The 72,089-nt window shown below is 39.7% G+C and overlaps 3 protein-coding genes across 5 annotated transcripts; 2 read left to right on the top strand and 1 right to left on the bottom strand.

Moving 5' to 3' along the window:
• The first annotated feature begins 11,860 nt into the window (after positions 1 to 11,860).
• On the top strand, positions 11,861 to 44,451 carry klhdc3 (kelch domain containing 3). 3 transcript variants are annotated; one of them, XR_015088647.1, is made up of 12 exons: positions 11,861 to 12,003; positions 15,043 to 15,263; positions 19,202 to 19,378; positions 19,701 to 19,816; positions 20,119 to 20,190; positions 22,187 to 22,400; positions 22,566 to 22,652; positions 24,674 to 24,782; positions 36,813 to 36,886; positions 39,963 to 40,041; positions 41,742 to 41,996; positions 43,690 to 44,451. XR_015088647.1 is itself a non-coding variant. In XM_086045203.1 (11 exons), exons 2-11 carry the CDS (start codon positions 15,110 to 15,112, stop codon positions 41,806 to 41,808), a joined length of 1,149 nt encoding a protein of 382 aa, XP_085901329.1. In that variant the 5' UTR covers positions 11,861 to 12,003; positions 15,043 to 15,109; the 3' UTR covers positions 41,809 to 44,451. The 3 variants fall into 3 exon arrangements, 2 of the variants coding, with proteins under 2 accessions (XP_085901329.1, XP_085901330.1); XM_086045203.1 differs by having other exon boundaries at positions 41,742 to 44,451; XM_086045204.1 differs by lacking the exons at positions 11,861 to 12,003; positions 15,043 to 15,263 and adding an exon at positions 15,282 to 18,726 and having other exon boundaries at positions 41,742 to 44,451.
• LOC147139676 (uncharacterized) lies at positions 33,968 to 37,770 on the bottom strand. The gene is made up of 3 exons (XM_086045205.1): positions 37,527 to 37,770; positions 35,030 to 35,270; positions 33,968 to 34,492 (listed from the first exon to the last, which is right to left on the bottom strand). Exons 1-3 carry the CDS (start codon positions 37,635 to 37,637, stop codon positions 34,242 to 34,244), a joined length of 603 nt encoding a protein of 200 aa, XP_085901331.1. The 5' UTR covers positions 37,638 to 37,770; the 3' UTR covers positions 33,968 to 34,241.
• Positions 44,452 to 51,148: 6,697 nt separating the features above from the next.
• Positions 51,149 to 58,398, top strand: npas4l (neuronal PAS domain protein 4 like). The gene is made up of 8 exons (XM_086045338.1): positions 51,149 to 51,326; positions 51,397 to 51,542; positions 51,636 to 51,741; positions 52,478 to 52,736; positions 52,825 to 52,934; positions 53,963 to 54,104; positions 56,598 to 57,763; positions 57,838 to 58,398. Exons 1-8 carry the CDS (start codon positions 51,149 to 51,151, stop codon positions 57,864 to 57,866), a joined length of 2,136 nt encoding a protein of 711 aa, XP_085901464.1. The 3' UTR covers positions 57,867 to 58,398.
• The last annotated feature ends 13,691 nt before the right edge of the window (positions 58,399 to 72,089 follow it).

Here is a 72,089-nt window from a genome sequence, read left to right as displayed (position 1 = left end):
GGGCGTCGTAAAGTCGAAACGTCATAATACGAGGACTGCCTGTACGTCACATACAGTGGCAACATAAGCAGATGCACAACCAAATCAAGTTAAATCAAAACAGACAAACACACACATTTACACACACACAGCGTGATGAAATAAAAACCAATATGGGACAATGTCATTGCGGTCTGTGGTAGCCAAAGGTATACAACACAGCCAGCTTCGTTTACCGGCCGGTAAGACCGAAAAAAGCTGCAGGCTTGAATGGGACTGAGATTTAACAGCCAACACAACCACCGGTCACCAGATTGATGGCAGCGTGCATGGTCGTATCGGCGTCCATGGTTACGGTAGCGCATCCTGACGTTCATCATATCCTCCCTTCAACGCGGCAGCCAATCATTTTGCAGTGCGGCAGATCCAGCCACGGAGGATGCTTTTTTTTCTGCTCAGGTCGGATTCATAATGCCGCTAACGTCAGCATCGTAAGCCATCGTTATCTGGTCTTTATACTCTATCTCCAGCGCAAGCTCTCTGGTGCATGAAACGGACATTGGAATTACATCTGGCTGGAAATGCCTATATTCATAATTGAGGTATTTTTGTTAACCCGAGGATATTCGATACTAGCATGCAGCTAACTGGCCCTCGTCGTAAAAAACGGAGAGGAAATTCGATCAACTGGTTTAAATTCCAGCCGCCGTGAAGTGATTTGCGTGTGCCGTCAATCCCCTCAGAGTAAAAAATATGACAATTGTGTGTGTTCATGTCCCGTGAATAAAGAGTTGCAAACGTTACTTTTCTACTTCATGCACGAGCTGAGCTTATTCACACAATAATCCTTTGGTAGAGAGTAATAACAGTAATAATACACGTAATCATTACCGTACTCCCTCCATATTAGCTATGAATTATGACATGCCTTAGTCTATGTGCATCACATAAGAATTGTTTAAAATTTGGAGTTTTTATTAAGGAGAGTAATTATTCAACCTGTGGAGCCAAGACACATATTTTGCGAAGGAAAAACATCATGGAAAACCACCAAACAAAAATAACAAAAGGTATGCATACTGAAAAATTGTTGTTGTCTCAGCTTAGTCACACATGTACTTACTCAGTGTGAAATTTAGGCTTTTATTGTTGAACACAAAACTGTTGTATTTGCAGGGAACCATGACTTATTCTGCTGTATGAATAGCAACAGATGCATACATGTTGGTTGTAGCTTTTGCCATCCAAGTGAAGAGAAATTAGTTGTTATGTCTGCTGCTTTATGCCTCTGGCCCTAATAGAAAAACAATTATAGTATGAAAATAATACGATAATAATTCTAGCAGTAATTAAAAATAATAGCTCAAGCTCACCCTCAACTCTGATCAGGACAAGTGATGACTAAATCTCATCTCCGCCACTTATTTGCATACATGCTGTAAATTTGATCACTCACACCTTTTCTTCGAACACTCAAATCGCAGCTCACTACAGTAGTCGCAAGGTAGATTGAAGGATTATTGTTTGGAAGTTTACCACCTTCCAATGATGGATAAACTCTAAATGAATATTCCATCCATCCATTATCTGTACCGCTTCTCCTCACAAGGGTCGCGGGGCGTGCTGGAGCCTATCCCAGCTGTCTTTGGGCAGTAGGCGGGGGACACCCTGAACTGGTTGCCAGCCAATCGCAGGGCACACAGAGACAAACATCCGCACTCACAATCACACCTAGGGGCAATTTAGAGTATCCAATCAACTTACCATGCATGTTTTTTGGAATGTGGGAGGAAACCGGAGGACCCGGAGAAAACCCACGGGGAGAACATGCAAACTCCACACAGGCAGGCCGGAGCCGGGATCGAACCCACGACCTCTGAACTGTGAGGCGGACGTGCTAACCAGTCGACCACCGTGCCGCCCTAAATGAATATTAAATAAGCAATAACACTGTTGTTTTTTTTTGTTAGCTGTACAAAAAATGTTTACTTTGCCAAGATGAATAGTTCCTTTTATTTTGTTGCTTTGCTGTAATTTGTAGGTTAAAACATCAAACAGGAACTATTGTTCTGTTTATGGTTCGAGACTACGGTTTGTAGTGGTGCTGCAAATCAGTGTTCACATCAGGGACACGCACATACTTTTCTTTGAATTTAGTTCCAAGAAACCCTCAGGTGGCAGTTAGGCTGGTGGGATGAGGTCACACCGTCATGTAACAGCATTGGTTCCCATGGTGACGGTGCTACAGCAGCAGGAAGCAATCTAGTCATATCAAAGGCTGAATAACAGAAGACGGCTGTGTCTTATTTTTACTCCTCTGAAGGTATCAATCACCTTGAGAGAGTGTCTTAACCTTTAACCTGTGATGTCATTCCAGCGGAAGGTTGGCTGCCTTCAAGTCTTATTGTGGAAGTTGTGTTGACCTGGTGTAGTGTGATGAATTAATCACATGAACAGACTCTAATCTGGAGCCGCGGTCTGCCTGGAGCGTATTACTTCACATCTGAGTCACTCCGTTTTCCCAAGGATCGAGGATTTTAATGCAAAAAACACACAGAAACAAACAAGAAAGGGTTGAGGCTGAATATATTTACATCGACAAGCATTTACACATTCACACGCTTGGAGCTGCTCTGTAATCATGATCTCTCTGTAAGAATTAACTTGCATGTGAATTTGCTTTCTGTAAGAGTAACATTATAAGTGCGCCAATCTACATCTTGACTTAATTTTCAACATTAGTTTAACGTTTTAGGTGAGGTAATTCTTGCCTGTCATCTTCTGTGTATGGGGTAAATAAAAAAAAAAAGTAAAAATTAGCACACCCTTTTGAAATGAAGGTTGGTCGACACTTGATATCTCACAGAAGACAAATCATCACAGCATGGATTTAATTTAAGACAGGCAAATGAATTGTTTCTACTTTAAATACAAAGTGGCCTCAGGGGCATTACATAACACCTTGGACCCACCTGAGAGTTGAGCTTTATTGTTTGTCTCACTCATGTCACCTCCCGTTAGAGGAATGGATGAGCTCATTGTTGACAACAGGTTGAGCAACGTGTGCTTGTCGATGTGTAACTTCAGATGACAATTTAACAAATTGAGTTGTAACTGTGACAAAAATATGACAAAACATATTTTGTTTTAAATGAGGCTTTTGGACACTGTTAGTATAGTCCTCTATGTAGACTAACATCTTATTACCATGTTATGACCATATTATTACCTCACTAGGTGCGCAAATATCTTCAAATACCAGTTTTCCCTGCTTGGTTAAGTAGTATATGTGTAACCCTGCATGCAAACAAGCAAACACTTAATAATATAATAAATGAATAAACCTACACTTGCGAAAACATTACCTTTCTTGCACTTGATGGATGTCAGAAATGTGATATAGTACGGCCAAGTAAGTACTTTGAAGCAGTCTTTCATATACTTGTTTAGAATTTCAAATAATAATTTAATTTATTCCATGAGTGCAGCATAGTGGATAACCCTTTGAATTAAACTGTATCTGTAAATATTCGCAGATTAGGATTTAGAATAAATTCAAATTGCATTCCAACGGCTGTAATTGTACCCGGCACCCAAAAAAAAAGAAAAAAAAAGTTGATTCTAATCTCTCTCATTCTATTTGTTATGAGGTTGCTAAGCAATGCATGCATCCTTCAACACTTGGGAAAAAAAAGATAAACTACTTAATGTTGGAACAGCCTAAATAGGCTAACTTGATGAAGTTATCCAGTCAATGCATGGAATATATATATATATATATTTTCATAGCACTTGTCCTCATTAGTGTTATAGATTGTCGCCAGACAATCACAGGGCACATTTCACACAAACCAACATTCACGCTGACATTCACACAAAGTCTTCATTTAAGCATTTATGGCATGTGGGTGGAAGCAAGCGTACCTGGAGAAAAGCCACTCAAGCTAAGGGAGAACATGAGAACTCCACAAAGGAAGGCTGGAACCGAGATTCAAATGCTGAACCTCAAAACGTTAAGTGCTAAGCATGTTGCATAGCTGTAGATTGTATCAGCATATTTCTGGGTCATTAGGTGGCAAGGTGCAGTATCATTAACAACCGGTGCGTGAAGTTAATTATAGATGTTAAGATACAAGGAAATGCGGTTGGAGGATAAGCAGTGCACATTCAGATACAAAGTATGATGCATATAAAGACAGCATAATACGAATGTGCATCCGCACGTGTCATTAGACCTCACGAGAAAAAACAATTGGCTTTCAAACAGTTGTCATGCAATCATGGAGCAATGTCCCAACTGTTTTAGAGGAAGGAGGGTGAGGTGCGGCTGCCTTTCGGCAAAAATAGAAAGTAAGCCACATAATTAAAGTCATTCAGGACAAAATGCTACCAGTTGTCTCTCCTGTTGCAGTCAATCTGAGCGACTTAGGCGAGTCTTGTGTGCGAGTATACACTTGGGCTTTACACATAAGCTATACAGTATATTACGGTTGTAAAAATTAAATGGACCTTGAAAAGTAGGGGAAATGTAGAAAGGATTATTACAAGGAAAAAAGGTGTCACAGCCTAAAAGAGCATAAAGTGTTGAAAGAAGTACAGAATCATGAGAATGCACGCATTATCTTTACTTTAGCTTAAAAGCACTTTCCGCTACCTTTTTTTTTTGCACATTGAAATTGACACACGAGGCCGATTGACACACAAAGCCACAAACGCACCGCATACACTAAACAACTGCTCCCGAGTATGTTCATGAAAAGCACTCGGAATAAACTGCAAAGATGACAAACCACAGAGCTGCATTTGTATGGTTAATCGTAAATGGACTGCATTTATTAAGTCTATTTTCACCACAGCGGTGCTCTTGAATGCCTTACAAAGTTACGTCACACATACTGTATTCATGCACAGACAGGGACATTTGAGCTTGGTCTTAGTCCATTCGTTTTTGTTTTCACCAAACCATCTCTGTCCATGTACTGTATACTATTTCAAAATTCCATTTGAGTAACTTTCACCTAAACTGACCCCAATTTTTTATAACCAGTAAGGGAATCATTATATATGGAATTACTCATTTATTAAGAATTTTTTGTTCAATCCATGCCCTTCCGAGAGACTTTCCTTATAAAGCAGGCTTGTTGGTTGGTAGGTAATTGGACACAAAGTCTCGTCGATAAAAAGCTAGTACTAATTTCTCTTAACCCTGCGCTATTTAAGTGAACCACGAGCAAGAAAATGAGCAAATGAATACCAATCTTCATCTTAAGAAACTCACAAAGAACTCTGTTCATTAAATAAGCAACAAATTAAAGGAAAATGCATGATTCAATCATCTGGCCACAGAATTAGATCATGTTCTATGACATCATGCTGGACTGCGTGTAGCTGTTGACTTTATCCAGCTATTGCGGAAGTCAAATCAGAGCATTTAACATCCTGGGAATATGTCTGCGCATTCACATTCTGTAGCTCCATGTCCTTTAGTGTGATCGTATAAACAGATCGTGGCCCTGACTGATACAAGCCTGACCGTGCTCCACAGCAGGACTGCTTACCTTACTATGGGATTATGCAATGGAAAGCCTGGACCTTGGGGAGTCATTTCAGGAGAGGGTCAATAATAATGTATAACTTGAAGATACATCAATCAAGTCCAAGAGCTTGCCTCATTATAGCCATTCTACTGTACGTACACAGTATGACTTTTTTCAAGAGAATACCAACACACACTTCTCCTTTCATTTACTGGTTTATTTAGTACAATGCTTGTTGTGCTTCTTGTAATCTCAATACTTTTATGTGAAGCGGTGAGGAAAAGGGCTACATGCGATATACTGTATTTCACTGCCACACATCGCAAAGCTCTTCCATCATGATTCCTGCCCACAAAATGCCTAACAGCAGTTGGTTTTAGCAGTTGTTGTAAATGTAGAGCTAGTTTGCAGTTGGACAACTCCTGTTCTCCGTGTCAGTCGTAACAACAGACGGACACGACATGTGCTGGCTATAAAGCTGCGAAACACACCACTAAACAAATGTGGCACTGCAGGGTCAGATGGATGACGCAATGTGTGCAAACGCTGACAGGTGTGATGATAGGGCAAGCCTTTTAAACAAGGACGCAACACACACTGAGCTGAAACAAAATATGCAATGAGCACCTCAAGGAGAAGCACTGAGACATTCTTGACGTTGTCTTTTTTTCTGAGATATTGCAATAAATTAGGTCAGTGTGACATTTTATGAATAAAAAAGCCAGCTGTATTCAATTATCCATTTTCTCTACCGCTTGTCTTCATAAGGGTCACGGGTGAGCTTGTCGATTGCATGGCAGCAAGAGATAATGTGCTGCCTACCATGAGATCACAAGACTTGAACTCGCTTTTAAATCAAATGGGAATGTGTTTTTATTTTTCTTTGGCTTTTCTGTGTCTGTTTTGCAACTCTAATTGCAAAAGATGAAACACTCTCATATTGGCCGTCTTGCAAGATGTCAGCATACCTTGCAAGCATCAAAGGATGAATTACCATGCATTTTGCTTTTTCTTTGGCTTTGTTGCACAAATTGGACCAGCCTTAGTAAAAGGTGCTAAAAGAAGATAGTTATGTGTAGTACACTATTTGCATAGAAACGAAGATCAACCGTGAGGCAGATATGCTACTGTTCCATTTGCCAAACCTGCTTTTTACTCCAGTTCACATTATTGTATGTCACCTAGATACAGGGTCTAATACTTTTTCTGTCTAAGTCTTGATTTTTTTTCCATGGCACAGCATAGATTTATGGGGAAAACCTATTTTAAGAGGTAATATTTACATTATTAAAATGAGACTAAGTTTACTTACTAAACTTAAGTTTAGCAACTTATCTATTGGGTAGAATATATTTTTGCATTTCCATTGTTACAGTAAAGGTCTCAAGGGTTTCAACTTTTCAAAACCTTGGGGTACTGTATGATATGATCTGATAGACATGATGACACTGGCCAAGACATTTTTGAGTTTTTAGTCAGCAATGTAAGTAAAGATGGACTTTTTTGCACTAATTCTGAATCTGTCTTTGTTTTTTTTTCCTTTAGCACATCAGATTCTCATAATGATTATAGTTCGAAAATAAAATGTATTTTTAGTAATATTCATGAACTAAGAGTTAGGTTAAGCTTTTCCTGAAATGTCATAACTTTACAACACATGGTAAAATCTATACTTTGCAAGTTTTTATGGATCAAATTAAAACAAAAAAATAAAATCTCTCAAAATCCTGATGTGCTGGGAAAAAAGTAAAGACATTTCTGAAAATCACGATCTAAAATGAAGGCATCCTTAATGAAAATTTAGCTGTTGACAATGTGTAGTTGGTCATTAAGGATTTGCCACTTCCAGAATAGAAAGCAAGAAATAAAAGGGAAGAAACCAAGTAGTGCCATTCAAAAATACAGTTGATTACAACAGACAGAGCATTGGACGTTCTTTAATTAATTGGTACCGGTCATATATATGATGTAATACTAATTATGTAGTGTAGCCATGATCGCCATCACCGTCCTGCCTACACGCCCCGCAGTGGTCCAGATGACAGTTTACTGCTGCAAACTGTACAACAGAAATCCAAATTGAATCCTGGTGGAAAAGTGGTTTGACTGTTCTCTGTCCTTCCATTTCCTTTTGTGTGTCCTCATTAGGGTTGAGAGACAAGGAACACCCTGAATGGTCACAAGCCAATTCAATTCTTCGCAATATGGACAATATAGAATCTTCATTTAACCAGGTACGTATGTTTTCAAATGTGGGAGGAACCAAGACCACGCGCAGGAAACCCAGGCAAACATGAGGAGAATATACAGACTGCGCACACATAAGTCTGGAGCTGAGATTTGAACCCAGAACCTCAGAACTGCAAAGCATACAGGCTAACCACCCCTTTTCCAGTTGGATTGTTCTTTCATCCAGAAAATCTACAATGTCTGCAGGAATACGTTGTGGTTCTTCACAACTCTAGTTTCTCAATGTACTGTACTTAGATGAATGTTAACAATAACAATAAGGGTGAACGCCTCCGTATCATTTCCCATATCATTAAGATAAATTAGGTTTACATGCAACGCAAAGCAAGTGACCCAGACATGATCGTTGTACTTGCCACATCCCCAAATTGTTGGGACCGCTTCCAGACAATAACATCATCGAACTGCAATTGTGTAATATCAACAGTGTGAGAAAGTACTGCTGTGTGGACAGGTTTTGGGAAGTCTGAGTGATCACGGTTTGTATAAGCTTCTTTGTGTGTATTTTAGCAGTCACGATTGAGAAGCCTCTTTATTTATGCACACTCAGTCTCATTCACCTAAGATGTTTGCGGGTCTCCATCTTTTTCGCCTGTGTCTATATGTAATCACCTATGAGAGTTCAAAGTAGCAGCTTTTGGCAGCTGTCGTTTTGCACAGTCTGGCCATTGTCCATGACACACAGCTGGCATGGGGACGGAATGCCTCCACACTACATATCCATCAAAGCACCCCTAAAGAGGATCAAAACGAGTGGTGATGCAGGCAAGTCCATGGCAGCTGTAATATGTTTTCTTAGTGCCATAATCCTTGGACAAGTCTCTACTTTCACTGCATTTGAACGTTTGAAACCAGGTTGCTCAGTCTTAACCCAACCCTTTGTAATGGAATGCATTGTAAAATTAAAGCGCAAATCATCCCGAATGTAGGGTGTGTGACATCACTCTACGTGTTTCATATATAAATGTGTAATGCTTTCAGACGGTTGTTTTAATGCTTAAAGAACTGTTAATGGCAAATAAAAGTGTTACTTTATGTTAATTCTGATGAATTCATTGAACCACAAGCAAAAAAGGCAGGCATGAATACCAAACCTAATAAAGTCAGTTGTTCTTTCATTCGCCATTAGACAAAGGAAAATGTGTGAGGTCATCATACACAATGAGAGCAGCTGTCAGAAAAATGCTATAACACTGATGGGAATAAATTTAGCACATCCAATATGAACCTTCTCTGAGGTTATCTAAGGGTTGAAAAGGCAAGAATAAACGTACACTATTACTGACAGCTTCATGACTGATGCCTGGCATAGTCTTCCAGGCACTTTTATTTATTTATTTTTTTGATGAATAGCTAAATTGGCATGCTCAAAATTGTGTGCGTGTGTGTGTGTGTGTGTGTGAGCCAACTGGAGCTTCTGCGTGTATTATTTGCCCAATACTAGAAGAGGTGTTATGTTACACGTTACAGCTACTCAGTAATAGTTGAAGCGCTGCCATTCGGCAAAACGTATGAGCAAGAATAAAATGGAGGGCGCCCTCTGTTGATAGTAATGAGGGCTCGCTTCTTCTCCACAACACTTTTGTCACTTTTTCATAATTACTCGACAACCTATGTATATATTTTTTTTGTGGAATTACAATTTACTCATATAATTTAGCTTTGTATTAAAGACCCTCTAACATGAATTCACAAATTGTTTCTAAATACATTACACGGTACATTTTTGAAGATCATTTCTGAAAACGTGTGCAAAGAATGAGAAATGTGTAGTCCTCTTATGTGGAGATAGATGATTAAAACGTTTTTCACTATTTTAGTTTTCCTGATTTTTTGAGTGTGGCTAAAACGGCGCCACATGATGCACTTTGGAAACCATCCTGAGTCGAACCTCCACTATTATATAAGAACTTGACCACCTTCATTTGCAACACCAATTATCTGGTGCAATTATCTGGTGCAGCGAGGTGGCTATGCCGACACCCCAAAAATGCATCATCCTTTCAGATAGTCTGCTGGCGTGGCCGCTTTAGAGCACCTCGTTGTCAGATGTGAGTGTGCACACAAAAAAGGATGAAGAGCAAGGAGAAAAAAAAACACACACATATGGTGAAAATGTGATTATTTAGTTTGCAAGTCGATTTACTCCTAAATGTTCTACTTGTGCCTTTAAAATTTCCAGTTAGAGACACTGTGCTCCGAGTAAATAAGTTAGTCTTTAGGCCTGGTGTATCAAACTGGTATCACAATGCATTCATCAGTAATCAAGTACTCAATCCTGGATTCTTAGTTTCAAAAAAGTTGGTGCCCCTGCTGTCTATATTACCAATAAGGCTTGGTGAGTAATGTACCAGCATTATGTACTCAGGATACAAACAAATATGACCGTAATCCATTACCGTAACTATATTAACAATATCTGCTAAACTGTTCGCGGGAGTGAAAAAAAAACAACAACTTTGTTCCTGATTTATGTAACGTATCATAGTCATCGTATCAAAATTATGGATGTGTGCGTATGTGTGCATGTGGCGTAAGACATTTTTGAAGCCAGGGTCCGTGGGCACCCCTGGCCATTCTGCACACCCCCTTGACCACTCCTCACATCTAGAGAAAGATTGTGATATCTGTGACTTTCCTACCATTTTCATAAAGATGCAGTATTCTTAGACCCCGTAATGCTTGGCCACAACACATTTAGATTAAGTGCATATTTAAATAAGATATTTATTATTGCTCCATATGCAAACTGTTAAAGCATCTGTTCTTAATCAAAGACATTTTATTCTTAAAGTTGACATCACTCCAAATGATTGCCTTCACAACATACCAAACAACAAACATAGCAGAGAAGTCATTGTTTATTATACCACCCACAGTCATGGGTTGACTTCTCAGTTACAGAAGTAGTTACAAACAAGTGTGTGAGTGTGTGCATATATGTGCACGCATGTGTGTGAGGGATCTATCTATCTATCTATCTATCTATCTATCTATCTATCTATCTATCTATCTATCCGTCCGTCCGTCTGTCTGTCTACATATGGTGTTGTCTTCAGGGACAGTTTGAAAACAGATTTCCTTGTGCAACTACGGAATTGTTTTCTTGGTTCTTGTGCTTTGGAGTTAATTTGAATTATGGGTGCTCAGGCTTCCTCCCACTTTCCAAAACCATGAACATCCATAAAACGGAAAAGACCAGACAAATAAACAGTATATATATTGTATTTAAATGTATTTATTTTTGTCTTTTTAACATATTTCCTATAGGAGTAATCTAAAAGTAAACGTAATCACCTTACATTCTATTAATAGCGTGATACTTGGATTACATTACTTTTTAATGACACTCAAACAAAAAAAATACTTTGGATTTACTTAACTTGAACATGTACATCGGTTGGATAAAATATGGTAAACAGATGTAATTTTCCCATTTTTTCCTCAAAAACAAACAAATGATATGGGTTTTTTAACACATTTTAATCATGTGCAACCGAAAATGAAGTACTTTTATTTTTCCAGGAATACATTTTTCAAGCAATCCTTCCAACCGCGCTATCAATACTCAGTGACTATTTTTCAACATTTTTTGTAATTGAACACGAGTTGTATATTGTAAGATACAAGGGCTGTGAAGCCAAACATTGTGTCCATGGATATGATTACATACTAAGTTAGCTATGAGTTGGAAAACAACATTGAATGATAACTTTTTTTATACAAATGTTCAGGCTGCGTTAAATCATGAGTCAAATTTGACCCACAAATTCTAAAGATGTGGGCAGCTTTAACATATTACACAGGTTAATTGGGGACATGATGGGGTCATTTAAAAAAAAAAAAAAAAAAACCTGTAGGGGGTCCCCAGCAAAGCAGGAAATAACCTCATTGCATGCAAAAATGAGGCCTGGTAATGTTATTCAGACCCAACAAGCAGGAGATGGCCAGTTCCCCTCCCGAGGGAGTGAACAAGTCAGTCCGGCAATGCATGTTGTTTCAGAACAATTAACATTCTTAGAGGCAGTGCCTTTACCAGAATACTTACACTAAAACCGGAAGAGTAAGAAGGCAGTTTCTTGTATCTGTCACATGAACACCATGAGCGTGACAGATCTGTTGTGAATGAGGCGCTAGGGGGCGCGCGTTCTGCCCTGTCGACATGTCAAAACGTCTTTGCCTGCTTGCCTGTCTGTGTCCAAAATCATCAGTGAACCGCCTCCGATTCCGCTCCAAGGTAGCTATACGACACTTACTAACATTGTGAACATATTGGCTGTTTTGGCGTCCACTGACCACCCTTGCCTCACATGCAAATAAACGTCGCTGTTGTAACTCGTGTCATTTTCTAGTCGGTTCAGGGCCATGCGCTAAATAAGGTAGCGTAGTTTAGCTTTAGCCTAGCCGACTCGGCAAGAGTCTCTCACACTATCGCTTGAATGTGGAACAAGATAACGATAAACTCGTCTAAATTGTTTGTCACCACATACCTGTCCTTCACAGATATGCCAGTAAAAAGGTCCTGTCAAAGCTAACTAGCTGGAGGACGAGGCTGTGGAAAGGTGTTACTGCTCTCTTCCACTGAATCTAATTAGCTAACAATGTTCATGTTCCTAAATAAGACACATGATCTTGGATTGTGGAACTATTTCACCATCTCTCAAGAGGTCGTTGTACTTCAACATACTATAGGTGACAACTTAGAGTGTACACATGCCTTTGTGCAAACCCGATGTTGCCCTGACTTGCTTCTACTATGTGCAAAGACAGATGTGTATTGTACACAGCACTCATAAACAGTATGTGTGATGACGTAAAAGAATCGTCGCCAAGATCTGGTGTTACCCCTCTGATATGGGGGGCTCAAAATAGATAGGGTCGTTTAGCGATGTATTTTTAAGAGCAAACAAAGGTTGGAGGTCAGCTAGAAAGTGGGTCATGGAACAGAATGCTGAGAGAGTTGGGGCTGCAAACTGTTTTGCTGTAATAGTGGTCCCTTGGGCTGGTATGCCTCACAGTTCTGGGGGAGGAGGTTCGAATCCGGACTCCAGCCTTCCTGTGTAGGGTTTGCATGCTCTCCCCGTGCTTGTGTGGTATTCTCCTGGTACTACGGCTGCTTCCCACATTCCAGCAACATGCTTCTTGTTTAACTCGAAATTGTCCATACGTGGGAATGGGAGTGGTTGTTTGTCTGCATGTGCGACATTGCGAATGGCGACCATTCCAGGGTGTGCACTGCCCAAAGTCAGCTGGGATAGGCTCCAAAGTTCACAACCCAAGTTGGATAAAGGGTGGATCGATGCATCTCCCCTTGTCATAGTATTAAGTCAATATTAACCTGATATTATTTTCTGCTTGTTTTTGTTCTTAATTCCCTATTTATTTTGATTTTCTTTTTAATGTAAAATTGTGCTTGATGTTTACAGTGGTGTAGAACTGCACTGCGTTATACCTAGAGCTGGGTCCGATATTAAACTTTTTTTTTTGGGTGGTGGCCTGACATGCCATGTTATGGAAGTACTGCTAGAACTGACACTGGTCCTGGTTTAAAACAATACTTAACGAAATTAATAATTATATATGTAGGCCTACATGTGAATGAAATAGTGAGGCGTGTAGTCTCACCCTCCAAAATGTACGTAGATTGCCCAGTAGGCAATCAAGGAAGCCGCTTAACCCTAGAACACTAACGTTAAAATTAGTAACTGGGGTTAAAAAAAAAACGAATCCATACTCTACACTCCCGAATATATAGATATTGCAATTTAAAATAATATTTAATGAAATTTATGGTTATGGAGGCCTACCCATGAATGAAATGCACGCGAGTCAGTGCATACATACTGCACAGCGGGGATAAAAAGAGCCGAGATGATTGATCAATTCAAGTGGCTAAAACTCAAAATATTGAATAGTAGATATTTAAAAAGGCACATCCTCACCATAATAGCCGAAAGGCGGTGTTAGCACAGATTACTACTAGCTAGCAACAGCAGTATCAGCATCAGCTTCTGATAACTGGCACATACTCACATTTTTGGTGAAGTTGTCAAGGTAATGCTTGGGGTGTATGGCAATCTGCTGCATGTACCACACACGTGGATCGGCACATCAGTTGTGTATTTTGACGGCTTGATGATGACGTACTGCCTCCACCGGTGAAAATTTTGTTGGGGTGGTTTATGGTCGATTTTCTTTGTAGACTCTGAGCTGTAGAGAACAAGTAGCCAGTTAGTTCTGCCTCCCAATGGCATTCTGACCAAGGAATAGTAATAGAGATGGAACACCACCCCAAAATCATTCATCCAGGGTGGCGTTACGAGTGAATGTTAAGTGTGCCACAATTCTTTGTCCTTCGCGTATTGAGACCAAAGAATGTCACAGACCTGTTATTAAGATACATGGGAACTGTTTTATATTGTAAAAAAAAAATGCATACCGGTATATCAAAAATAGACCAATGAAACTGGTCTTGACAAAAATGTTGTTATTCTCAACTTCATGCTTTCTTGCGCAACCTTTTCAGACAAACACTGCGATCAAACAAGTTCTGGAACTCAATGAGACTTGCACCTCGAAAACTATTTTGTCCCACTTCCCGGGAGAAAACTGCTTCGGCTGTCTCACATTTAAGGGTGTCTTCTTCTGGCTGCAAGTTTCAACACCTTCTACAGACATTCAGTAAGATTTAGATGTGGGCTCATAGAAGGTCACTTCAGAATACTGCGATTTTCTGTTCTCCGCTATTGTTGGGTGTTTTTAGCGTTGTAATTTGGGTTGTTATCTTGTTGGAGGACCCATAAACTGAGACTGAGAGAAAGCATTCTGACACCGGGCAGCATGCTTTGCTTTAGATTGTTTTGATAGTAGAGCTGGGCGATGATATGATGGAGATTTGTGAGCATTTTTACTTGATCAGACGGGGTGGAAATGTGCGTTACAACAGCCAATTAGTTGCTCCTTTCCTGCTCGACTTTTGTTTGCAAGTTGAAGGAGTAAACAGAAAGTAAAAAGTAAAAAATAAACAAGGACTCAAGATAAAGTCATTTTGACATCCCTTTGGGAGTGGCATCTCAAAATGTCAAAGACAAAGCAAAACACAGAGATGATCCTTTTGTTGCACAATGAGCTGAGGTCTCACAAGACAAGTGACATTGCCTAAGATGGTTGGTTTGAAGTCCAGTTTTGTGAGATTTTTGTGGCCCATTTTTTCTGGAAATGACCAAATTGTTGCCAAGAGCTCTTTTTTTTTTCACTCCCTTTTTTGTGTTCGCAGGTTTAATGGTGGAAATTGGCCTGATGGGGACGAAGTGATCGACTCCACAGAGGTGCAGACGAGTGGAATGTTGCGTTGGTCGGTCCACCTTGAAGGAGGGCCACGGAGAGTCAACCATGCCGCTGTGGCCGTGGGGCACAAGGTGTACACCTTTGGGGGCTACTGCTCCGGGGAGGACTATGAGACACTACGTCAGATCGATGTGCATGTTTTCAACACCGGTAAGTTAGAATGCATCACCATGAACGCAGGGTTTAAATTGGTTGTACTTCTGCTATTTTGCAAAGGGAAGTAGTCAAGTTTGAACTGAAATGTTTACTGATGATGCTATTTGAAAGCTTTTCTTGACCGTTAAAGCCAATTTGGAAAAAGGCCTTTCAACAAGTCGTACTGGAGTAAATCTTCTCAAGAATGTACTTGCTTGGAAAATTATATACATTTTCCATTCTTTTTCAGTTCTTCTTGTAATTAAAGTGATGAGAATAAATGCAGGTTCCGTTGTCCTTCATAGTGGAACGTTAAAAGTGCAGTCAACCTCAAAATTGTTAGGATTTCTAAACAAATTTTCCCCATATAATAAATTGATTTGATATGTTCTTTTGTTAAACTGTGCTGGCAATATTTTGCATTCATACAGTAACTTATTACTGACTTAACAAATGTGTCAATAAGTTGAATTTGATTTACATAGCACCTTTCAATGGACCCAATGATGCTTGTTAAGACCTTATCCCCTTAAAAAAACACAAGAACCTTCCTAACTTGAATGCTTAAAAGGAGGCCGTAATAAAAGTTGTCTCTTTAGACGCCTTGTGAATCTAATATTTTAACAGTTTTTACTTAAAGTTAAGAAAAAGAAAAAGTTAACCACTCTAAAATGTTAACAAATGGCAATGCTTAAAGCGGAAGTCAACCCAAACGTATTTTTGTCAAGAATGTTTGAAACCAATACAAGTGTTTATTTGAGTTTTTTTAGTACAGTGCTTTTTCGTAATTTCTTCCTGATTTCACTACCTTCTGTATTTTAAAAAAAATGCTTGGTGCCAAAGAAGAGTAAAATTTGTTGACAAGTATTTCTTTTTGTATTTATAGATAGTTTCACTTGATTAGTGCAACTCTGCATAGTGTATAGTTGTGGTTTCATTTTAAAATGCACTAAACAATTGCAGCCAAAACGTTTAAGGCCATAATATTGACTTCAATTTAAGACGCACCATAGTTTATGAGCATCTCAGAACTGGTGGTACAAGTTGCAAAGTTTAATCAAAGTTTAATGTTGTATCATCTCATTAATTTGTACATACATAGTGTAGCGTATGTTTATTATTACATATTAATTTAATAAATGGGCGGCGATTTGGTTAATGCCTACACTAACTCTTGATCGCCGCTAGGGGGCACCACGCCCGTTTTGGGTTGATTCTTTGGACAAAACGGACGAAAAAGTCTTAATATATGAAGGCGCTACATTAAAAATCTGTATGTCCCATTTATCAGATCAGTGAAAGTGAAACTTTGACTCAAACACACACAATTTACACTAGATTTCTGTATATGACAATTATTTAATTTCTACAGCTATTGAAATCTAAACAAAACACACTATAATGTTCAGAAGCAGAAATAGAAACACAATAAAGAAATCCTATACCAAAGCAAGTCTGTAATGAGCAGTGAGCTAGCGTACCAGGCTAAAATCAGCTGATTAATACCAAGCTCTACTTGATTCCCAAGTTTATTATGCACCAATCGTATAGCCCGTATGAGATTGCAAGCCTCGGATCGGACCAAACAAAATTTTGAAGGTGTGCCGTGGTTGATTGACGGGCTGCCAGAGACGGCTTGATTGAATCAAGACCCATCAGGGGTCCGGGTTGGATTGGAAAGACCATGCGTTGGTCTTCCTTTGGATCCGGCAGGTCGCTCCAAAGGCTGGGTGCTGGCACTTCAAATGTGTGTATTCCAGGTCTGGCGGAGGAGGCTCGGAGGTCAAGCCCCTGTGTTTACCCGATCTGACATCCATTTTCGTTACAATAAAGAATCAAACTGTAAACTAATTATGGTTATATAAAAGCAGCTGCTTGCTGGTGCGACATGCTGCAATTTACATACTATCCGATTAGTCGACGAATCGTGACTACCGCTGGCCGCCCCCAGAGATGGCTAAAAACGAGTGGATTAACACTTATTCCACAAACGCAGTATTTATCAGAAAGCCCTGTTTCAACAAGTGGGCTTGCATAGAACATATTCTTGAAAAAAAAAATGATTGCGTTGACTTCCACATTAATGCAGTGGCCAGTCAGTGACTCACTGACAGCAAACATTAGCACTTGTTTTATGAGGTTTTGTGAGACATACTCAAGTCTTGCGTAATATGCTGACTTTTGTGACCTCCGGGTTTTTTTTTTTTAACTTGTAAGGCCTGTTTTGGGTTGAATTCCAAATTGTTCGACTGTTAACGAAGTAGTTCCACAACCCTTGTTCAGCACCGTGTGTGGTAAACAACCTTGGTTTTACAGCTGCCTTGAGTAATTTGAGCCTTCTTGTTAGGATTGTGCCAAACGATAAGTGCAAGCAAACCTTCACCAAGATGCTGTTGCCTCATTTGAAATGGAAATGAGAGCATGTCAGCTAGAGGTGGGCGATATGGGCAAAAAAAAAACAAACTCGCTAACGATAATTTGACGATATTCTACAAAAAATCTTTTAAATCTGCACTTGCTTCACAGACCAATTGTGGATAGACAGCGTTTGTGAACATCTGTTTTAAATTGCTAAATACAGCTTCTGCAAAACATAATGATATTCTACGACAATATTTAACAATAAAAAAACAAAAATTATGTATAGACCTTTATTTTGGGAATATTTATGTCATTTAAATGTCTCTGCTGTTATTCCATAATGATGTGACATTTTGAGCTGCAGTACGTACTGGTGTACCACTGCCAACGACTAGAGCAATCAAATGGAGAAAAAGGTTTGTGACGTGTGATGGAAGTGTCACCCGGTGAGAGAAATAAACACCGTCGTCATGACAACAACCATTCTCATACATTGGCCAACGTATTCAGAATAAAGTTGAATAACAATGCAACTGCAATTTACCAAAAAGTGCATTTTCCCACTCATTCATCGCTGTGATATGTAAACTTGTGACTTTATTCATGTTTGGGTGTATGCTGGCGTCACAATAAACCGTCGTAGTTTGTGCAACATGTCTGGGAAATACAGGCGAGTTATGAATGATGCGGAATACAAGCGAAGCTAAACTGAATGTTAACCGATCATCCAGGATGTCACGTTTGACTTGCTCGCTAAAGTACTGAGTGTGTGAGTGCGTGCATGCGTTTATATTTGTCGGTTCAACTCGGCGACTGTTTTCTGAGTGTGTGTGTTAAAGCTTTTGTTTAGCGTGCTTGCGCGGTCGCCACGTTTTCCTCGCAATCCATATGGCTCGTGGTGCAACAGAATTGATCTTCGATGTGACCGTTTTGGCACATCTAACGATGTTATTCCCACCGATGTCAGTCTTGTCAACCCCAAACCATTTACAGACTACGGACGACATGGACTCGCGCCTCGCTATGAATATCCGCTCGACACTCCAGGAAATGTGGAGGAAACAGCTACGCTGTAGTGCGGACAGAGTCACGTGACCGGGTCCTGCCCGCTGATTCGGTGAATGATTATCACTTCCTCCTCCTCCGCCGTCAATGCGCACTGATTTTTCAGACTTTGCGGCCGTCGACTGACTCGAGTCAGAGGCGGTATTAATACTCGATTATGTAAAATTACACATCGTGTAGGCAAGATTGACGATTGATCGCCCACCTCTAATGTCAGCTATTGTTTCATCATTATTTCATCAGGTTGCTTGCTCTGTGAGTCTTCCCTTTGATGTCAGTTCTACAGCAGTGCCTGCCGTCACACCGTTCTACCTTTTGACTGATTTTTAAACGTTTTTCCACCTTCTGTCATAGACATCTGCAAATGAGTAATTGCTAGAATGTTATACACTAACAGAACAGCAATGCAAACAAAAATAACAGTTTAGTAAAAATGTATCACCTTCCATCATCTTGGATTGTAAGGGAAGTCTCCCACATAATGTTACTTACCATATTATTCATTTCTCAACTGCTTTATGCCATAGTGTCCCTGCGTTGGATGAACTTGCCCCCAGTGAGGCCCGTGGGACATGAGCGTGCTCGCGAAGTGCCATACATGCGTTATGGTCACACGGCAGTGCTACTGGATGAGACCATCTACTTGTGGGGGGGACGCAATGACACTGAAGGGGCCTGCAATGTGTTGTATGCATTTGATGTCAGTAAGTAGATACCACTCACAAAACGTCAGCAAACCTTTATGCCCTCATGAGGATAAACAGTATAGAAAATGGACAGATGGATGGAATTTGAGTGTCTTGTCAGTGTTGAGGTCTTTGTGTTGCATGTTTGTAAAATCGATGTTTTGCATGCTAGCCTTTAATAGAATAAACTGCTTTACACTCCAATACAGATAATTTATCTGGCTGGACACAAGTGGTCCAAAATAGCACATGTAAAATGCTCACTAAATCTCTGCTTGCTTGTTACCAACAGTTTGACGTAAAGTGCTGAGAATTAATGTAAGCTGTCCCTGCGCTGTAGATACCCACAGATGGTTCACACCCAAAATTTCTGGGACAGTTCCAGGGGCAAGAGATGGCCACTCAGCCTGCGTTTTGTTGAAGGCGATGTATATATTTGGAGGATACGAGCAGCTGGTGAGTCTTTGTCCCGCTTCCTTTTGGGTAACAGAAGTCAATATGTCATGAAAGGTGGTTGTAAAGCAACTACACTTGGACAAAATACATGCCACAGACATGAAGATGAGCATTTGGATCAAAAATTCAATATTTAACTGTGTTTTGTCTCAAAGTGTTCAGATGGTGACCAACATACTGTACGCATGCTGTGCTTGGCTAGGCTATGACTTGTTGGCTAATTGAGTTCAGTATGAATTTTGGGAAACCACACTGGTCACAAGTGACAATTAAAGTAATTCATTTCCTCTTGTGCTCTCTAGGCTGACTGCTTTTCTAATGACATCCACAAGCTGGACACCACTACCATGCATTGGTCTTTAATTGATGCCATGGTGAGTTTATACAAAAAAAAAAAAAAACGTTTCAACTTTTCTATCAGTAATTGAAAAAGCAAGGTTGTGTTAGCTCTTCTCGGAGGCTTATCTAGGTTTAGACTTGGGTTTTGAAACAGAAGTTTCGCCGATCAAGTCCCGCTGCAGACAAAATAGACTAATTCAGATGTTGTTAGAATGATATTAGTCTGCTTCCTGACTACTTTTGAGGTTCACTTGAGCAAGTCACAAACCTTCCCCCGAGCTCAAGAGGTGCATGTGTGTGCGCCGCTGTTACTTTGACATCTCACCTTGCATGCCTGTAAGTGTGCGGTCTGGTTCACTGTGTGTTGTGCAGCATAATGTGCGTTGAATTTCCCTCTGAGGAATTGCCAGTGTCATAAATTAAAATTAAATATTAAATAAAGGTGTAGATCACAAATCATTCATTTAGTGAGGATCGCTTCTCTGAATAATCCATATCAAGATGCTGCATGATTATTGCACTTGTTTTTTAAGGACTGGTCACAATGTTAAAGCCATTAAAAAAATGAATTCATGCAATCCTACAACTGCCTCCGACTTTGAGCAACATAAGCATTCTACTTAGAGGACTGTCTACCACACTTTAATGGAAACGTTTTAAAAGACAAACTACATACACAATTGAGACCTTTTCATTAGTGTCCAGTCCAAATAATATTTTAATAATCTTTAAATCAGCAGATGATGCACCTCTTTTCTGCCATATGCACAACTATTCACAATTATAAGAGTGAAATGCTACTAGTTTAGGTTTTAATATACATTCGGATAATTATACATTTTACGTCAATTACTTATTACTTACTACAACTATCCTCAAAGTCAATTACACGTGAAATTAGTTTATTTATGCTGTACATAATTGAACATAGGGTTAGGGGCTGACTCTTCTTCTTATTGAATGCTGTGTAATTCGTCTCACTGATTTACCATCCATCGATTTTTAGTTAAAATGCCATGAAACTGGATTGACTTTTATTTCAACTCCTTAAGTCCAGGCATCTCCAAAGTTTTGCCCGGGTTCCAAATACGGCCTGCGGTCCAAATTTATCCGGCCTGCACCCTCTGTCATAGAATTAACAACGTCTGGCCAGTAGCCCGGTTGACAAGCCTTAAAAAAATACACTCTAAATGCAATTTCACATTTACACACAAGAGGGCAGCAGCAGCACTCTGACAACTCTATAACTCTGTGTGACCCTTTCCGGACAGTTTCTAAAATGGTGACAGTGAATAAAAAAAAAGGAAAGTTGATATCAAGGGCAATTTAAGGAAAGTTGGAAATTGGACTATTTTTCACTGAAATGCACATCAATTGTGTCTGCCTCATTTGCAAGGAGACTGTTACCTATTTCCCTGTTTTTACATCTAAAAGTTCACATAACATTTATTTTCAATAATATGCCATGTTTCAAATTAACCCTGGCATGTACTGATGAATATGATATACATGAATATTTTACATATTTCCTTGTCATAGAATTAAAATGTTAAGAGAGCATTTAATTGCCAGTTGATATTCATGTTTGAAATGTAATTTGAACTGGTGAATACTTTTACTTATTTCCCTGTTTTAAATCTAAAAGTTCAGTGAACATTTATTTGCCGGTGATATGTCATGTCTCAAATGGACCAAAAGACATGATTAAGAATCTTGAAATTTAAATTTAAAAATTCAAAGGCAGCCCGGTTTGCTAAAATGTGCTTGGATTTATTGGTGTTCCATGTAAAAAAGAATGTCAGGCTACATGGTCGGCCCCCCGCATTTTCACCTCACCAAACCTGGCCCTCCTTGCAAAACGTTTGGACACCCCTGCTTTAGTCCAACTGCAACAAAATACAGTATTACTATTTACCCGTCTGGCTATGCAGATTTGGTTTCGTTTAACAACTACCACTAAGTGGCACAATTTCACTGCAAGATTCCTCTCAGCGTAACGAGGACAATTAACAGTTGTTATTTGCCTTTCAGGGCATTCCAGCAAGCTGGCGGGACTTCCACTCAGCAACCATCATCGGGACAAAAATGTTTGTATTTGGAGGACGGGGAGACCACTTTGGTCCATTCCACTCCAACAATGAGATCTACTGCAACAAGATAGAAGTGTTTGATACACAGACCAATACCTGGCTGAGCACCCCCCCAACACAGCTCTTACCTGATGGACGCAGAAGCCACTCAGCATGTAAGGAACTCATTCAACTTGCTGAGCACCGCACTGCTATTTAGCAGTCTATTTATTGTCTTTGTGGGGTGTTATGTTATTATTGCAAATGTTGATAATCTTCATGCTCGGTTTAGTCAATATAGTCTAATATAGTTTCCCTCTCTTGTCTATGTGCATATATAGTTTGCTACAAGGGAGAGCTGTATATATTTGGAGGGTACAATGCCGATTTGGACCAGCACTTCAACGATCTCTGGAAATTCAGTCCAGGTGATGCTTTTCGTATCCGTCATTTTTTTTTGGTTCATGTTTGTGTTTACTGTAATTATATACAATTCTGGCCCATTTGCGGTTATGATTTTTAGCGATGTCATTTGAAAGTTGTATTGACCCGCTTTCCTATTTCTTCAAGCCTCTCCTTCACCTTCATTAAACCAACAATTTCATTGTTCTCAGTGGCACAATACGTATAAGCTTATATTCAATGTGCTGTACTACATACACTGACAGTCGGGATGTATGATATGAATAGAACAACTAACCGTAAAGCCTTGCTCTCCTGAATTACAAATCTGACGTGGCAGCCATACCATTTATCTTGTGCCACTAGATGGCAGCACCTTAGTTTCAATCCCAATTATCTAAGTAGGTTTTAATGGCCTGTTGCTGTAGAGATGGAATGATACCTTCGTCTGTACTTGTTTGACAACATTATGCATCCTTACAGTGGATATTACGACTTCACAGCCCTGTTCAAATGCTAGCTTTATTTTGTTTCTAAAAAATGAGACCAAGATAAATCATTTCAAAACTTTTTCCACCGCTAATGTAACCTATAACATGTACAATTTACTTGAAAAATGAAAGAGAACTTTTAGGTGAAATAAAAATAAACAATTGACATCATGTGGTTTTACCTTTTGCCTATGTTATTTCTGGGGATGTGACTGTGTTCAAAATGCGCCAACCTCATTGAAATGAATAGTAAGTGGGAGTCAGCACATACCTGCATCCGTTTAAAGTTCCTCTGATCAACCAAATAAATTACCAATGTTGTAGCTGGCTTTTCCTGACATTTTTCTAGTCCCATCTTACAGCGCGATTCATGGTCCGTAGAGAGCTTCCGCAGCAAAAGGGCAAAAGAATTTCCATTGCACACAGTCAAGACAATCATTATAAAGTGGAGAAAATACTGCACATTACAGCCACAACCAAGTACTGGATGCCAGGGAGTGTGGGGCCAAATGGGCAGTAGACCCCGCCATCCACCTGAACGGGGTCATCCATGTTCAGTGCGTGTTCTTATCTTGTGTGTTTGTTCTTTTAAAGGAAGCGGAATAACTGTAGAATGAACAGCAGACTTTTTTCATGGTTTTATTTTATTTCAGAGTCAAGTCTTGTGTGTCTTATGTTAAGCTATTCAATGCAGTAAACTAATCGGCTGTTTTGCTGAGCTTGTGTGTATGTTGTATCTCTCAAAGCAGAGTCTCCCCCAGGATTTATTTCATCCCTATGTACCAGCATGGTGAAATGTTTGCAGGCAGTTTTGGGATAATGTATTAAATTTATTAAAATATTCAATAAAAAAAGATACTTCAAACAAACTCAGTATATTTATGGACATATTCTGATGTATTCATAATGCCTCTTAACTACAACTATCTTCAGTCAAAGTGAACAGTTTTTGCATGATTTATGAATATTGCTCTCACTTTTGTATCGAGTTTTGCAATTCAAAGGGCTGACTTGACAATATGCCTGTGATATATATATATATATATATATATATATATATATATATATATATATATATATATATATATAGAGAGAGAGAGAGACTATATTTGTGGGTTTTTCAATATATATATATATATATATATATATATATATAAATTGTTCTCCAACTTAAAATGTCTTAGTTTGAAAAAAACCCACAAATATAGTCAATCTGCTTTCATGAAGACTACACAAATCTGATCATATTTACTGTTGGGAGGCTGAAATTCTGAGAATTTGGACACCTTTAAATTAAACAAAGTATCGCAATAATTATTTGATTATCAGATTAATGGTCGGTTAATTTGATGATCCATTAGCTGTCGATTAATCGTCGTTGCACCTGTACGCCTAAGTACATTTTGAAAGTTGCATGAAAGAAAGTAAAATCTTCATGATTCATCGAGTAAAGATCAGTGAATGAGTTTGTATGTGTAATGTGTCTATACTTTATTTTTATGTCCCAAAATCATTATCATCGTCAATGTGTTCTGTTTTTCATGTTTACTGTACAGAAGCCTTTTTATGGACGAAAGTCGAACCCAAGGGGAAAGGTCCATGTCCTCGGAGACGACAATGCTGCTGCATGGTTGGAGATCGAATCATCCTCTTTGGAGGAACAAGGTAAAGCAAATATCTAAATATTTTCTTACACATACAGTGTAATATTTATTTAGTGTTAGTAGACAATGTTTAATGGCAGTACAGAAGAAAGGACACCTTGCCTGCAGTAAATGTTGTACACAGCCATCAAAAATACTAGTTAAATACGGTATGGAGAACAAGGATATTTACTCCGCATATATTAGAAGTATTTTGAGTGTTTGTTTTCCTTTTTCTGGAGGAATGACTGCTCTCTCTTCCCTACATGCCGATGTGGTGGTCTGGCTCCTGTAGACGGTAGCCTGGGATGATTTCATTGGTGGTCATAAGACAGTAATGATAACTGGTACCTACGAAGGTGCCACTGTGCTTTTTCCAGCCCAGTAGCCAGCGGAGTAATGAGGTAGCTAACGGCTTTTAGATGGCCCAGCGTAGTCAGGACCTGGACTATTGTTATCACGAGGCTGAGATATCAACTCAAAAACCCCACTGGGAGAAGCTGATAGTGCAGATGGGAAGGTTGGGGATAAGAGTCCTCTCAGCCCCACTACGTCTACAGGCCCGAACTCCTTCAGACCTCAAATCATGATAACTCAGTCTAGATTGCCTTTGTATTATACCTTTAATGACTGTACAACTTACATGACTTGCACACATTGAAAATTAAAAGAAAACCCCACAATCGTTACAGAAATAACTTGAAATTGACAAAAGTAATGAGAATGAAAATTAACCAGTGAAAATCTGACATTGCTTTTCAATTGTGGTTGAATGCAATCCTTTTAAAAAATGATGATGGTACCCGTAACTTAATATTTTGTTGCGCAACCTTGTGAGGCAATCACTGCAATCCCCCAAAATTCTGTAACTGTAAATGAGACTTGTGCACCTGTCAACAGGTATTTTGACCCACTCCTCATAAGCAAACTGTTCCAATTGTCTCGGGATTGAAAGGTGCTTTCTCTACATGGTGTGTTGCAGCTCCTTCCACAGATGCAGGATTTAGATCAATGCTGACAAAGAAATAGTCCAATGTTTTACTCTTCCTCATTCCTGTATTTTATTTTTTTTACCTCTGAGTTTTGGATCAGTGTCCTCTTGCAAGACTTTTGACGTGCGACTGAGACTAGGCAGCACATTTATCGCCAGTATTCCTCGATAGTCTTAAGATTTTTGATTTCGTCAATGTATGCTTTTTTATGATTTGCATTTACCAATAGTGTCCTCCTTGGTCTTCTCCCATCATGTCCACTTTGGCTGACACAAAGGTAGATCGTACGATCTGATGCTGATCTATCGTGTCAACATCCGGTTTATGATTTCAGGAAAAACAAAATCCCCAAAAGAGCTAATGGAAAGGTTAACTGTCCTAGGATTAAAGTTTTATTAACCGCCATACAGGCCATGTTTGGAAATACATGTTAGTATTATTAATGGCGATGCAAGTGTACAAATTAGATCCCCATTTTACTCTTATGCATTTATTGCACAGTAAGTAAAACACTTAACTTTAATAGCAAATGAGTAGGGCATAATAAAAGCCACATCTTTGATGCACCTCACACATCTTATTTTTTTTAGTAGTAACTATCACAAGTGAAACATGAAAGGAACTACACGTGTATTGTTTCACATTAAATTGATAGAATGCTCTACCCTAATAACAGGGAAAGAGGTGTATCGCAGCAATATAATTTTGAATTGAACCAGAAACGCAGATTACGACGTTTTAAAGGATATAATTTGCATCTTGTAACGTTAGCAATGCATTGGTCAGGCACTGTTTTGTTTCCCCTGGATGTCCATGGCCCCTGGATTAGCCCATTTCACAGTCTTGATTTCCTGTTGCGACCAGATAGGGCTTGTGTGTGTCAAAATTAGTCACCAGAACAATGAAGGGTATTAATAGAGCAGAGAAAGCTATCAAACACCACAGTAAGACCTTAATTTAGTCTGCGAATCAGGGGCCTGCTCATTTTGGTCCACTTCTACTTTATTTTATGTCCGGCCCAAGCTGTTTTTGTTGTTGTGACTGTCCAACTAAGTGTGATCTTTACAGTCCTGAAACAAGTTGACCACACAGTTCTATTGACTGGCATTGAATGTTTGTTTAGATGAGTGCCTGTAAGCTTCTTACGCACAGGAACTCCCATAAGCGCGAGCACACACATAGCAAGACGCACACTAAGTGGCTTCTAAGTCATTCGTTTTTTTTTTTTTTGTTTTTTTTTTGTCTCTTATTACTTACCGTCATTTTTTTGCAATCAAGATTATGTTTTAATTTGTCCTGCACGGTAAAAGGTCTTTTACTATTTAAAACCATTCTATTTAAAAGCATCTTGGACCATGTGTTTGTTTTTACATGACCTAACAACAGAAGGGCAGTTAACAGACCTAACAAGTTATTGGTATCTGTCTTTATGCAGCTGACGAATGCTTGCACAGGCGCCGTGAATTATGTGCCGGACACCTTGCTTGTGTTTTTTGTGAGTGTGCTGATTCGGTAGGTCGGCCCAAGGAAATTGTGTTCAAATTTATGGCTCACATTTTGTTTTCCCGGGTTGGTTGTCCTTTCAGACTGATCTTAAACAGAACCCCTCTGTTGATATTTATTCTCAGGCCGAGATTTGTGTGGGCATAATTTATTACTTTAGTGAAGCACAATAAAACTCTGGAACTCCCAAATTGCCCAGCTTTCTAAGGCATTTTAATGTGGGAAATGATCAGTCTGAGCTAAATTCAGCAGGAGTGTAGATAGATAGGCTTTAAAAAAATAAAAAAAAAGATTTTAGGTTTCAGACAAAAAAAAATCACGTCAGGTTATTTTGAGTCCATGCTTATTTTTTTTACACAGAAATTGACGCAGTTTAGAGCCTGCTTCATAACTGGGGTGCACACAATACTTCAGGGAAAATGGTCTGTTTGTCCCAGTGAACTGATTGGCCAGGCATTCGTGGCAGTCTATTGAGTGCCACTTACGTCAGTGTAAACAGGCATGCTGAGCTCCAGGGAGGCGCGAAATTCTGCCCCATCTCTGATTTATGACCTGAGGGAGCATTCTTTCTCACGGAGTGCAATTTGATCTGCCCTCGCCACCTCTGCTACACTCATTTGCTGAGACCTGCTCATTGCCCCACGAAGGACGACCCATGCATGACTAACTCCACCTGCACTGACCTTCACCTACGAAAGCAATTAACCGCATACCGTGCAAAGTAAAACATCCAATATTTTTCAACTCCGTGGAAGGGAATGAACACACTCCAGCTTTATATCTTTCTGGACTTTGAGTGTCCCACCTAAAATGAGTGCACCTTATGCTATAGTAATGCTAAATTGCAATTTATTTTAAGGCTGGGCATCGTCTGTGGGGTACAGCGGGACAAGGGCATGACAGGTTGGCATGATGGGAGCAGACCGATTCCAAGCTGTTAGGGAGAATCTGTTGCCATAATTACAATATAAATTTCTTTGACGTAAAATGTAAATTACTGTTAGCGCTATTCATTCCATCAAGATTACTACAGTCACCATTATTGTAGTTACAAATATTTCTAGCGGCGTGTCTTTAAGATGTGAAGCATCGCAAGTGCAGTAATTTGAGGTCTTCTGCATTTTGTCTCGACATCTTGGTGGTGCTCACTAATGAATTGTATTTTAACAGAGCCTTTAATTGTAGGATAGGAGCAGTTTTATTGATTTCAAACTAATCTTGCCAATTTAACTATATCCTTGAAGCAATTTATTGCCATCACTTAATAGGGTACACAGTATAGAAAATGATCAAGACAGACCAAAGATCTTCTGGTGGTTAAAATCTGTACATTGTTTTCACATTTTTGGCCCATGCTTCTACCTCGAGAGAAAATGTTGCTGCTTAAGAGTTAGCTCAAGGAAGACCACATGGCAGGTAATCTCACTGGTAGCCAAAACATCCCAGCACAAAACCTCTTGTTTATTCCACCAAAATCTCACCGTGATATTTAATCTGGGTGGAATTTTACTAATGAATTTAAAACAGCAATTTGCTGAGCCGGTGATTTTCTGCCTGGTCCAGTGATCTTGTTTTGCTGATCAGGAGGTCAAAAGCCTGGTGCCTCGATATCACGTATAATGCCATTTAGCACCTTATCAATGGCTGAGAGGGCTGCTGTTATGATAGTCCAGCTGGCTAAAGTGTAGCTTATCACCATCGAACCTGATAGTTCAATTTTTAGACTAAACACTACATGGAATTCAGTCGGGGGACTATCGAAACCATTTTTTGTTTTTCCTTTGCGAATGTATTTTATGAAATGATGACTTATTGTAAAATTTTACTTTTGAATTTATGGTCAAACTACACGATTGGCCTAATTCAGCTGCACTTGTTGCAAGTTGCATGTTGCTTCAGGGCATGCTGCTGACACACTTGGCTCCACGCAAACACAATTATCAACTCTTCAGTTATACACATGTTGTCATTAGCCCTTTAGTGTCAAAGGGTAGGTTGCAGAGGTTTCCCTTTAGTAATTGTCAGTCCGCTTGGGTGCGTGTTTCATATGCCTGAGATAAAACTTGTCAAACAGCGAGGTGACCTGAGATGGATTTGGGGCATCTCGCGCGTGCGGCACGAGACCTTTGGGCAGCGCAGCAACTCAGTGATTTACCCTTCAAAGACATCACCGTGCTAGTATTTCATCTGCATCTTAACCCTCCTTAACCCACCAACAGCCTGTATACATTATGGTGTCATAGAGGTGAGTGCTCCACGGCAGCTCAAATAAACAACATGCATAGGTGACACTCCGTAATGCCGCTCAAGTCAGATGACATGTAAAATACAAGTCTAACGTTTGATTTAATGTTCTTGTCACATGCAGAACAAGAATTGTATTGTGGGAGAGTCGAGATGTGGTTTATCAATTCATTTCACACTAAGGCCTTGTCTACACGTAGCCGGGTTTTTTTTTAACAACCGTATATCTCACCCCCCCTGCGTTGGAATACACATTAAAAAAACGCATCCACACGAAATCCGAGCCTCTAGGCGGCAGTGGTTAGCCTAATACTGTGCATTCAGAAGGAACTTCCGTCCTTTGACGTCACTTCTACGAAACCAAAAACACGGCACCAAACTTGTTCGGGAGAACCGACAAAAGGTCAGAATTGCTTTTAAACCTTTCAACGAGAAGCAGTGGTTGGTTGCGGACAAATAATTAAGTAAAAAGCGCATCGAGAATGGTAATAACCAACACAGCGCCGCAAGAATCCATGTTGACTTGCATGAAAACACAAGTCGCGCAATAAAGTCAAAGCAATGTTGTCGCACTGTGACAACGTTAATCTCCGGGTGTAACTGTCCACAGCAAAACGCGATCCGGAGATATCCGCAAATCTCTACTGCGGCCGGAGTTTTGCGTTTTCACTGAAAAAACTCTGGGGACGTGTGGATGATAGGGCTAACTACAGGCTTATTTATATCTGGCGTTTTCAAAAACCCCGGCTACGTGTAGACAGGGCCTAAATGTTTTGGTTTTCCTATCATTTAGGGTTTAAATACAAACCATAATATGGTTTATGATAAAACTATGAAGAAAACAGCCTATTGCGTTTGTGCATAATTCTGTATTACAGTATCATCTTTTAGTGTCCTGTGCATTGGGCCTTGACACCCATTTTATCAATTGCAGCTGGAGAGTGTGACAACAGTTTTTCAAACTTTAATATGCCATCTCCTCCTATAGATGGATGTTAGCCAGCTGTGTTCAAGGCCCAAACTGCTAATTCATGTCTTCCTTGTTTTCATTGGCTCCAGGTTTGTGTCAGCGCAATGTGATTTAGAAAAAAAAAAAAAAATCCTGCAAAAGAAGCCTAAATACTGTAGATAAATGTATGAAAGGGCCAATTTGCACCTTAGTTCCATTTCAAAGGCGAAATAGTTTTTGTACACAAGGGTTGGAATTTGAGATTTAGGTTTAATTAGCAACTGGCATTTTAGTCTAATCTGAAGACAGGCATCTTCGGGAGCCAGCAGTAGTTAGTGTCTCATTCTCATCATGGGGCTACAGGTCTTAATCCAATTTCCAGCCACCACTCAGGAGGGGGCACAGATATGTTGGTAAGACTAGGTGAGACAGCAAAGATTAAGGCTGAAAAAAATGGACGAGAATCTTAACAATCAGTGATAACAAATGGATTGTTGAAACCTTCATTGACTGTTTCTCTACAATCCAGCTTCTCATTTGAAATGGGTACCGGGAAGTAAAGGAAGCTTTAATACCTTCACCAACCGTTGCTCAACAGTCCAGTTTGCCATTTAATGTAACATTTGGATACAGGTTAAGACACACAAAGTTGTACCGACAACCATTACGTCATGCATACAAGTTAAGAAGTGAGACTCAAAATGCAGTTTTATACTTGATGACGGATTATAGACTCCAGATTATGTGTTGATAAAGATCATGTCCCCCACAGTTTTGCTTGAACTGTCTGTTCGCCCTGTAGATTCATTTCACTTATTGAAGGTTTTTGCCTTTTCTGAAAAGCAAGCAAAAATAATAAAATGTGTCTGCTCACCCTGATAAGGTGTTTCACAGGAAGTTGTAGTGTGTGATAAGTTCCTGTGAGGTAGATGGTCCTGAAGAAGCAAAGTTCAATAGGATGTAGCGAAAGGAACAGGATGCAGATGGTATCACTCCAAGAATGAGGATATCGCCAATGAAATGACTCAACATACACCAAATGATATAGCCACTGTTCAAAACATTTATACTTAAGAACATCATCTGTAACATTTCCAACACTGCTGTTGTTTTTGCAGAGTGTTTTGGTATTTACATGCATGAATTCTTAATTTGGACTACTCCTAGGGCTCTCTCGTGTTCCCTCATTAGTTTGAGGACAGTAGTTGATTTTCTACTGTTTCAGAGGCCTACTTTCAAAGATAATTAGGTGGAGAAGTCAGTGCATTACTAGAGAGGGTGGCAATTGGGTGATTAGACACACTCATTGAGTGTTGTTTGAAATAGCAACCGCTGTTTTTTTTAGTGGGGGGAGTATCACTATGGCTTCTTTTCGACTGGGAACCACCATTGCTGCGGGGTTGGGGGAACCACTTTCACACGTAGGGATACTTTGCTGATCGAGTAACAAAGTGAACCATCAAACACCAGGATGCCACATAAAGTCAAACACTGTGACTTTCCCGCTTCCATCAACCCCCCTTTCCCTTCCCCTGCTTCTAAGATCTTTTTCGGCTTGTTTTACAAAGACCAATAAAACATTAATGTGCTGCTGGATTTCACACCCGGGCTAATATTGTCCATGAGTAAGTGAGAAAGTTGTGTTCCAGCAATACAGTTGTCATTTCTTTTGCCGCTCTTCTTAAAGCATCCTCTTATCTCTACCTTTTTCTCACATCAGCATCCAAGGCTGACACTCTCGCCGTGTGAGTTGTTGACAGCTACCACACTGCATTGTGTTCTCGAGATAGTGGAGTTACTTCTAATGCTCTTGGTGTCACTCCCACAAATTCAACTTTTCATAACCTTCAACAACAGGTCTGAGGCAGTGGTAAGAATGAAAAACATTTAGGTGATGATTGGAAAGAAAGTGAGGTGCCAACAGCGCATAATATGATAATGTCACATTAATTGGTTATGCTTCCTGAGTCACTGAAAGCAAATGTTGCTGGCTCAAACACATATTTTGTTTTCCGACCCATTCCACGTGTCTCTTCCCTTATTTTTAGCTGCAGCACTTGTTACATTGTAAAAAATAAGAAAATTTAAAAAAAGGTGCTATTTGTATCTTTAAGCATCCAATTCCTTGTCACTGGGGAAATACACTTATTGTACATTTTAAACCGGGTACACATTGGAGCCCCTATGTTTTGTACCACAGGGTACATATTATATTATATATATCGCTGACGTCAGGCCAAAACCTTGCACCTCCAAAATAGTCACTTTTCAGGAGATGCTAAAATTGAGGCAGTGCTAAGAATGAAAAACAAAAATTGAGCGTCCGTTATTCATCATCCGTCTGCAGCGTGGGTACCTTTCCGTCGTCCGTCATTCGCCTTTTTTTCCGGGGGGAAAAAATGGTACCGGTACCCGTCTATAGGCCGATCCGCCTCTAATTTTAAACGGCCATCCGTCAGCGTATCCTTTACACAATGATGGCGGTTTTTGCTGTCTCACGAATCGAAGGTCGCGGGCAGTCATTGTTTTCAGTTTTCAGTCAGTCAGTTTTCTTCCTTGCCGATTACATGCAGTGATTTCTCCAGATTCACTGAACTTTTTCATGAGATTATGGACTATAGATGATGAAATCCCTAAATGCCATGCAATTGTACGAGGAACTTTGTCCTTGAACTATTTGATGATTTTCTCACTCACCTTGGCACAGCTTTGTTTATGAATGACTGAGCAATTCAGGGAATCTGCTTTTATACCCAATCATCGCACCCACCAGCCTTCAATTAACCTGTTTACCTGTGGGATGTTCCAAACAGGCGTTTGATGAGTATTCCTCAACATTCTCAGTCTTTTTTGCCACCTGTCCCAGCTTTTTTGGAATGTGTTTCAGCCATAAACTCATGATTATTTGCTCAAAACAATAACATTCATCTGTTTGAACATTAAATATAATGTCTTTGTGGTGTTAACAATTACATGTAGGTTGAACATGATTTGCAAATCATTGTATTCTGTTTTTATTTACACGTCCCAACTTCAATGAAATTGGCGTTGTATAAGCACATAATATGGATAAAAAATGAGCCATATTTTATTAACTATTATGTTATGCAACTGCAGTATGCTGAATTCTTATTCTATTACATAATATACTGCGGTGACTTTTTATTGACAATTATTTTGTCCGCCAAGTTTGAAGATCACCTGCTATATTTAAGTTTTGCTACATATAATGTTACGAGTGCGTCTTCATTTTCCATCCACGGCAGCACTCTCATCCTCTTTTTTTTTCCTTATATATATTTCTGTTTGTTACCATCATATCTGACTTGGCTTGGCCCAAGAAAGAAGAATGAATATTATAGCACATCATGATAGCGCTTCCAGTATGGCAGCTGTCAACCATTTGTAATTCACAATAATACACATTATCAATCACTAACTTGTACTAAAATGTACAAAAACAAAACATTCATGTATACAGTAAAGCGCTAAGTGATGGTTTTTTTTTTTTTTTTTTTTTTTTGGCTTTATGTACAGTACTACACTCGCAGCTATGTGAGAGCAGTCTATTATCTGGCACTGTTGTTGTCCTAAGAAATTGGTCTGCACTTCTTCAAATACTCTTCTTGTCTTACTTGCAGTGCCCATTACTTGGTTTAGTATGTCACATGCATTTCCTCAATCTATTTTTCTATTCATATTATCTATCTATAGTGCTATTTTCTACACCAACATTCGCACTGCCCCTAAACATTTTATGCATGGCCTTTGAGTGATGACACTGCGAGTAGGCCTATAAGAAGGATGAGAAGCAGAGATAAGAGTCACCGGTCTTCCGATGATGGGACTGGGTGGTTGAGGGTATTCGGTTGAAGGCTCCGTATAAGCCTGTGTGGATCACCTCCTGGGGGGCAGGGGGTGTAATGACTTCCACAGCTGGCCCTCTGGGACGATTGTGCTCGTGCTCTGCACCTCTCCTGGCTGCTTTAAGCCTCAAACATGTTTGTTTGGGGAAGATTAGGAACGTAAACCCCTTACAACATCCTGAACACGCAGCGAGAGGGAGACTCGATGGCGGAGACAACGGGAAAGAGAAATAGAGATTGATGAGTAGAAGGGGTGGAGGGGATCCTGAAACAATTTAATCAACGCCCAAGTAGGGATGCACCGATCCCACTTTTTCTATCACAATACAGACACTAAAATATAGGGGTGTGTGGTAAAAACGGTATATTCAATAGAAGGTATGAATTTGCTTGAAGATAAAGATTTGGACACTTCCTACCAATTCATATGAAAAAAACCTAAACTAAACTTAAAGCCAGCTATACTGTTTTCATTTAAAATATCAGCAGTATTGTTTTTTGTTTGCACTATTTTGCACCTGGGATTGCTAACTTTTAATTAAATAAATATAAAATAAATACATCTGATTCTAATTCATATTTATTTGATTGTTATTTGACCAATTTAGTTTCTCTAATGGACTATATAAGTAACCTATTCAGAAATGATGAATTTATTGAAGTATTAATAAATTACCAATATTTGTTACCCTAAATTTTATATCATGATATGTACCGTTAGGTCCGTTAGGGTCTGGCATCATGTCAGGATGCCACCTGGGCGCCTCCCTGGTGAGGTGCTCCGGGCATGTCCCACTGGAAGGAGGCCCCGAGGATGAGCCAGGACATGCTGGAGAGACTATGTCTTCCAGCTGGCTTGGGAACGCCTCGGGATCCCCGACGAGGAGCTGGACGATGTGGCTAGGCAGAGGGAAGTCTGGGCTTCCCTGCTTTGGCTGCTGCCCCCGCGACCCGACCTTGGATAAGTGGAAGAGAATGAATTAATGAATTTGGGGCAAAATCGCACAGCCTTACTTTAACTCATTCACTGCCATTGACATATTTATTTGTCTTTTTACAGTCCACAGTCCAGCTATTCAATCCCAGGAACTTGTTTATATATTTTTTTCAAACGTTAGCGTAAAAGAGGGTCTAAAAATGCCTGGCTGTGAATGAGTTAATATCAGTTTGTACAATACAATATGGGTTTTAGTCGCTTTTCTGCCTGCATGTACGAATGTGAATATTTTTTTGTTTTTGGATATAATTTATTTTAAATATTGTGTAATGTGAAAGGTGTGTCTGTAGCTGTAGGATGGTGACAACCTCCATTCAAAAACACCTCATCAAGCAGTTTTTTGTCTTTTGTCAAGCCAATATTTGTATCAGAATGGTCCATCTTTTCTATTGAGTCATGCAGAACGATGTTTTATATCTTACTGTATTGTAATAGCAAAGAAACTGCTTCTGATGCACCGGAAATAGAAGGACACACCATCTCCGAAATACTGGCTGAAGTACCTTACAAACACGCTTCACCTGGAAAGGATAGGCTTTGTTCTTTCTGATAGCCTCTAGATGTAGGTTGGTGTGTATACACATGTGTATATACACATGTTACTGCGTATATCTACATAGGTTTGATTCTAAATGTTTGCCGTCAATGTTATACATTAATGGCCACATTATGCCGCCGCCCCTGTGTGACCTATATCTTTGCTACTGTAACAATGAAAATTTCCCCACTGTGGGATCAATAAAGGCATTCTTATCTTATCTTATAAGGTATGGGTGTATGTGTATGTTTAGCTTTTTATTCAAAGTGATCAATGTATCTGGGGACAGATGGGCAGCGGGATTTTTTTTTTCTTTTGTGTGTATTTCATTGTTATTTTTTCTTTTTAGTTGGTATTTTGTATTGATATAAATGAGCAGATGTTATATTTCTTACTGAAAGTTGTATTGGTCTAGTCTATTCTCCGCTTAATAAAAACTACGTTAGCAAAAAAAGAATGGTCCATCTTTTCTTATTGGGACTCTGAATAACAGCCTATTGGTTAAAGTTATTAAGACCTTAGTAAGATATTTTGGCAGTGGTGCACCTAGTGTGTTACAGGTGTGTTGGGGTGTCCATGCTGTGTGCATCTTGCCATGGCAGGAAACAGATGTGAAGTGATGTAAATGGCAGCACGTGTCTGGATGGCTATCTGTATGGGCCAGCTTGTCTTACTGCGCTGCTCGACTTCCTGTGGGCTTAAATCAAGTTGGCCGTGATAAGGAGAGCTGAATGATGTGTGACCAGCACACTTTTTGGTTTTTTTAATCATTTGTATTTTTTGGATGACATAGTGATAAAATATGTTAAGAAATTGGATGAAAATGGGAATATTTGGCCATTTACGTTACATTATGTAATGCAGTTCAGGCTTGCGGAGACGTAAAGCAGAAGAGGATGTTGAACTGTTAATATATTATTCTTGTTGATAACTACAAACTATTGTCTTTGTTCTTTTTTGCAGTCCCTGTCCTGAGCAAGGAATGGGTGATGAATTTGACCTCATGGATCATTCAGATCTCTACATCTTAGATTTCAGTGAGTATCTGACATTTTTCATCTCTTTTCCCTAAATATTTTCTAATAGAAATTGATGTAACAAATATATAGGGGCATTGTCTGTTTATCAACAGAAATGATGGCTGATGAATATAGTCTTACCACCATCCTCCTTATGCCAACACCTGACGCCTTCTGCTATGTTTACATCATATTTCATCTGCAATCATAATTTGAGCCACCCTGGACAATACAGGATGTCTTTGTCAGAATGCAGGGGCACCAGATGAGCAAACATGGCCGGCTGTGATTGCCATGGATGCTTGGCCTGGATTTCAACCAGTCAAAGAATTTGCCCGGGCAGCCACAGTGTGAATGAGAAACCTAGTCGGGTAACAAAACTTTGGTCCGTAGTGGAGCGGAAAGCGTTTTTATTTCCCTGGCATCTGATGTTCCTTAAAAAATTGGTCACATTTTTTTGCCTATGCTACGTATTTATGGGCCTAGCGTGATACGACACATTGCATTCTACTATGGTCTGACACAACGCACGATCAGGATAGGAGTATGATGGGCCCGCGGGGAAGTATTGTTCGAGTATGCCGTGACCACAAACGTGCTCCAATGCTGCCCGGCATCCAGGTTTCATCCATAGAAAGCAGAGAAAAATGTTCCAGACCTTGATCAGAACTTGAAAAACGTTAAGGGACCCCAGCAGAAGGTGACAGGCCGGGAAATTGTAGTGGCAAATCTGGTATACTGCGGGGCGAACCGTTTTGGGGGTCTTCATGCATTCCAGCCCCTTCCCCCTCACGACTCATCGTGGATCCTGAATCATCGGGATAGGCTGTGAGAAAACGTTGTGAGACTTGCATACGGAGAAAGAAATGGCCAAAATCCCGCCACGTGCTACGTTTCGGGCAAACAGGGATGTTGTGGCTGCTGGGAACATAATGTAAATGGAACTTGATATGCCTGACCTTTGCTAAGCTTTGTGATGTCATACGATGCACTTCCATTTAATGAACACTAAATATAGTCCAACCCGGCCTACATTTGGGTAGCGTGTGATTCTGTGTGTTTACAGTTAGTCTTTGTTCATGTGGGATTACACAAGGAGTGTACAAGACTGGCAGTGCCCAGTGTAATCCTGTGTGGCTTACTTACACTGCTATATGCTCATTGCGTCTGCTTTTACACTTTTACGCTGTTACTTGAATGGGTCAACTGTATGACTGAGCAGCTGTGTAATTAGTTAGTTTTGATGGTAAAATTATGTAGAGCATACCAAGACAATTTCCAAGGCAGCAGCTGTAAACTGATTCCATTTCAGTGTTGTAAGATTCTAAATTGGGTTTAAAAATCTGATTTCATATGATGATTCATTTTGCTTGAGACTTTGTCTTGATTCCTTAACTTATTTTCTCGACATAACATTGTGTGATAGGCTAGCCATAGAATACATTACAAAAAAATCAGTCAAAAACTTTTTTTATCAAGAAAATTATATTAGCAAAGCTTTTTCAATTTTAACAATTTGTTTTGGAGAAATCAGTACATACCTAAATAACTACTCTCAAAACTCTCAAAAGGCCCATTGCTAGTATGTTATATAGCCACGTCTTGGTGAGAGTCATCCATAAACCCAAACTATATTAATATTTCCTCAACCTCACTTTGAGCGACATGCCATAGCACAGACGTACTGTCGCTATGGTTGCCATGAACAGAAGCCTACAGAGCTGTAGTCATAGCGTTTTCCTTCTTCTTTTAGGGGACCAGTATCGTTGTTGTACAGTGAAGGTGGCATGTTTAGATGTCAGTATCAAGCTAATGACATCCATGTGTGATTAACAACTTTTAGAGTTACAAAAAGAATCGGTTCAGTATAGGATCAGTATGGTCCGATCCTCAAGGCGTTGATTGAGGTATTGGCATTGATATCGGATATGAAAAAGTGGTATTGAGCCATCTCTAATATATGTAAACAGTATCTTCCCTCTTTTGGCCTTAAAGCCTTGGTGACTTGGTGGCCATGGAAGTATTCCATACAACCATTCAAATCGTCAAGTATTCATACAACTCCAAGCTCTATGCTACATTCCGCTTTATGTCTTGGCTCATACTCATCCTCTGCATTACTTTGTTAGAGCATTTGTTTGAACATGGTATACTTGTATAGCATTCATCTCGCCACTCAAGCCTAATCCATTGGCAGCAATGCAATACAAATGCCTTAACCGTGGTTGCTTTGGTTCAAGTGTTGTTCCTTTGATTCTCCTCAACGTCATTTTAGTACATACTGAACTTAATGCGGATGTGCTCATCTGGCCTCGTGTGAAGTGAAGTGTTTGAAGTACAGTCGTTGCACCTCATGGTTTGATTGTTGGCTGTAGCTCTTACGATATATCCAACTTGTTTATTTTATAGATCTTTTTTTAAGGAGATACTTTTTTTAAGGAGATACTTTCACAAAGAACCACTTACGTTGTTTGCTGGTCTTTGCCAGACTGTACATTGGTCATTGACATTTTATTTTATTTCATATTGATATATTTTTAACAAATGATGGCCCTGATCACGTGGGACTTTTCTGTACCACATTTGAAGGGTTCTCCAAAAGAAGAAATTAAATTGAAATTTTCGAATATATTCTAGGAAAGTTCATAATAAAGGTACAGGCCTCCCCTGACCTTGTGGCCTTAAAATAAAAAACAAAGCTATAGTTATAATTTCTTCCAGTTCTCAGTGTGAAAGGCCTTGATTAAATTCTGCAGTGATAGTGCACATAGACAAGTTCAGTTCAGCTGTGTCATTGATCACGATTAGGTTAATTTTTTGCTTATACCTATATCATAACAAATTCAGTCACTATGCAAATTTTTCCAGAATGAATGCCGTGGGTGATTTCAGTGTAGATGGGCACATTTTATTATGTTGATGCATTATTCAGTCACAGAGGCCTCGTGTTATTAAGTGGTCATTAATTTAGAATGGCACTTGAGTACCACTAAGTCTAAATGTTTAGATTTAACTAATTAATCTAACTGTGACGTGGCTCTGTTCATTCACTAATGTCACTATGCTATGACTCATCCATTTTTCTTTATTTCAGGTCCTAATTTGAAGACATTATGCAAAATAGCTGTAATTCAGTACCGTCTGGAGCAGTCGGGTCTCCCACATGATATCAGGTCTGACAAACATCCTGTTCTAAAACGTGTGTTTTTTTTTTTTTTTCTTCATTCAATTGAGATATAGTTGTCTGTGTTATTGTTGTTTGCTTTTGGCACTATTTAGTCGCAGGGACTTCCAAAAATAATGATATATCACTGTTGTCTTAAAGCAGCTTTCAGTTTGTCCAAAGTTGTTACTGTGTGCCAGAAGAAATGATCGAAGTAATTAATTCATGCACATATGAATGATGAATGGTTCATTAATTTAATCTATGATATTGTTTCCCAAGAATCGAATTCAGAGGCATTAATTAGTCAACAAAAGAGTCGAGAAAGAGAATGGTATAGAGTTGCATAAATGTTAATAAAACGGGGGAAAAAGAACTCTGTGCGACCCTTCGATTTTGGCTCGGATGTGGGTTAATTACTAGGCTTTACATGATCAGGATTTTGGAGCCGACCACACTCAACGAGTGAAAACAATAACCGATCACTGATCCGATCAAAAGATGGCGCAATCTATCAAATCTATTTGAACAACTTATTACAACCTCTGAGGGATTGTTACTGGCCTGGCCCTTTAATAAGCAAGATTTGCGTAAAATTGACCTTACATTAAATACCCAAAGCATTGCAGCTAAGGAGTAACTTTGTTATCTTAGCAACAATATTATAGACCGACTAGCCACATTTTTATGACTAAGTTATATAAATACAATGACAGCTCTTGCATTGGAAATAGTCATCATTGTGAGTGATTTCTGCATTATTTCATTCAGAAAAAGAATCATCCATAATTTTCACGTCACATTTTTTACGTCACATTTTTTTCTATAACACTAGATAAATAGACGTGCATTAAAACTAAAGTCTTTTTAAAAATAATGTGCAACTTGACAATGAGCCTCAAATTGCTCTTGCCTCATCACTGCCACCTTGCACAAGATTCCCTTTTGTGCTTTGAGTTGTGTTCATAACCTATTATTTTTTGTGTGTACATGTATGAGAGAGGCAAGTTGTGAGGTCACAAGAGTCTGGTTAACTCCCTTTACCTCTCGCTGGCATCTTCCCCTTGTGCCAATCTCCCCTCTTCAACACACACATACGCACTACACAAAAAAACGAACAAAGCCAATGAGACGGACAGAGTGTTGAAACCAGAGCCAGTGATAACAATCTGGAGCTCAACCTCTGACCTGTCATCAGGTCAGTACTAGACCCGGTTGTCAGCCCCTGCTCCTGGTTCTCATGTTACATCACGGCCTTCCCTCATCTAACTCATTTCAAACCATTACTTCATTGAGGGATAATACACGACTTCGATATTTTTGCAATGTTATGTGGTCTCATTCAATGTCATAAAAATGTGAAAAGGAATGTGACAGTCAAATGTGCCAGGTTTGATGAAAAGTGACATACTGTAGTATGTTGAATAACGTACAAAGGTGACCACGAGCGATCCTTTCCATGACACTGGTTGCCGCCCGACCTGTTTTAATTAGACAAATTAATAAGAAAAAACAAACAACAACAAAAACATTTTCGATTTATTTCAATTCAAGTCAAAATTAACTACCTTTATTAATGTTATGGGCACATATTGATATTCAACCGTTAAACTGTAAACATGTTGAAAATAATACTGAAATGTAATAAAGCTTTTTAAAAATGTATTCAACCTTTCATGTACCATTCAACTCTCTTCCTCTTCCATCCAGGTGGGAACTGTCTGCCATGACCACCAACAGCAACATCAGCAGGCCAATCGTCTCACCCCATGGCTGACATTTAGCTGAATATGAAGCAGATTTTTTTTTCTGCCAGATCCAGCTAAGCATGGAGGGACTGTTTTGTCAAATACAGATCTGTGCTGAATTTAATATCATTTATCCAAAATGTCCCGCAAAGGACTTGGTTGGACTCAGTGGACTTTCTCATGCTCAGGATATTTCACAAGAGGAAAAGAAAATTAGGTGAGACCCGCTCACCCTCTCTTTTTTTTTTTTTTTTTAATCGTTAATAATTCAATCAGCCTATGATAATCATAGACTTTGAAGCACAGGAAGAACTAGGGGAAAAAAAAAGCTAATGTTGATGTCATCAAGCACAACTTAGCTTTGAGAGACAAATTTGAACACAATCTCTAAATAGAGACTTAAATGGTCAGGAGAATGTACGTCTATGTATACACTTACCATGTCCATTTGCAGCTAATGGGTCAATAGACTAACTTAAGTTTTTGTGTTCAGGGATGTTGATTATTGGGTGCTGCACTGGTTAAAAAAAAAAAAAGACTATTTGAAATGCTTAACTTTTGCTCTTAATTCGTCACCACCTGGGGAGCCACCCCGCTGCCGCCCGCTGCCCCACAGTGACTCAGCGATCATTTATAGGCAGTTGTGATCACTTCGTCCATCTCCCTCCCGCAGTAGTTTATCTCAATGTCTTGAATAAGACCTTCCCATGTCACTACATAAAATTCTGTGGCTGTGCTGTTACTCACCTGCTGAACTAAACCACCAGAATGTGCTTTGCTGTGCCAAATGTAAGAAATGAATCATAGTGTAATTGCATCGTGTGTCATCTGCACACACTTTACACTTTTGTTGAATATGCATCACCAAGCTCTTGCTCTTTTAGACAATCCACATGGTTTCAGACACTTTCCTCATAACTTGCTTATTGACTCCAAGACAGCGTGCATGTGTTTCTGTGCCACTGCGAGTGACATGATACAACTGAATAAGGGCTGCCTTAAAATTTCGCTGTCCAGAGCAAATGTTGTTCATCCACATTTAATTGTAGGTTTGTATTTTAAAACCCATTATAGTTTCAGTAAGTCACTTGACATCACTTGACAGTTGATCTTCTGTGCATTAAAAAAAAAAAAAAAAAAAAAAAAAAGTTTAACCGTCAAAAATCCCAAGCCTATTTGTTCTTAAGATACTGTATACCGGACACACACTTTGTTTTATAATTAACCTTTTTCACAGCTTTCATCTTGACATTGTGTACCAGTGAATAGTATGACAGATACATTTTTATTCATTACGTAAATACTACAAAGCCCATTTCCATTAAAAAGAATAATATAAAAGGGCGATGCGTTTGTTGTGGTGGTATTATTTTTATTATTATTGTTGTTGATGTTGTTGTTGTTATTATTATGTTATTTACCATGATACAGTTGGATCCACCCAGTCCCCAGAATTACAATGACACCCTCCTGGCTGTTTGTTATACTCCATACCAGGAAGTAGTCGGTCACTAACACACATCGGACAAACATCCTCAAATACACAGCTCTTGTCATGCATGATTGTCATTGCTAAGACTTTTTGCACAGTACTGTATGTATAAGGAAGCGATCATTGCCCCACTGCCATTTTTCTAACCTATTTCAGACTAGACTATTTCAGACTAGAAAAAAAAAATACATTTACTGAAGACTGTTTTCAGTCGTCAAGCCTCAACTCACTGTGTTAACTTAGTATGGAGGGGAAGAAGCGCTGTGAGGCTTTTGTGACGCAGGCAATAGTCAACAATATCGTGTTGTTGGAAATAAGGGCAAAAACATAGGCCCAGTTGTAACCTGGGCCCCTCGCAGTGCAGACTTAACTGGCCTGCACCGTAAATGTTTACAAATCAGTGTATGTTAAATTGCAGCTTCAAGACGACAGATTACGGCACTAAGGCATATCAGGACAGTCGGAGAAGAGACAAGAGGCTGATCTATGCTCAAGTAAAGACCATAAAGCAAAGATACGTTCTAATGCTCTCTCGCTCACACATTCGCATTATTCACACATTCACATGGACAACTCAGTCACACAGTCAGCGCACACCAGCCACTGAAAACACGTCAAACTGATGTTACATCAAACGGCCGTCAGTTATTTGATATTATTTCTAACTCTATTGTGTGATGATGGTGTTTTTCCTTTTTTGTGTGTAAAGACTATGGGTGATGGAACTCTTCAGGGACAAAAACACATCGATAAGGACACTGTTACTTTTTTTCTGATGCAGAACACAGGTGTGTTTGTTTAAATATTTTTACCTTATATTTTTAATGGCTGTGATTTAACCCACCCTTTAAGATGTCATTTCAAAAGATGTTGAAGGGGTGTGCCTTGCTTTCCAAAATGGCTAACGCTGTCGGACTGTAGTACCAGCGACTGTATTGTGGCCAGTGACATGGCATAGTTGTGTATAGTATCCATTTGTTTCTTCTTAACAAATCTTATAAGATAACTGAACACTATAGAGTGTATTCAATGTTCAATTACCCACATGACATGCTCACCTTTTTCTCTCTTTTTAATTTTTTTGGGGGGTACTGTTTTAAGGGAGATTGTAAAAGTTGGTCAGGACTTCCTGTGCAATATGATTTATAACTAAATCAGTAATAAATCTGAGACAATTTGACTATAGTTGTCCTTTTGTGTGTGTGTGTGTGTGTGTGTGGGGGGGGTGCGTTGGTGTGAATTGCACCTCTCTCACTTCAGTCCAAATAGCAGTACGACCTAAATACCGTATCACAGCAACAATGGCTCCTCTAATTTTCTACAAACGGCTTACAAATATTTGTTGTTGGTGTAAAGGGTTAAAGTACAATGAGATCACACCGCTCTTAAAATATTACAACTTTCTGATGCAAATAACTAATTTCAAATCTTTTAAAATATTACGTGACCAATACCCTGTAAAATAATTTGGAATGAAAATAAAATAAAAAATATATATGTGTGTATATATGTCTATGTATATATGTGTATATGCATATATATGTATGTGTGTATATATGTATATACGTATGTATATATGTGTATGTATATCTGTATGTATATGTGTATATGTATGTATATATATATGAATGTATGTATATATATATATACATATATATATATATAAAATGTGTATATGTATGTATGTATATATATGTGTATGTATATGTATGTATATGCATGTGTATGTATATGTATGTATATGCATGTGTATGTATGCATGTGTATGTGTATGTATGTATGTGTGTGTATGTATGTATGTATATGAATGAATAAATGGTTTATTTCGGTTGTAGGCATAATACAGAAAAGAAAAATACACAAATCATTTCAACTATCAATTGACAACCAAAAAAAGGAATAGGCTGAAGCACCAGGCTTATTATTGCCTATCCTATACTGTCCCATGAATTACTCAGAATTTCAATAGAACAAAATGAATAAATGCTATATATTCACATTTTAATCTTTAATTTTACATTTTATCAATGGCCCGATACACATGAATTATTTTACATTTTAATTTTTTTTCTTCAACCTCAACAAAGAACAACACAGCTTCAATGCATCATCCAGTCCATTCCACAATTTCACCCCCAAAACTGAAACGCATCTATATTTTATGTTGGTCCTTATGTGTATATATATATATGTATATGTATATATATATATATGTATATATACCTGTATATATTTATGTATGTATATATATATGTATATATACCTGTATATATTTATGTATATGTATGTATATATATATATATATATATATATATATATATATGTGTGTGTGTATATATGTATATGTATGTATGTATGTATGTGTATATATGTATATGTATTTGTATGTGTATATATGTATATAAAGTATGTACAGTACATAAGATGAGTGCTCATTGGACCTGTCAATATACTTTTTGAAGCATGTTTCACATCTGTCATTAGGTCTTTTATTTTTTGTCCCCCTTAATTTCTCACACATAATTATTTGTGTAGGTGTATTTGCTTGGCACATATCGACTTTGCAATACAGTGGTGCCTTAAGATGCGAGTTACCCCCATCGTTTGACTTCACTCACTTCACAACAAGCATCAGTTTGGCAGACTTCGAACAATTCTTCAAAAAAGAGACTTCAGCTGTTTAATGCTACTTCCAGTTGAAGTTTACTGTCAAACTAAACATAAAATCAAGAGAATTAGACGTTTGTCTTTTAAGCCAAACTCAGAATGTTGCTTTCCACTAGCGTAATGCTAACACACAAAGCAAATCACCTTAGACTGGCAAGAGAAGAGCATCAATAATGTGGTGTTATAACTTTAGCAATGGATATTTGAACAAAACTGCGGTTTACTAAGTCACTTATGGTAGTTGGAAAAGTGTTCTTTGCTTGTGTTTTCATGACTGTTATACTGCCCCTGGTGACCAAGTTGCACTCACCAGAAGGAGTTACAAAGAATTATGATGCTCAAAATATGTGATTCTTTCCCTTCTATTTAATTTGTTAGTGCAATGTGTTTAATAAAGGCCATATTGAGTGTTATTTGTTTGAAAGCAAAAAAAAAATGTGGGGGGACTGGAATGGATTAATATCATCTCTTCATTTTGATGAAGAGAGTTCTGAGATCTGAATGTTTCTGGTTATGAGTTTGGTCATGCAACAAATTAAACTATTACCTCAAAGCATCTGCATTTGTCTGCTCTTCCTTGCAGCTCACCAAGCTGACCATGTATCAGATTGCTTGTGCAGCTGTGGTGCACAGGTCACCTTACAGATTTTAAGTGACATGGTGCAGTGGATATCCGATAATTTAAGTATTGGACAAAAACATCTTTGATACATCATGATAACAAAACTTTAATGCACATGCTTCAAACTACACTCCTCGAGGGCCACTATCCTGCATTTTTATTTTTTTTGTATGTTACCCTCCTCCATCACACCTGATTGAAATGATCAGCTCTGCAGGAGCCTGATGATGATCTTCATTGTTTGAATCAGGTGTATTGGAGGAGTGAAACTTCTAAAACAGCGGTGTCCAAGTCCAAACCTCAAGAGTCCCTATCCAGCCTGTTTTTTACATCTCAGTCTTCCGACACACCTGATTTAAATAATAAGGCTCATTATCAGGCTTCTGAAAAGCTTGCTGATAAGATGATTATTTGAATCAGGTGGGTTTTAGGTGGGAGACATATACTGTCAAACAGGCCGGATAGGGGCTCTCGAGAACTGGACTTGGGCACCCCTGATCCAAAACATGCATGATGGTGTATGAGAGTTTGACACCTGTGTTGTAATAGAAGTTGGTTAAACCTGCAGAAAATGTGTTTTTGTCACAAATGTTTTTAAAGTTGAATAAGATGTTTATTCTGCAACTCACACTTGGAGAGTATCGATACCTGGTTCTCGTGTACAGGCGTTGTACTCTGATAGATAGTGATGCAATCTACAGTATTGTGATATCAATGTTTTGTTTCGCCATTAGTCATGTTAATACTGAAAGGTGACATTTCTCTTGAGTTTTCTTGCACCCATCTGAAGGTTTTGAGCCAAAATTGAGAACGTGAAGGGCCAATTCCAGCAAAACAAAAACTTCAGCAACAAATGAACACCACCAAGCTTCACTGTGGTTGTTGTTGTTTTTAATCGTTTTCTTTGTAAGAAAGGTCTGTTTTGCAACCCTACTCAATATCCTAGAGGACCTAGACATCTGGGCAATACTTTGCAAGAGATTGTTGTTATCGATGCTACATACGCAAACCGGTACTTAGCAGAAATTCCTGCATCTCCTTTAGTGATGTTGTAAGACTTTGCAGCCTGCCCGACCCTTTGTCCCTTTATAATCTCAATTTTGGGATTCTCTCCTACAACGCTGTGGTTTCTTGTTCGTTTTTAGCCATCTCAGGGGGCAGCCATTTTGTCACTTCTGTCGACTGAAAATGACAACCCAGTCGCTCAGTGCTCAGGTAATGACTAATCACGGCACACCTGTTTTCTGAGGCTGAACCCTGAACATCTGTTATGTCATTTTCAGTCAAGAGCAAGTGACAAAATGGCCGCGCCTGAGATGGACAGTGACGGGGGGATTTAACTGCTTAACGCATATTTCACAAACACAATATCAAACGGAAAACATATAAACGTTATTTTAAAGAAAATGTTGGGGTTGACTTCCCCTTCAAGCCTGCAGATACTTTAACATAGGTGTGTTCACTTCCTGTATTCACGGTCAAACTGGAAAAGTTGCCTGAGAATGTCAAGTTGTACTCTTGAATATTATTTCTAGTAGTTAATTAGTTGCCTTCTCGGCAGACGTGTCACTGTCAAGGTTACACTAATGGAACTCATCACAGTTTTAAGATTTTTGAAAATCTACATCACTAAATTCCGGTAATGAACTTCACGTCTTTTAACTCGTGACTGGATATTGCTGTTTCAGCTCCTTTTGTATCACGTCAAGACTTTGAACCCCTCGCCTCTCAATTTAATGTTTCCTGTTCAACTCGGGAGCGTTGTATCTTCCCCAGTCGCCCTGTCTGATAGCCCTCAATGTCTACAACGCCGGGCACCCCCACCTCACACGCCAAACGACTTTCAATCGGACGCGTGCGGCTGCGTTGGGGCGTCCCCATCATGAGTGCGTGAAACCCAGCTGCAGTCGTTGCCTCTGCCACCAGATTTGTGTCCTGGCAGTGTGTTCCTGTCTGTCACCAGCCCTCAGCTATAAAGTCACTGTTATCTCCACAGTTAAGTGCAGGCCACAGACGGAGGGTGAGCTCAAAGTGAATCAGTAGAGACACCCTGTCCCGCCTGGCCCCACAGAACACAGGAAGCGGGGCAATGCCGGGTCCCTTGTCTGGCCCCGGAGGCCCCCTCGCTCCACGACGCAGGCGTTAATGCGGGGAAAGCCTCGGCCAAATTACTCTCTAATTTCCCTTTAGGACTCAGACGATCCCATTGGTCCTTGAGAATCAGACTGAGGATTTGTTCAGAGTGGTTTGTTTTGTCTTGTCTCGCCGCGTCCCGCTCCGATTCCATCACTCAAGTTCTAGTTTTCGGCTCACGGCCACTAAATTGGGGGATTTGAGAAAAGAGGCATTTAAAGAGCCCCGAGAGGATAGAAGCCGGAGCCTGAAAAAACATCACATTTCAAGGAAGGGCCACATGGAATCACATGGCTGCGGTTGATAGAGTGCACATTTAAATGCAGGGGACAACATGCTTTAAGGTGCCTTAGTCCCGTGGTCATGGAGTGTGATGCCCATAATATCTTCAAATGACGATCTCATTTAAAGTGACGAGACTCAGTGTGTTCCATTTTCACAACCTTTTGCTTGCATCAGGGAATTAATTGAGTGACTAATGCACCCTCTGAAGACAAACGGCAGGACACTGCTGATTGGTCCACACGACTCCTCACAAATCAGTGATGCATCCTCACGCTGTGTACTGCAGACTCTTGGATAATAATGCTGTTGTGTTTCAAACCCCTTTGGAAAGCTTTTAGTTTAGTCAAACCACAAAAAGGTGGACTGTATTTTAGAGTGATTTAATATATATGGTGACATCGGGTTGAAAACAAACAACTTCAAAGGAGTCAGGGTAAGGCAAACATTGGTACCACTTTACAAAAGGCCTTGTAAATTTGTAATGACACTGTAAATTCTTAATACACATTTGTGAAGGACACATGCATGTCAATAATTTATCAGTCAATCTTTTAATAGTTCCGGCCACACTTGACAGATGACCATCCTCAAATTATACTGTAAATGGCAAAAGGGATCCACTACAGTAGGCGCTATGTATGATTAGCGCACGTACAACCGTTTTAACAAAGAGAGCTAAATTTGGGCGCACTATTTTTGCAAGCAGGAGGTGACTCTTGCTGTTCTTATCAAATGACTTACAGTGACTTATTAAACCTTGGAAAAAGAGTTTCCCGCCCTCTGTTTCAGTTCTTGCTGTCAAGGGGAGTTTTTCCATTGTCTCCAAAGTACTTGCTGATGCTTCAGCTGGTGTCCTTCAACGTGTGGGGAGCATGGTCCTATATCTGTTTCCAACGCAAGGTGCCTTCAGATAACTTTTGTTGCAAATTGACGGAATAACAACATTAATTTGACTTGTTACCAAACCAAAGAGCAGTTATACAACTTAAATGTATCCTTACCCAAACACTGAACACATTTAGTCGATTTGTTTGACGTTAAAAGATATCGTGGACAAAACGACACTTCTGCACATTTCTTGACTTTGTTCTATTGCTATTTACACCTGCAGAATCAAATAACATCCATTAGTTCATTTAATTGTGCTTGACAATAGAAGATTATTAATAGAAGTGAGTTAATGCTTTACACACCTCTTGTAATTAAATAAGCTCACTTATTAGTATTAGTATAATATTAGAAAACAGTTCTCCGTGTGGAGCATGGCAATTCTACTTCAAGCATAATCATGAAAATTAAAATCATGAAAATCTACAGTATATATCTGGTATAGATCTATCTATTTTGATATAGATCTATCTATATAGATCTATATATATATCTATATATATATATATACATATATATATATATATATATATATATATATATATATATATATATTTGGATATAGATAGATATGAGGCGTGAGAGTGTCCATTGTCACATCATAAACTAATTAATTTCATTAATTTATTTATGAAATCCTCGGCAGCCAGCCGAATGAATAGTAATCCATTTAAGGCATACTGTACAATGGTGAAAACAGTACATAAAATAGCATATATCCTGTTCCCTTGCCTCCGATAATTACAGTGCACGCTCGAGGCCTTTAATTAGGTAATTATTTGTCTCTTTATTGTTAGCAACTGGATTTGAAAAAACATGATTCTCCTTTTGTGAGTGTCCTTGTGATGTGGGGTGCCCTCTCCCATTGTAGCCACTTCATACAGCACAAGCCCAGCCTCCGCCTTGAGTGTGACGCCCCCACACTGAAGCCCCCGGCGGCTATAAAAAGGCTCAGGACAGATAGTGATCACACACACTCACGCACACACAACACATGCACCAAGTCGACTGAGGGCACTCATCCTCCACTGCAGACAAGACAGCTTCTCATCACAGCAGTTTCCATAGGAACCATTCATGTTCAAAGTCTGCTTTTGTATGGAGGGAAAAGAGTCCCATGCAGTCTCACTAGGCTCCATTCTTTTAAAAAGTGTGTTGGTTTAGGCAATTGGCACTCTTTTCTCTTTTGACGCAAGCCAATGATGAACGCACACATCATTTTTGGGATGCAAGTGAGGCACTGGTGAGTTTGCCCGTTTTAGTTTCCTTCAACTAGGCCACCATGGTTCCTCACAGATCCACCAAAGGCGCATCCAAAGCACGGCGGGACCACATCAATCATGAGATCAGGAATATGCGAGCTCTGCTCCCCATCCCTGTGGCCAACCAGGAGCGCCTCTCCTACCTGCACTCAATGGCCGCCGTGTGCACCTACGTCAGGAAGTCGGTTCTCTTCCGGGGTGAGTGGAGAATGGTTTACTTCTTTTACAATTTGTTGAGGATGAACTCACGCGTTTTTTTTTTCTTTAGGGCTTCCCACTGGAGAGGCCCTCCCCTGCTCTCTCGGCTATGAGGCCTTTCTCCAAGCCCTGCATGGTTTCATTCTCGTCACTACTGTCCAAGGGAGGCTGGTCTACGTGTCCGAAAATGTATTGGAATATCTTGGCCTTTCCATGGTGAGTCTGAGCTTTAGTATTGTGTCATTTTTTAAATTGAAATTGTACCTTTTATTCAGAAATTGGTAAAAGGAGCTTTCTTTCCATTCTTAGATAGAGGTGCTTCAAGGAGACACTATATATGACATGGTGGAACGCGAGGATATTGACATTATTGAGCCCATCTTGAAGGGACACAATGAAAAGACATCATCATCAGGTAATATTTAAAAACCTCTTGGAGTTTTGAGGAAAATCTACTAATTGTCTGCCACAGAGATTTGTGTATAAGCCCAACGTAGATCTCATGAGTATTTATTTACAATATTCATATCATGGATGGGCAACTTAAAATGCTGAACTGGGCCACAATTTTTCATCACTGCTACTGGGAGGGCCACATATAGGAACATGCATTTCTTGACCAGATTTGTGACAAAAATGCCACTTTAAATATGGACAAAATGCATGCATACGTGCAAAATATGTGCTCTAAACAGTGAATCAACCCAAACACATTTTTTTTCGAGAATATGTTCTATGCAGGCCCACTAGTCTAAACATGGCATTCATATTAATATTGCGTTTGTGGAATATGATAAATCCACCCGTTTTTAGCTAGCTCAGGGGGCGGCCATTTTTGTCACTCCTGTCAAATGAAGATGACATCAAAGTTGCTCAGGGCTCAGATAACGACCAATCATGGCTCAGCTTCAGAAAAAAGGTGAGTTGTGATTTTCAGTCGACAGAAGTGACAAAATGGCTGCCCTCTGAGATGGCTAAAAGTGGGTGCATTTCGCTGCTTAACATACAGTATATTCCACAAACGCAGTATTAATCAGAATGCCTTGTTTCAACTGGGGGACCTGCATAGAACATATCCTGGAAAAAAACATGTTTGGGTTGACTTCCGCTTTAAATACTTACAAATGGTCTATTTTGTTTTATTCCTGTAGAAAGGAGTTTTGTATGTAGCATGCAGACCTCCAAGACCTTCAAGCAGCAGCATAGCAGCTGCTCAATGCTCGTTCGAGGCAGCTTCCAGTCCTTTCCGGAGCCTTGTCCATTCTCCTCCATCACTACTGCTGGCGAAACCCTCTTTATTGCCCTGTGCACCCCCACAGTGGACCGCCTCAGGGGTGTGGAGTCACACTTGTGCCCCAGTTTCGACAGCGTGCATACGCTTGACATGAGCTTCACTCGGCTCACAGACAGGTACAAGCAGGTCACATCTTACAGTAAATCAATACGATCAATTCATGGTATTCTTTGTACTCAACAATGTCGTTCTTATTTCTTTCAGTGTTTTATATTTGATGGGGTACTCGGCAGAAGAAATGGTTGGACGATCATGGTACAGCCTAGTCCACCCTGAAGATCTAACCTTGAGTGTGAATCATCACAGACGCTTATGTAAGGCCCAAGATGTTATTATTATTTTTTCACAATGATCGAATGAGAAAAACAGTGTTAGCGCTCTTGTTCAGAAAACAGTGATTTGGATAAGGGTCCCTCTTTTAAGTATGTATTCTCCCAACAGCTTGGCTTGACAGGAATATAAGATACTCAAAGACAATCAAAAGCTACTTTGCTTTCATTAATTCTTTGCATGAATTTTTGAGTTGTTCTTGCAAGCGCACATTAATGTTGCAGACAGAGATTTGGGGTGTTAGGCAACTACTGATGTTTGTCAAATTGGAATATAGTTTCAAAGTTATTTTATTTGAGTAGTTAAATTAAGAAAATGAAACATACAGATCAATTAAACACAACGAAATTCTACCAATTCCTAACTAATTTCTATTGTTTCATGTAATATTCTAACTTCTTGTTGGGGAATTGTGTGTTTTTTTGTGAGGGATGAACTGGAATCATCAAAATAATTTAAAAAAATGTCAAAATATGAAATATTTCACTGTGTATGAAGTAAATCTATGGAATATGAGATTCTACTGAAATGAATGAAGTTTTCCTTGATATTCAAATTCATGGAGGTACACCTGCTTATGGTTCAGGCGGCTGTGTGGCGTGTTTAATCGTGAAACATGATAAAAAACATGACATATTAAAATTATACAACAAGATATACTGTATATTGATTCCAACAATTTTGCGAACAAGTTATGCATAAACTATAAGTACATCAACAACAGTGGGTTATTTCTTAATAAAATTCTGTGTTTGTATGTTTTTCTTGCATCTAGCATGCATGCCACAATTTAGAAATCCCTGCTATAGCATATGTGTTAATTATGAATAGAGCAATGTACTTTTGCACAGTAGAACTTTTTGAGTGTGCAGCATGAAGTTACTTTCCAAAGAAGCCAAGAAGTTTGCCTACTTAGCTCTGGCTTCCATCATTCAAATACGTCTGCTGTGATTTTGAGCAGAATTGTGTTTGTGACTGTGCATGATAATAGATGTGCTTCTCGTTTCTTCAGTACAAGCAGACGAGAGCCTGCAGGTGCACATGGTGATGAGACTTCAGTGCAAAGATCTGTCATGGGCCTGGAGCTACGTTTGTGCTACCAAAGAGTCTCAGTGCCAGGCTGCATATATCTGCTGCACTAACTTCATCATCAGGTATGGCAAATGTTTCCACTGTTATTAAAAGAACATGTATTGTTTAAAACAGCAGTACCAAGCCTTTTTTTACACGTGCTTCAGGTAAAGCAATATTTTAACATAACTGAGACCGGTGATAATTGTAACATTTTTGACATATGTGTCTCTAACTGTGAGCTCTTTTGAGACTTAGTGTGTTCAAACTGCGACGCAAACTAGTTTCAAGTGTCTACTAATAAATGGTATGGAAAATGCCTATGCGACACAAACAGAAAATGACAATGTACTCTCATATACAAAGTGAAATGCTACAATTGACCTCACGCTTTGGGCTAAATGGAACATTATGTAATGAAGGGCACGATAATGACTAAAGATAAAGTAAAACTTGTTGTTCTAAACATTTAAACAAAAATGGCTGTAGTTCTGCAGAATATGACTTAAAATACACCAACATGTTGTCGCTGTCCTTTGAAAAACACTTATGTCCATTTTTTTAATTTTTCGTATTTTTATGTGTTTCCGCGTTACAGACATCACATTGTGAATTTTTTTTTAAAAATCAATAATTGGGCATACGACAGCGACAATATGAATCTTTATGAGAATAAAATTGTACAAAAGGTGCCACTGTGCACAAGCTACAATTTTTTTTTTTTGGGTGGGGGGGGGACAAGCATGAAAGCAAACTTATTTTCTGTTTCACCTTCTCAGTATTCGTCTTCTGCTCAACTTCCAGTGTCAGCTGGACAGGTGTGTCAGTTATTATTTGTTTTCTCTTCCTTTTTGTTAATGGGAGTTTCTTTTGTCTGGCTTTTGGCAAAGGTCTGTTGGGCAAAAGTTCAGCCAAGTCATTGTTTCTTCAGTACAGACTGTGGCTGTTTTAGTGAATTGATTCATAGCTGGAGGAGAATTTTGGTTGGTAGTCAGAGCAGAGGCTTGGTTGGTAACTGGGCCAGAGGCTCGGAGCACACGTTTGGTTGGATAGTAGAAATGGACCAAGTTAATCCGTTACTTGTGAAGATTCAAAATCATGTTCCTCAAGTGTGGCTGGATTGTACGGCCAATTGTTTATCCAATAAAAATTTGATGTGTACTGATGCATTCAAGTCAAATTTAGAGTGTGGTAAATTGGATAATTTTATAAATGTTATAACTTACCCCAGACAAGTTTTTTTTACAACGGTCCCTGAAAGCATAGCAATGACCTATCTTGGCTTTTAGCTAAAACATACCCACAACCAACCCCAATGAAATATCAGAATCAGAAATAGCTTTATTGTCATTGTCATGGTGCAAGAAATGCAACAGACACAACCCATCCAAGACACACAAAAACATCGACCAACAGGGGGATACAGAATGGGAATCCACCTTTTACAGCTCCCCGTTTTCGCGTATGAAAAGTCAAACATAAGGGGGGGGGGGAGACAACCCCAGACTGAGCTCCTGTAAGGGGAGCACAAGTGTGGATTTTGGAAAAAAAAACACAAACAGGCATACAGGTATATTATTAATACATGACACACAGACTAGCACATCTGGAGGTGTGGTGGGGAGAGTCGGGAGGGAACATTTCAGCCCTGGGCAGACTTCGCAAGCCATGAGGGTACCACCACATCCCATCTGCAGGTGCTCCATAATAGAGGAAGGGACAGGGGGTGGGGGAAGCCAGCGAATGGCTAAACAGACACATAATCAACATCATATAGGTTTAATAAGTTCAAAGCAGGGTATGTAATCACAAAAATAATTTGAAAAAAACCCCAAGTTTCTCTCACAAGATTTTCTGTGTCTGTTTTATGACACCACATTTTCACATTTTTCTAAGAGACCAAACTAAGCATGTGCTTGGTGAATCGGGTGATTCCTTGCTTGTTCTTCATTGGACAATTACAAGTGTTGGACCTGACCCGTGTTACAACTGTCACTGGTCTTTCTTACCATCAAAGAAACAAAAGTAAATTGGTAAAGCTACAACTTATCATTTCTTCGAATGTAGTTGCAGTAATTGGTCGGATTCTGTGCTTTTTATGGAATGTTTTTGTCACATGTAGCAGACCAAAATATATGCCTTTATCGTTCGTACCAACGTTTAACCGCTTTAGTGCCATTTTGTTTAGGCCTATGTTTATTTGTGGGGCCAAATACAAGGAGGAAGACAACTTTAAGTGCTAGCTCTTAATTGTTTTGATTGAATAAGCCAAGAGCTATTCCTATCAATTGAAGAGACAAATTGCACTCTGACCCTAACTCGAATGCTGTGGACCTGTAGTAGTTTAACGCGAATGCGTGAATGGCACTGGAATTTTGCTTCTGCAAGACCACAGGGAACTTGAATGCTGTCCTTGTATATTTTTGGTACATGTGGAGGTATGAAGGGATTTTATTGTCTCCCAACAAAATAAGGTTGGCTGCTTTGTTTGTCCTAGTAATTGTGTTGCAATGTCTTTCAATTTTCTTTTGTGCATTGCTTTTCTAAAAATCCAAATTCATCCTGTGATTCACTAGTGAAACAGAGGCGAAATTTCTTCAGGGGAGGATAAGCGATGATGCTTCAGGACCATCAACCCCGACAGAGAGTTATCCCCCAAGAGGCAGTAAGAGGCAGGGGACTCCTAACAGCCAAAGCCAGGAGGCCTTTTCTAAAGCCAAGGCGGAGTCTGATGAAGACATCCACCATGGCGATAGTTCCCCCCTTCCTTTAGGGGGCAGCCCTGCCTTCTTCACCCCTCCCTACAGCCCTTCGTCCTCTAACTCTACAGTGCAGCAGGAGGAGATGAACCTGATCCTCCACATGGATGCGCACACATACGCCGATCAGCTGCTGTCCTCCCCGGAGACTTCTCCTTCCTACTACTCCTACCCGGAGGCTGCTCTCGCCTGCCACCTTTCACCTCGGCGCTCCCTCCCCTCACAGCACGCATTTGATCAGGGAGTCTTCATCACTTTCAATCCTCTCCCTCCAACCTCCCCCTCATCTCCAGCCTATGATTTCCCATCTTGTGCATCCGATGCCAGATTAGTTCCAGACGGCTTGGCGATGTCTGACATGAGTGAGAGCTCTGGGGATTGTGCCCTGCATCAAGATGACTTCAGTCTGTTGGAGCAGCCACAAGAGGGCAGCCTACAACAAGAGCATCGTGTTCCCCGGTACACGTTACCTTCCAATCTTCCCACCCCCGGCCAGTCCCCTCTATCCATGGCATCTGAGCAGTACAGCCAGATAGAGCAGGCGGAGATCAGCATTCTGGCTCATCAGATCTCCTCGTTGGCTTCCACTTTTGACATGTTTGGTCCCCTCGATCTGATCCAAAGTGTGGCCACCACTGACTGTCTTCCCTCTTCCTCCTCCTCCTCATATGAGTGGCCCAGTCAGGCTCCTATCCCCCCTGCCCTACACACTAAACTGATGAACGATGGCGCGCTAGAGAGCCTCCTCGATGATCTGGATGTGGTCACAAAGAGAGGCTCTGATATTCCCGACTTCAGCTACCATCAGGAAGCTGCGTGCGCCTCCCAACACTTTGATCCACTCGGTCTCAGCCCGACGACTTCTGAGAACTCACTGCCTCCAAATGTCACCTTAGATCCCTTCGCTTTGCAGTTGGGATGCAATGAACAAAACACTGAGTTGCATCAACTCAACCGCTCATTGCAGAGTAGCCTGCAGCAAGGTAATGTCTATCAAGGGCACTCATGAAGACTCATTGTTAAATCTTGGCTAATGTTGTTTTCTGCCTTATTTCAGACGGACTTGCTGAGGAAAACCTGTACTGAAATAAGTCTGTGACTTATGACGCTGCCCTTTGTATGACATATTGTCAGGAAAATTTCCCTTTGGCGGATTCAAAGAATAGCACGGCAAAGATATTTAAAGGACGCATTGTACTAAAACACAGTTTTCCCCAATGTGTATCTCTGAATGTCAAGTATCTCCAGAGTTGAGATTTGTCTTAATATCTGAAAAATGCTGTTTTCTTTCTCTTTAGTTCCAGCTCCTGTCTTTATCTTTCATGAAAAGGGTTCTTAAAGATGTCTGACTGCAATAAATTAAAAAAAAAATAAAAAAAATAAATAAACATTAGAATGGAAATATTTCCTCCTAAGTGGCCACACTTCACTGTTGAGCACTTTGTCATTGCCGCAAGTGCTGGAAAGGAAAGTGTTCATTTCAATAGATTTTTTTTTATATTAAACCTTTTAGCACAGAGCATCGATTGCCATTCTATTTGTGTGAAACTGAATATTTTTCATTTTTCATGTTTTGATAAAAATAATCATTGTTTCTGGAACCTACCTCAGCAGTACGTCTCACTACATTCCAATTCTGGATTTCAAACAATGGATTGTATTTATTTTGTTGAATGTATCACCTCTTAACAGTGTAAAGATAATTTTTGATTACATTGCGAAGCATATCGTGATTAATGTATTTTGTTTCACGTCTTTGATGGTACTATGAATGAATGGTCACTGTCTTGTTATTGCTTCATCTTTTCCACATATTTTAAATGGAAATATGTGTAAAACAAACAAAGAAATTTAATTTTACAATTGCTTTGATTTCTTTTATAAAGTAGTTGTTTCATTTGACCACAGTCTTCTGCAAGTCATTTAGATTCGCTGGCAAACTTAATGCGAGCCTTGGGAACTTTGCTGGCACTCAAAGGTTTCTGTCCAGCAAATGTGTTGCTGTTACTGTTTTTTTTTTGTTTTTTTTTTTCTGATTATGTTTTTTTTTTTAACCCATTCCATATTCTCCAGTCTTGTCCCCTATACGTTTTGACAACTCATTCTTGTTTGGTGTCAATTGGAAGGTAAGAAACTGCAGAAATCCTACAGAGTACAGAGTAATGTGAAATAATTCCCTAATGATACTTTTACAGTGACGTCACACACTGCACCTCTGGACATGGCGGCAGCCGCCATGCTTTAGGACCATGCATTGTTTTGTTTGGGTGCTTAATGGGTGTTTGCATAGATAGCCTATATTTGATTGCCGGTGTCAAAAAATGATGAATTACTGATGTTTGGCCACAGCAGTACAGGTGGTTGGATGGACAAAGTCTCATTTCACTGATTAACAGCATCAATTTTGAATCAGGACGAAAAGACTGAACATTTGTCAATATGATGGCAGAGTGGTACTATGCAGCAGTTGTAGCATGTCCGACTGGCTCCAAGATCAATAAAATGTGAACACAATGCTTTAATGAGGAGTAAACACACAACGAGGCTCATTTGTCAGCATGGAAGGACAAGACCTTTATTTACATTGCAACAAAAAATGATCACCGTTGTGAGGAAAGAAACCCCAAGCAGACATCAATAATATGGTATGGAATCATGGAAAAAAACAACCAAAAAAAAAGAACACTTCAATACATCACTAGTACTTTGTTGCACCACCTCTGGCTTTTATAACAGCTCACAGTCTCAGAGGTACTGTGATAAACAGTATCATACCGTGTACTTTGTATACACACACACTGAGAGTGTAATATACTGATGAACTGATGTGTTTTGCAATGATACTTAAAGAGAAATCAACCCAAACATATTTTTTTCAAGAATATGTTCCCAGCAGGCCCACCAGTTGAAACACGGCATTCTGATTAATAGTGCGTTTGTGGAGTATGAGTTCAGGAGCAAAACCCACCCGTTTTTAGCCATCTCAGGAGGGTGGCCATTTTGTCACTTCTGTCGACTGAAAATGACATCACAACTGCTCCATGTAGGTAGAACAACTTTTATAGATTTTATAGTCCTTGACACAGGTGGCCATTTTACTAAATTTTCCATTGTCCATCAGTCATTCCATCAGTTAAGTCCGTCAGTTAGTCTTGCAGAAGTCCCTTGGTCCGTCACTTGGTCCCCCCAAAAAATTGTCAGCAAAACGGGCAGTGCTGAGTCCGTCATTTGTTAAAAGTGTCCTGTCAATCGTCAGCAAAACGTGCGTTTGTCATTGACTGACTGATGGGCCGGTCCGTCATTCTGACAGAATGCCCACCTCTGGTCTTTGAAATATATGAACATACTAACTCAGAGCTTAATTATAACTTACAGTTTATCCATCCATCCATCCATTATCCTAACCGCTTCTCCTCACTAGGGTGGCGGGCGTGCTGGACCCTATCCCAGGTGTCTTCGGGCAGTAGGTTACACCCTGAACTGGTTGCCAGCCAATCGCACGGCACACAGAGAAAAAAACAAAACAATTGCACTCACAGTCATACCTAGGGACAATTTAGAGTGTCCAATCAATTTACCATGCATGTTTTTGGAACGTGGGAGGAAACCGGAGTACCCGGAGAAAACCCACACAGGCACGGGGAGAACACGCAAACCCCACACAGAAACTGGGGCCGGATTCGAACCCACGACCTCTGCACTTTGAGGCGGACGTGCTAACCAGTTGTCCACCGTGCCACCAACTTACAGTTTAGTTTTACTAAATATATGCCATTATTATTGGGTAGCACGGAATAGAGATGAGTATATGTTCCTCACTGTTCTGAGATTAGGGTTTGCCATTTTGGCTCTGGCCTTCCTGTGTGGAGTTTGCATGTTCTTCCCGTGCTTCTGTGGGTTCTCTCTGGATCCTGTGATTTCCTCCATCATTCAAAAAACACGTACGTTAAGTTAAAGCGAGAGTTTGTCGTTTTCAAAAAAAACACCTTTTGTCATCTATCTTAAAACTGCCTGTACGACCTGATTGTTAAGAAGCCTTGATTTCCTTGGCAGGATTATCCCTCGGTGAGCAACATGAGGTATAAAGACAAAACAAGGTTCTCCCAATGAGTCGATATAAAATGACCACCAGATGGCGTAAAGTGCCAAAAGTTTACCATCGCCACCAAGACTACTTCCTTAGTGCATTTCCACTTATGGAGGTGCGACTTAAATATGTCACCCATTTGCTTTAGGCCTTCTGCTTTTCCTCATTGAGGTCACGGGTGAGCTGGAGCCTATCCCAGCTAATTCTGGGTGTTTGTAGTGTGTGTGTGCGTGTGTGCATGTGTGAGCATTCCGCATGAAGGCACACCATTGAGTCAATTGATGAGGCAAAAGTCCAGCAGCCCACTTGCATCCGTGGAGAGCTAATTAGGAGTGATGTCCTGTGAAGGGTAAAATAGCAAATAAACTTCCCAACGAGCATCCACATCTGTTGCATCAGTCACTGTGGAGATTCCTCCGAGGCACCGGAGGCACAACTTAATGGACGCAGCTCAATGCACACACCTATACACGTGTATATCATCACACATACACTCTCTCTCCACCTGCCAGGCTTAAGATTAAGCATCACAAAAGAAAAGACACCACATGATGACATTCAGAATGTGATGAACAAAGATGCTATATTTAATAAACGATATTTTTCAGAAGAAGAGAATTGCGAGACTAGTTGCTGTTAATATACAATACCCGTAATCTATTTATGAAATTGTACTAGACCGGTCGAATCAGCATCTGTAAGGAATGTGGTGGCCCGGCACAGTGGCATGCTGGCCCGGGCTATCGGGCCACCGTTAATGTCAGACCCTGTCTTTGATGTCATTAATTCACACTTTTACATGTATGGACAGAACGTGCACGTAGATGCTGCATTGAATGTGCTGAATGTATGGGGTAACACGTTTGTGGACTGTGCGACTATGCCAGGGAAACTGAATACAAATAAAGTCAGGCAAGACTGGCGTTGTTTAAAATAAATAATGCAGTATAACCACACAAAATATGAAATTGAATACATACATCATGAATATAACGGGGCCTGTAAAAGTATTGACAGGGCCACCACTCAGAAAGGCTGAAGGTCAGACCCTAAGAGATGATGATTCTTCTTTTCACAAATACGCCCCAGAATTAGCATTCATTAAGATACAGTACAGTTGTACACAAAAGCAATAATAAATATTATTAAATGAGTACCTCTCCCACAGTGCCATATCTTTTTAGGTGCCATAGGTTTTTCCTCCCTAATTCCTTTCATGGCAACACAGTAGACGAGTGGATAGCAGGTGTCCCTCACAGGCAACAGTTTCTGGTTTAGAATTTGTTAGATGAATGTATTTCTTTGCACTTCTAAAATGTATTCTATGTTAATTATTAGCTCATATTATTTTTTGCTTTAGTGCAAGAAAAGACCACCTTGTTCCTGTCTCTTTTTTTTCCCTCCTTTTGATGTTGTAATATCACTTTGATGTGAGACAAAGCACGATGTCTATGTTTGGGGCCAATTGCATGAGCCAGAAGATAACTGCCTGCTCATGTGTGCGGTGACCTCACCGGAGAAGTACCGGTAGTTACACTTCTTAACAGCAGCCGTCTTCTTTGTGTTTGAACTGTTTCCCCTTCATGCAAAGTTTTTATTAAATATCTCTGATTATCCTCAAAATGCTTGTTCTGTCTCTTGTCCATTAAAAGGTTTACATTTTCCCTGTGCCAAAATCTCAGTTTGGGCCCTCCTGTGAGGTGTGCATGTTCTCCCTGTGCCTCCATGGCTTTTCCCCAGGAAAAAAAAAAAATGCTTGTTAGGTTAACTGAAGACACGAAATTGTTCATAGGTGTGAATGGAAATGGGAATGCGTGTTTGTCTGCACAGTATGTGCCCTGAAATTGGCTGGCACCCCGTCCAGCGTGTACCCCAAAGTCAGATGCCACAGGTTCAATTGAAGATGGATAGATGGTGAGATGTATATACAGAAATTAAAAAGTGCACAAATACAACATGATGACAACCTGGGTAAAAGATGGATTACTGATATATCAGTTCTTGACTGTGTGACATTTGGCTATAATGAGACATTGAATTCCAGCTAAATCACATCACAGGTGCGCCAAAGTGTACCAGTGGAGGTGGGTGATGAAAGGACTTGATGATGAGGCTGTGACTCTTACCTTTGATGTGAGAGCAGCACCCCGGCGATGAAGTTACTGGTGCCTAGTTAGAAGTGACAAAAAGGACACAAACTCCACACTTTCTCAGGTGGATTTGGTGCAGGGTCCAGTTAAAGACCACGTAAAGCAAAAATAAATATGTCTTGTAAATTTGACACACCACAGAAAAGAGTGGTGTTAACAACCAAATTTGACAAATTTGATTACAACAAAAAAGTATATAATACGAGGCTTCAAAATACTGAAGAAAAAATCAAACGCTAAATGCGCTGAAACCGCCCCCTTTCAACTGTGAACTGTGAAACAAATACAGTGGGATCTCTTTGTTCCATGAGCACGTTTGTAACCTGGACCGTTCATAAATCGAGGTGATGTTTCCCATTGAAATGAATGGAAATGACATTAATCTGTTCTAGCCCCACAACTTTTACAAAGTTATGCAGTACTTACCTTTTTTTTTTAAACTAGAGTGTGATTAAAAATAAGTATAATGCAATACAATTACACAGTTCACAGTAAGTATGTACAATACATATTCACACAAAGCTATGATTTCACTTTACAGGGACTTAAACCAGAGCCGCTCATTGGATGAGGAAGCTCAGCCTGGTTTAGAGCAGCCGCCTCACTGGTGTCTTTTCACGAACGTCTACTTTCTTTATTGCGTTTGGACAAGCTCCCACGCAGCAGTGCCCCAGGTGTCCCTTCGGGCTGCTTCGTTTATTTAGCGGCTTTATTTTTTTATTGGGGTTTCATCAAAGCCTGCGGGCCCTATTGACAGCTTAGCTGCGAGAGGGAATTGCTGTGGGATTGTTGGACAGGTGCACGCGGTGCCAAGGTCGCAGCAAAGTATGGCATGCCATTCCTTGGTGTTATTGCACGACCTGTCTCTCCATACTTCTCATAAGACTGCAGTCTGTACATGTTTTACCTGAAACAGCAAGCTATTGTATTGTCTTGGCTGAATCGCACGTCTGCGTCTTTTGTGCATCTGCCCCACTTCTCAAGTCGCACGGCTGCTGTCGCTTTAGCCAGTGCATGCAGACGCTGTAATTGGGTTAAATACAAAGACCCAAAATAGGCTGCAGCCTCTTCCTGCAGGATCCTGCCAGTTCCTCTTGTCGCCATGCCTGAAAGCACAGCTCCCATTTAACACCGGATTCCAGTCGTGCAGAGTCAACACTTCCCGTTTGCAGGAGGGAGATGAAAACAAACAGCCCATGAGTGCTTCTTACCTGCACATAAATGTTTGATGTCTGTTGTGGGCTTGCAGCCTGATGTAAAGCTTTTCATAAATAGTATCTTCTGCCACAATAATTATTTTGTACTCAAATACAGTGGTACCTTGAATACATCATGTTTCTAATTGAAATTAATAGAATTGCCCAGCTCTGGAAAAAAGCTGGGAAAACTACATTTTCTGATATGTGGCTTTACCACACCCAGTTGAGGTTTATTGTAAAACTAAACATAAAACAGAGAGAATTAAAAATGGTGTATTTAAAAACGCCCGCGACCCTTGTGAGGATAAGCGGTATGGATAATGAATGAATGAATGTATTTAAAACCTTTTTAAACTTTGCCTTAAAGTTTAATGCTAACATCTAATCGTGAATAATATAGAAAGGGCAACAAATATCATCTATGTGGTAGTGTTATAAAACTTTAGCTAGACGTTTGACCACAAATGGTGCAGTAACACATATAGATAAAAGAGAAAGTGCATATGTATGTAATGTAAAATGTATGTAAATTCTCAAAGTCAAAAATATAAACTGTGTTTTTTTTTCTTATCCCAAACAATAATTAATATTACATCAGTTTATTGAGTCACTTACAGTATTTGTGAAAATGTTATTTGTTTATGGCTGTATTAATGTATTATGGTGCACACCATTAGGATCCTCAATGAATCCATCATGATGCAAAAAGTATGTAATTCCTTGTAAGCTAATTAATTATGGCAGTACTATATGTTTTGATAAAGTGCCATATTATTAAGTGCTGTTTTCCTATAAACAAAAAATCACAACTTTGTTTTAAGGGGAGGCTGGAATGGATTCATGACAAGCATTTCGATACAAAAGGATTTGAGGTACTAGTGTTTTAAGGTCCAAGCATGGTCACAGTACAAATTAAATTCATATCTCACCACTCTACTACATAAAAGCAATAAAACAATTAAAGAAGTAGAAACAAACTAGTTTTATAAAGTGTAATTACTGTCTGCACTGTAGTTTTCGTGTGTTGGATGTGCGCCTTTAATGGGCGCGACCTAGAGAGAGACGTCAAGAACAGAAGTCGGCGTTGTTTTGTGTGTTTGACTTTTTGGGAAGCGCTTAAAGTGAGGCTACTGTGGCTCATTTTGCCAATGCGTACATTTAGTGTTTATCTAAAGGCGACATGATGGACTTTTCAACTTTTTATTGTTCAAACAAAAATATTTGGGTCTCTGGAATGGAACCCTAACCTTTTTGGTGGTGTTTCCTTGTGATTTGTCTTTGCAGGAGCTTGCTTTTTTTTCCACACTTGGGTCTCTGCTTCCGCAAGCAGAAGCAGAAGCAGCCAGCCGCAGCGCACACTTGCCGGTGAGAGCCACCCTGCTGGGTGACAAGGACGAGGAGACCAAAATGCATACATCTGTCGGCAAGATCCAGCCCACTGTTATAAATACACTTGCAGGCAAGATGACTAGAGGCAGCCTGCGGAGCCTCTGCCGTCGTAAAACTCAGGCTCCGCCTACGATCCTAATAGAAATCAAAGCTAGACTTACTATTAGAAACAAACAGCACTATATTGTTTGCGGCGAAATGACGGCTGCTTTATTTGCTTGCAACAACGCTGGCCCCTAAAGACAGGCTGGTTTCAAGGCCAGCCTTGTTTCAGAAAGACAAGCAGTAGGGTGTGTGTATAGTGTTGTATAATTATTGATCCTTGACCTAAAAAAATATGTATTGTCTCCTTTAATTCAACCTCCACAGTTGAATGCAGTGCTGAGACTGTAAAGGCCAGCTGCAGCAGGAGGCACTCTGAAGAGGGCTAATCGGTTGAATTACTTTTTCAATAGATTCAGCTCTAAACCCCCTGCTGTCTCTGTGCCCCCTTAACCCCCCTCCCACACACACACTCACACACAGTGTCACCTTGACCTTCCTCAGTCTCCAAAGCAACCGTCACACTTTACACTAGCCTTGAGCATCCCCATCTCTCCCCCTCCTCCAGAGCAACGAACCCTCACATTGACAGATGAGAAAACAGCTGGAAAAAAAACCACCTAAGCTTTATGAAAAAACCTCCTGCGTAGTACCAATACCAAAAAGGAATCTCAGTTGGAACACTAGTAAAACTAAAGCGGGTGTGGACTTTAAGAGGACCAGGACCACCATCATGGGGCAGGTCAAAAACAATTACTTAGGAGTATACTCAAACAATGGCCTTGAATGATGCAGCAAACTGTAGTTCAGAAGGAAGCTCAGATCCTTCAAAATGTGCAGCAAGTTGCATGTTGGATATGGTTTACAAGTCTGTGGTAGCAAGTAGTATTGGCAACGATGTTGCAATACAATACGTATCACAATACTTGGGTCCCGATACGATATCACGATATTGTGATGTTCTACACAGTTAATATCAAAATTACATGTAGAGATGAGAAATGAGGTTGCTGTATATGTTAATCAGAAGATATAGATCAGAGGACAAATTGAGTCAAAACTATTTGCTTCAAAACATCCTATTTATTATCTGTGTTTTTGCACATTTTCTCTGAAAAAAAAATAGAAAATGGAGTGTTACACACTACCATCATTAAATCGATATTAGAAGCTGAAAATTCGATATTATATTTGGCGGTCGGAAATCGCGATATATTGGCAAATCGATTTTTTTCCACACCCCTAGTAGCAAGTGCCTTCTACCTCGCTGTTGCCAACTGGTGGGGCAGCATCAGTGCCAGGCACGCAAAAAGGATCAATAAACTCATTAGATGGCTGGTGACATTGGAAAGAAGATGGAGACGTTGGAATCAGTGAGAGACCGGAGATCACCGAGCAAACTTCTCTTCATTATGACCAATTGTTGACTTCCTCTCCATGACACCCTGAAGCAGCAACAGCAAACGAGTTATTTCCCAAACAGACTTATCCTGCTTTCTCAAATAGACTCATTCAGCTTTGCTGCCGGGAACAACATCTTTTATACCGTTTAACTATTCATTTTTCACAGTTCCCCACTGGTTGTGAGGAAAATACTCTTAGTCACTGTGCAATAATGTATACATACTGCATTTCACATGTACAGTCAAAATGATGCATGCATCTAGATACATGACTTGGTGTTTAAACGTCACTTAAATGTGCAAGAACATGTATATAAACAACGCATAAAAACATGATTTTCATGCACAATACCTACAGGTTCTACCTATCCATCCATCCGTCCATCCGTCCGTCCGTCCGTCCGTCCGTCCATCCATCCATCCATCCATCCATCCATCCATCCATCCATCCATCCATCCATCCATCCATCTGTCCTTGCATCCATCCGTCCTTGCATCCATCTGTCCGTCCATCCATCCGTCTAAAACTGCAGGTTTACATTCCTTCTTGAAAATGGCCACCAAGGATAACCTACTGTACATGAGTAAGCAATGAAAACCACCCAGAGAGCTTACTGACTTCATCAGTTCCGCACAACCACATGCACAGAAATTTTATGGACAAGATTTAGGTTATAATAGAAAAACAAAAACACAGTTGGGGCTTAATAGAAAAAAAATGATTTCCCCAGTACACTTTAAAGGGCTCATAAAAGAACAAAATGAGAGTTATTAAATTAGCAGAATTTGACAATCAATTTCATGACCCAATTTTGCAAATGGGGAAATAAACCGCTCAGCAGCTAAATGCAGCTTTAAAATGTCTTGTTGATAAATGATAGGAAAGATAAATTGCAAACACAAGCGGGAGAAAATGTTAATTTGATTAATTAATTTAATGTGGCTCTGTTCTCGACATATCTGTCACCGCAAATGCTTGTAGGCCTACACATACAGTATGTGTCAAACTCATTTTTTGTTGCAGGCCATATTGTAGTTATGGTTTCTGTCAGAGGACCGTTATGACTGTGACAGCATATACTGTACATTTATAATTGTCTAATCAAATTACAACATACACTGAACAAATTGATGTATAACTAGTTCTTAAAGCAGAAGTCAAGCAAAATTGTATGTTGTTACGTTTATTTTGAGAAGGGGGTTGGTTAAAAAAAACAAAAAAAACAAAAGTAACTATTCGCATCACTGAGCACGTCATTGCCATTAGGTCGCTGTGTATGACTATGACAGTCAAAGTGCTTAGTCATGTCCATATAACTGTGTGCTAAATTAAAAACTATTCCCAAAAAGTAGAAATGTGAACATGGGACGATCTCCTTAGGGAAAAGTGTACATGCAACACTGTCAGAATTACAATGCAGTATCCTTTCCTTTGGGCCACAAATTCTCATCCACATCACAATAATGTTCTTCCCTTGCTATGAGCTATTTCAGAAAACCGGTTGATCATTCATTGATCTAATGCTTCACATTTTCCCTTCATTAGAAAAAGTCAAGAGCCGCCTGAGAAAAAAGTCTAACGGAAATTTATAGAAATGTATTTGACATTATGACAACTTATTCAACCATTTTGCATGCAGGAACATTATGATGAACTAATGCAACTAATTCAACAGTAACCCATCGTCATATACAGAATTTTGATCAACATAAGCAATGGATAATGTCGGAAACGGCATAGAATTGGACATAATCATTTGCATGGATGTGCCAAAGCAGTGGCAACTTCTTCAAATAAATGAGAAACAGTTTTTTTGATGTGCACAAGTGACGCAATAATGTGAAAATAGAACAAGTAGTTTCGAGAAATTCACTTGTATTCGGAGAAAGGTACCAAAGCAAATGAGAATAACTTTAAAAGTGAAGACAATTACATTCCATATGAAATGATTGATGACATACAAACACTCAACATACTGTAAATGGTTGCCTCTCTGTGTCTGGAAAAAGCGCAAATGTCAGTTGCTTATTAATTGGCTATGTTTTCGTTTCACGTCACATCATGGAGTGCGTAGCTGGACAATGACAATTTCTGGCCGTACATACTGAACAGGTTTAACTTATATGATTGTCGGCCCAAAGGTTTTTTCTGAGCAGATCGTGATGGAATAATCAACACACCCCAAACCACAGGATAATTGCACAAGATAATCTTCCAGAAACATCCGAGATTGAAACCTTTGCTGACCTTGACCTCAAGGGAGGGAAAATGCACATTATAGACCAAGATAATTAGCAGAGAGCATTTTTTGATCGTTCCATTTAAGAGAAGAGTTCACAACTGTGCAGCTGACTCAAAATAATTCACAATTCATAATTGTGACTCGAATTGCTTAGCAAATAGAGTTTCACTTAAAAATGCACCATAAATGCAAAGATTACAAACTTTGAGTAGTTTGCACACATCACTATGGACAATCATTTGAGCATTTTTTTTTTCATATCAACTTAAGGTCCATGGACTAGTATGCTCTTCGTCTTTGTAGAATGACTATGGCCGACTAGTAGAACACCAAATTCTGGCTACTAAATTGTTTTGATTGTATTGTATGTATATGTATATGTATGTGTGTATGACGATTTGAATACTTTTGAGTACATCCATCTCATGCGGATCAAGTGGAATGACAGCTAGCATAGGATCTGTGGGGACTATGCACTTCAAAGACAAACATGTCACTTTAAGAGACGTTCGAGTAGGGTGAAACACTCAGCTTGATGGGGTCACCGTGAGGGTGACCCAGATGCTGTTGGAGGATGAGGACGGGAAATGACAAATGACGTGCGGCACAAGCGTGTCACGGCACGCTTCAATGACTTGACTTTATTTCTTTTTCAAATCACTTCCAGAATTTTGGAGAGGGGGAAAAAAGTGAAAATACAAAATACATACATATATCGTACACATATCATAATAGATCCAAGTGTTTATCAGTGTCTGGGTCAACAACACTAGCTTTACAATATACAATCAAATATGCAAAATGAGGTGTGACCAAAAAAAAAAGCACTCATGAATTGATGATAATTGGTCAATTGCTTGTGTCACAGTGTTGAGCTTTGATCTATAGACCTTGGGTGAGCTGGAGCCTATCCCATCTGAATTCGAGTGAGAGTCGGGGTACACCCCAGTCTGGTCGTGGGCCATTCAGAGGGCACCTATCCAGTAGTGCTGCCCCATTGTTGAACAATTCTGCTCTAATATTGCTCACCATGTAGGCTCTGTGATTTCACTTTTGTGCATGTCAAGCATAAAGATTTTTTCAATATTTACAATTATGTCAAAAAAAGTCAAACAGGAAATCCAAACTTGGTGGACACATAGGTGCTCACCTGATTAGTTTTTGTGACTATTGACGTACTGTTTTTTTTTTTTTTAAACCTGTGCTGTTCAGCTATTGGATCTGTGCGCAGTTTTACTGTACAACAGGACAGTTTGGTGTTCCCCCTTTCTTTGTTACGAGTTATATTGAGATATATGGTCTATTGGAGTTTATGCACCACTTTGTTACAAAAGCAAATGAGTGGAGACTATTACAAAACAGAAGTTTTTTTTTTTTTTGTCTCATTACACCTGTAACACCGGTATATGGACACCTTTAGTTGCATGAAACACCTCTCAGTACAGTACTGGATTTCTTACCCTGCTCGCCATAGCATAGTGTATACTGTGATTAAAATCGTTGATAACCAATGAATATATAGAAGAAATCTGATTAACAAATCTCATCAATTCATTTTACGATGCATTTTTAAAATTAAAATTACCCTGCACCACAAAAAAGGGAAGATGAGAACTATCTGTTTAGCTGATCACTATTTAGGTCATTGCCACCTATGCTAATGGCCATAATTAAAAATGACCCCGCCTGTGTGTCACTGTTGTATCACCTGCTCTTTCATTTTTTTCACTCAACAATCATATGTATGAGCTACTTTGTTTGATACTGAACACACCAACTCTGGAATAAAACAATCACACTGAGTTCATAGTAATCCTATTTCTATTAAATAGATCCGATGGCTACAAATTTACCGTCGGGTACTCGCAGAGACATAAAAGGTAAATAAGCTCCAAATGACTCTCCTCAGGAGAGCTTCACAATGTTTCAGCCCCTATATCTTTCATTTCTCAAGGGTTAGTTGGAAGTGCTACTTCATGAATCCAGTTGGGAGTTTCCATGATAAATGCTGAGGTATTGACAAACCATGGTTTATAGTAGCCTACTCTCTGGTAGTGTTCTTGGTCTGTGCCACCCAGAGAGACACCATCTCCCACATTTACATTCACTCGATTTGTGCACTGACGGTGACTCGCTGCACTAATGAGGCGCTCTGAGGACAGATGCAGAGCATGCAGATATATCATTATATTCCTTTCCTCCAGCATGCATTGTGACTATGTGGCATGATCGATTGAAGGCTTATTATTAGGACGTGCGCTTTAGAAGAAACGGGAGAAGTGTATTTTTGTCTAGGCAGTGCATACTCTTAGTGTTAGTTTACAATGCAGTGAAACCTCCAAAAGTCAAATCATCATAAAGTGGTCCGTTTAGTCCTGGGGCCCTCCATCCATTATTTTTCCCTGTGTGTGTGTGTGCGTGGGTGCGTAGGTGTGTGTGTTTGTGAGTGTATGTGTTTTGTGCAGGATTGAAGAGACGAGTGGGGCTCGGAGCATACTTACCTTGTTGCCAGATCTACGTTCTCAAACAAGAGTTTGTGCTTGCAGCCATCTTGGAATATTCTCAAGTATTTCACAATTTTGACCCTGCCTTGTTACTCCTCTTCTCAGATTGTTTCTTTTCTTGCACCTTGCCGGAGAAGTGCTACACTCTGCACCGTGCTGACTTCGAAGCAGCACTAGGATTCCATTTTCCAAGCTGGACCTAGAATAAGCCACTTTTTCTCAACTCAACCACCATTACCTACTGTTCGAAAAACTGGTCGTCAGAGCTGGGCATTGCCTATCCGTCTATAAC

Source organism: Filicampus tigris, chromosome 11 (assembly GCF_054856515.1).
Source record: "Filicampus tigris isolate MCC_2025a chromosome 11, RoL_Ftig_1.0, whole genome shotgun sequence".
In the NCBI taxonomy this organism is placed as follows: Eukaryota; Metazoa; Chordata; class Actinopteri; order Syngnathiformes; family Syngnathidae; genus Filicampus; species Filicampus tigris.
The sequence above is the reverse complement of the archived record's forward strand: the minus strand, read 5'-3'. Positions and strand labels throughout refer to the sequence as shown.

Coding starts and splice junctions, on each gene's coding strand:
- klhdc3 (XM_086045203.1), top strand. CDS start 15,110: ATGTTGCGTTGGTCGGTCCACCTTGAAGGAGGGCCACGGAGAGTCAAC. Junction 22,653..24,673: donor TCTCTGGAAATTCAGTCCAG/GTGATGCTTTTC, acceptor TTTACTGTACAG/AAGCCTTTTTATGGACGAAA. Junction 40,042..41,741: donor GGTCTCCCACATGATATCAG/GTCTGACAAACA, acceptor TCTTCCATCCAG/GTGGGAACTGTCTGCCATGA.
- LOC147139676 (XM_086045205.1), bottom strand. CDS start 37,637: ATGAAGACCCCCAAAACGGTTCGCCCCGCAGTATACCAGATTTGCCAC. Junction 35,271..37,526: donor TTTTTCAAGTTCTGATCAAG/GTCTGGAACATT, acceptor CACTTATCCAAG/GTCGGGTCGCGGGGGCAGCA. Junction 34,493..35,029: donor AGACCCTAACGGACCTAACG/GTACATATCATG, acceptor CTGCGTGTTCAG/GATGTTGTAAGGGGTTTACG.
- npas4l (XM_086045338.1), top strand. CDS start 51,149: ATGGTTCCTCACAGATCCACCAAAGGCGCATCCAAAGCACGGCGGGAC. Junction 54,105..56,597: donor TGCACTAACTTCATCATCAG/GTATGGCAAATG, acceptor GTGATTCACTAG/TGAAACAGAGGCGAAATTTC. Junction 57,764..57,837: donor GCAGAGTAGCCTGCAGCAAG/GTAATGTCTATC, acceptor GCCTTATTTCAG/ACGGACTTGCTGAGGAAAAC.